At 44.9% G+C, this 63,961-nt stretch overlaps 1 protein-coding gene across 10 annotated transcripts; it reads left to right on the top strand.

Annotated features, from left to right (window-relative positions):
* The first annotated feature begins 35,485 nt into the window (after positions 1 to 35,485).
* Positions 35,486 to 62,653, top strand: LOC147417367 (uncharacterized). Of its 10 annotated transcripts, none has more exons than XM_086507678.1 (4): positions 35,486 to 36,320; positions 37,669 to 37,877; positions 38,354 to 38,462; positions 55,578 to 62,653. In XM_086507678.1, the coding sequence occupies exons 1-3, from the start codon at positions 36,303 to 36,305 to the stop codon at positions 38,439 to 38,441; spliced, it is 315 nt and encodes a 104-aa protein (XP_086363804.1). In that variant the 5' UTR covers positions 35,486 to 36,302; the 3' UTR covers positions 38,442 to 38,462; positions 55,578 to 62,653. The 10 variants fall into 10 exon arrangements, with proteins under 10 accessions (XP_086363804.1, XP_086363803.1, XP_086363802.1 ...); XM_086507677.1 differs by having other exon boundaries at positions 55,567 to 62,653; XM_086507676.1 differs by having other exon boundaries at positions 35,489 to 36,320; positions 55,558 to 62,653.
* The last annotated feature ends 1,308 nt before the right edge of the window (positions 62,654 to 63,961 follow it).

The following is a 63,961-nucleotide window of genomic DNA, read 5'->3' as shown; positions in this document are numbered from 1 at the left end:
TTGTACGGACGCCCGTAATTTGTGCTGACAGGTGCTGATGTGGCAGTGTACGGATTTCTCTAATTTGCTTTGGTAGTTTTTTTTACATCAGCTTTTGAGGCCAATTGCTTTTGAGTTTGAAGGCTTTTCATGTAAACTGCTTTTCATAGGCCAAGGGCCTTTAAATATGTGCAGAGGACTCATTCTCTGGGATGCTTCAGTGAGAAGGTGCAGAGCGGAGTATCGGCATTGTACTGAGTTCAAGTAATATAAAGAAATACCGAAAGGGGTGCCAAGGTTTGGGGGCAATATTCTTTGGGTGGGAATTCCGCCACTTCGTGTTGTGTGTGCTCTCTCTCTCTCTCTCAGTTCAGTTGTTATTGAAGTGCTAAAAGTCTGTTCAGTTTGTTCTTTTCTATTGGCACTTGGTGCCCATCTTGTGACATGGCATTCATGAATCACGACGGGATTTTTGTGTTTCTTATGTGGCATATTTTTATGCTAAATGATGCCTTTGGGCACTAGTTTTAAATAGAAGCGTCAGCTTGTTGTATCAGTTGCTATTGGCCAAGGGTCTTTAAATACATGCCCGGGGGGTCGTCTCTGGCAGATCACTTAGTGCAAAGCAACTCTCTGGCAAGTGTACTATGTTCTTATCAACATAAAAAAGTACCGAAAAAGGCGCTGGACTTTGTGGCAAGTGCATCTAGAAGCGGAAGTCCACCACTTCCTGTCTCGGCTACTTTGAGTATTAAAGTTCATGTGTTAAAATTCTTGTTCTATTCGTGTGTTGCTGTAAGATTACCGTCTTATCAATGCCAAGTCGGTTACAAGAATTGAGCAATCACACTATTACAATGTTCTGTTCTTTCCTTACGTCAATGAATGTAACTTTGCGTTATTGATGGTTCCTTTTTTTGGAGAGAGAGAGAGAGAGAGAGAGAGAGAGAGAGAGAGAGAGAGAGAGAGGAAATGAAATGAAATGTTATGTTATATTAAATGTCTTCAAAAGGCCAAAATGACCTATGAGACCAAACTGATACAATCTTGGTGGATCTAATCCAATGTCTGGGTACAACAATAAAAATAAAAATATAGTGAGACTAAAATCATCATCATCATCAGTGAGCATGCGCGAGGATGCTCGACATTGGGCGTTGTCCGAGAAAGTAGTGCATTGGTTTCTGAAGAGCTTCGTCAATGTCCACCTTTGTAAATAGTCGTACTGGGCGTCTCCCATGTCGTGCTAGAATAGTCTTGATTCTCTGATGGAGCCTCCGTCGATGTCGTGGCCGCCCTCATAGACGTGAGCGTCTAGCTCTCCCAAGCTCAATGGCTCTGTCAACTAATATACCTCTGGTATAAGTGGGCTGTGAAGTCTGTTGTGGAGCATGCTCATCTGGCTGCTGAGTCCTTGCTCTAAAGAAGTCAATAATCTCCCTTTGTGAATGTCTCCCATTGCATGATCTCCTGAAGAGACTCTCCTTGTGTGTGCGCAGCTCTAGCAAAAAAAACTCGACTCATCTGTGATCCTGATATCTCATGACTCTAGCCAATGGTCCAAAGCCCTCTCTGAATAGACAATGAAAACGGCCTCGTATCTCATAGTATACCGGACAATGACAAATGTGACGTAACTGTGTCTCTGGCTCTATATGACACAACAAGCATATCTTGGCCTCTGTTGGTACTCTCCTAAATGTGCCAATTTCAATCTCTAGCTGATGCGATGATGTGCGCATCTGACCAATAGCACATCGTATCCCATAGGATATATGAGTGTCCGTATAGGCCGGTCTGATCATATATCCATCTTCTGTTAGTTGGAGAAGATGCTCTCTATAGAAATTCCTTCGTGCCCAACTCATCTGTCGGTTGTATCCATGTCTCTTGGTATCTAGCTGAATCAAATCTTGACGTATGAGTCTAGTGATCTGATGGGGGGACTAGCTATGGCGGGTGCCGGTGGTGAGGGGCCATGGCTTGGAGATGGTGATGTGCAGAGAACGAGATGGAGAGAGAGACTCAATAGAGCTGAAAGTAAAAACACGCTGTGATTGATTGTTCTTTTGTTTTGTGTAAACATAAACTTACATATAAAGGCCAAAATTGCCATGCACGACTTGACTCTAATTGAACTCCAACTTGACTCTAATTGAAGCTACCTGCATGCTCCATAAAGGGGAGTTTTCCACAGGCGAGACGCACAAGGGCTTGCATACCCAACAACCCCCCCCTCAAGCCCAAACCACTGACTGTGGACTTGATACAGACCATGGTAGAGTCCAATCACGTGAAACCACGAGTAGAAGCCTCCCCCTTGACAATAACATAGGTGTGTGTGTGCACTTCCCTCAAACAACCATCAATGTGAGACATACCAGAACCTGACCAAACAACAAAGGGTGGTCTTACCATTATATTTGCTTTTCTTCGGTATCACCATGAAGCGAGAAGCTTTGCAAACAATTGTCTTTGCAGTACTTTGATACTCTTTGTTGTATATGAGCGTCATCAAAAGCACCGCACATTTCCTTGGTTATCTGCTACACAGTTGCCAAGCAACACTTTGCTAGGCTATGCCTTGAACGACCAACTTCACCACCAAAAAGGAAAAAGCTTGCTGTGTCGGAAAATTTTCTGTGTAAACCATCAAGAAAGTACAAATTTGCTATCTGAATTTGCTATTTGATCACCGAATAAAGATGTGACTAACTGCTGGTGTGAATACCCGCTTGGGTAAGGCCTTGAGAGCAAATTGGGTGGTCACGTGCAGGCAGTGTGAATTATTCAACAAAAAAAAAAGTGTAAGGTGCAGCGGAATGAATGTTGTATTTTTTCAAGATTAGTGATCTATATTGCTCAAGGTTCCTTTTAGTTCTTAGGGAAGGAGAGAGCCTTCATATTATGGAGAGTGCTATGATCACGAACAAAGTGAATGGATATTGTGGGTGCAAGTGAATGAGACACAGAGAAGGAGAGAAGAGAGATACGACACCCGAGAGTTTGTAAAACCCTCCTCCGAAGGCCCCACTCTCGTCGGCGAGAGTGGTCTACTTTTGATTGCACAAAGTGGTACAATGCGTATGCAATGGTCTGATGCAACTTGGACTATGCCGATGACGACGACGGTGATGATGACGATGACTTAGGGCTGAAATCTGGGATCTTCTATTGGTTGAATTTCGTGGCTGTTTCGGGGCTGAAAATGACTGTTTCACTGCTGTCTTTATGGCTGAATATGATGGGTGTGTCGAGGGTCATGCTGAAGACAAAACGCTGATGATAAGTCTCTTTCTTGCTGCGTTTTGCTGCTGTTGCTGAAGGCTGAAAAAACGCTGGCTATGGCAGAAATTCCCATGCTAAAAAACGCTGAAAGGACAGGTTCTTGCTAGCGTTAGTAAATCCCTGCATTGGCTGAAGTTTGCTGAGTCAAAACGCTAAATGGGCTGAAGTGTTTGAGTCCAAAAACGCTATTGGCTGAAGTGGCTGTAGGGGGGAAAAACGCCAGGAACTGGGAGTTGATGGCGATGGCTATGGGAGATGGTAACGCCAGGCAAGAAGGAAGCTAGGCGATCCAAAGAAGGAAGCTAGGCGATCCAAAGTGCTGATGGCTGCGGGTGAAGGGGGGTGGCCTCACCAAGTGGCTTGACGAGGTTCTTGTTGAGAGAGGGAGGGAACACCTGTTGCTTGGGGAAGCTTGTTGTGCTCTCTGCTCATCTGCCAGAAAGTGCTAACTTTGGGTTGCTTATATATTAACTTAGCAAAATTGCCCTACCTACTTTTGTTGGAAAGTCACTTAAAAATAATAAGTGAAAATAACCAAAAATAGGCTAAATGCACTGGAAAATTCCCCTAACTGAATGTGATGGATTTTGATGGGAATTCTGATGATCATACTGTGTGCAATCGGAGGATATGCATCTACACTCAGTGACTGGGCATGCACGGTCTACGAGTAGACTCACAAAAGTGCTAGATCATTGCTAATCTATACTTGATTGGACTGACTGAACCTGCTGTGGTGTAGCTTGTCCACGGACACATAGGGTTGGGATGTGTCATGTGACATCCCCTCCTTTTCAAAGTGAGGTACTGGTACCGAACTGTATGGTGTCGAGGGAGATCGCCAACAGCATCCGGAATCCTGGAAGGGACTCTTTGCCGGCCCACTCTGATGTGTGGGTCGTGCGGTACTTGAACTTCATAAAGGTCTGTAACGCTTGCTTCTTTGGGCGGCGACCCGAAAGCGACAAAGTCTTCTGTGGCTCCTTCAATGCTTCAACTTCGTCGAGTATCCTGCTTCTTTCGTCTTCAAGAATCTCCATGGCTGAAAATTCCTGAAACCATCTCCAACACAAAACCATGAACATACCTACTCCATGTAAAGTGAAGGAAAAAAATATTGTCTTCTCTAAAGACTGTGTATGCAATGTAGATGAACATAGAGACGGAGTGACAATCCGTTCATCAAACACATGCAAACAATGTGATCGAATCTTTTCTGTTCGATCAAAATCAATCAACTATGGAAAATTACAATGGAAATGCCCATGCTTGGTGCTCATACTATCATGTGCTTGTTCGGAAACTGTGTCATGCCAAGGAAGAGACATGGAATGTGACTTCCTTGAATGCATACTTTTCAGCTTTTCATGAAAAATCCGCATACATTCGTGCTCATCCATGAGAGAAACGTGCTCAACATACAATATGTCATGCCTAGGAAAAGGGATCACATAACGATGTTGACTAAAATACAGGAAACCTTCACGAATGAAACACTCGAACAATGCGTGCGTATCCATCATGCGAACACATAATACTTCTTGTGAGGGTTCTGTGGACCAAGGCTCGAGAGCCAAGATCGCTTCTTCGGGATCTATCGAATCTTCTTGTGGGGGATCTGTGGACCTCGACTCAAAAGCCAAGATCGATTCTTGGTGATTGATCGAATCTACAACGAGGTTAGCTTCGCTAGAAAAAGCATCTACTAACACATCATCCTTGTGAACAATCACATCTTCTTCATGCAACTCATCGTGCTTGTGAGAAATCACATCTTGATCATGCAAATCATCATGCTTGTCATTGTCATCCAAATCATCATGCAAATCATTATCCTTCAAGTCACCATGCTTCTCATAATTATGCAAGTTCTATGTGTCATGCTGTGGAGAAAAAGAGATTGAGAGAATCTCCTTATCCCGAATCCTTTCAACCTTGTCCTGCATATTAGCAATGAGAGATGGAGAAGGAGCAATGTCCTCTCCATGAATGACAATATGAGAATCATTGTCGGCATTGAGAGTTATAGTGTTAGTCGCAAATTTCATGAGAGTGTCATTATGACGAAACCATCAAATGCCCAAAATCATATCACATCCTGAGAGAGGAGAAACAACAAATTTTCTAGTGAAGGCAGTTTGTTGAATTGCAAACAACACATCAAGGCACTCCTCCGTGATGAGAACGTCCATACCCGGACGAAAGCCAGAGACCTCGATAGGAGATCTCGGACTAACTTCGAGGCGGGCTCTCTCAACAAGAGAGGAACTGATCACATCATGCATACTACCTGGGTCAAACAATATGATAAAAAACGGTGCCCCGATGTACGACTATAACATTTAATGAGAGATTCATCAATGGGAGGGTCCTGAGAAACTTGGGGCACACTCGTGTTATCATTCATTGCACTGACAGATGTAGTGGGTGTTGTGGGTTCTTTAGATTCATTCCATTCAAGCTTAGGACATGTTCATTTTATGTGACCCTTAATGTGACAATGAAAACAACGACCTTCCTTAGAATAAGTGCTTTGTTCTTCCGACGTGATGTATCCTCCTACAATTCCCTGTGCTACCTTTTCATCTGGAGTAAGCTTAGGTTTAGCAATTGTGTTAGCCTTACCCTGAGATTCATTAGAAGAATTCTTTGATGAGAGACTGTTGGAAGATTGGCTAGAAGAGTTATCATTCTTACCATTCTTACCGTTCTTACCATTCTGAGGGTTCTGAGAAGTCTGCGAGATACTTGTGGAAGTCTTGTTCTCCTTAGGCTTTCCCTTGTTGTGCTTTATCTCTTGTGCGAGAGCAATCGCTACCGCCTTGTTGAGATCGATTGGATCGAGTACCTCGACATCGTACTTGATATACTCGTCCAATCTAAAGAGAAAAGCCTCTTTGCGCTCATCATCCGATTTTCGTAATTGAGTGCCTAGTTGCAAAACACGATTAGAAAAAGACAACCGGCATACCATTTTGCTTGAGAGCGCGCCAATCGTCCTTCAATCGTGCAAGGTACTGAGGTGTCATAAACCGCGCCTTTAGCTTGTCTTGGAAATCAGCCCAACTAAAAGAGAGGGGCGTGAAATCGTCGGCTGCCTCTAGGTGCGCGGCTAGCTGTGCCTCTTGCATGCGTGGTACCAATTGATGGCATCACCGGCAAGGTACATAGCTGCGGTCGAAACTTTGCTATTGCATGTTTTCTTATTTGTCGCAAAATAAGTATTAAATTGATGCAACCAAGAATGAATAAACGTAGCATCCATCTTACCGTCATACTTATTGAAAGTCAACTTTTCAGTGACTGGGTTGTTGGAATCCGCATCGTGGCTTGCACCACTTGAGGAACTTCCACGATCTTTGGGTGGTTCGGTTTTCGAGGCTAGTGCTTGTCGAAGCAATTCTTGAGTGCGTAGCTCTCGTTGAGCTTCAGGCTCGGTCTCCAAAGCCAATCTATGAGCGGCACGATCGGCCTCCACGGCCGCGTTTCTTGCCCCCTCGTCCGTCTTTCTTTGTTGCTTCCATTCTTTGCGTTCGTTGCGCTCGCGTTCTAAAGCAAGGCTATTGTCTTCTTGTTTTGCGGCAAGTTTTGCGTTTCTTTCATCGCGCTCACGTTCCTGAGCAAGGCGATTTGCTTCTTGTCTATCCATCATGGCCATCATTTGCTTGACCATTGTCTCCATAGGGTTTGGTGCACTTGGTGGCGTAGATGGCGAAGGGGGAGGGTTGAAGAAATCATCTCCGGGTGGGGAAGAGTCTTCGTCGCCTCTCTCATGCTCATCACCTGTATGCGAAGTATCCATTCCGCTTCGGGTGACGACCATGCACTAGTATCTTGGGTTCTTAAGTTCGCGAGGAACTTGGGTTCTTGAGGGTCTTGAGGTTCTTGAGGTTCTTGATTCTTGAGGGTCTTGATTCTTGAGGGTCTTGGGTTCTTGAGTCTTGAGGGTCTTGGGTTCTTGAGGTTTTCTTTCGTCGGCAAATCGCGTTGGAGAAGGATCTTCTCTTCACCCGAGTTCTACTCCTTTCTGCGGGCGCACCCCTTGGCGGCTTTGCGCTCACACCAAGGTTGCTTTTTCCCACCCTCAGGTCAATTGGCCGGTCGCTAGGTGCATGGTCCGCTCTCAATGAGTGAAAAGAGACACAAGGGGAGGCTGGACAAGCCCTTCTTTCTTGGGATTCTAGTCACTCTTCAGCAAAACACGATTAGGAATCGACATGCCCAAGCGAACTTGGGTTCGTGCGATCGCAACAAGCAAAAAAAAATAAATTCTTGTGGTTCTTGTGGTTCTTCCCTTGAGTAGTATAGAACACTTCCAAAGCTCTGATACCAATGTAAGGTGCAGCGGAATGAATGTTGTATTTTCTCAAGATTAGTGATCTATATTGCTCAAGGTTCCTTTTAGTTCTTAGGGAAGGAGAGAGCCTTTTGTCTTTATGGAGAGTGCTATGATCACGAACAAAGTGAGTGGATATTGTGCGTGCAAGTGAATGAGACTGAGAGAAGGAGAGAAGAGAGATACGACACCCGAGAGTTTGTAAAACCCTCCTCCGAAGGCCTCACTCTCGTCGGCGAGAGTGGTCTACTCTTGATTGCACAAAGTGGTACAATGCGTATGCAATGGTCTGATGCAACTTGGACTATGCCGATGACGACGACGGTGATGATGACGACGACTTAGGGCTGAAATCTGGGATCTTCTATTGGTTGAATTTCGTGGCTGTTTCGGGGCTGAAAATGACTGTTTCACTGCTGTCTTTATGGCTGAATATGATGGGTGTGTCGAGGGTCATGCTGAAGACAAAACGCTGATGATAAGTCTCTTTCTTGCTGCGTTTTGCTGCTGTTGCTGAAGGCTGAAAAACGCTGGCTATGGCAGAAATTCCCATGCTAAAAAACGCTGAAAGGACAGGTTCTTGCTAGCGTTAGTAAATCCCTGCATTGGCTGAAGTTTGCTGAGTCAAAATGCTAAATGGGCTGAAGTGTTTGAGTCCAAAAACGCTATTGGCTGAAGTGGCTGTAGGGGGGAAAAACTCCAGGAACTGGGAGTTGATGGCGATGGCTGTGGGAGATGGTAACGCCAGGCAAGAAGGAAGCTAGGCGATCCAAAGTGCTGATGGCTGCGGGTGAAGGGGGGTGGCCTCACCAAGTGGCTTGACGAGGTTCTTGTTGAGAGAGGGAGGGAACACCTGTTGCTTGGGGAAGCCTGTTGTGCTCTCTGCTCATCTGCCAGAAAGTGCTAACTTTGGGTTGCTTATATATTAACTTAGTAAAATTGCCCTACCTACTTTTGTTGGAAAGTCACTTAAAAATAATAAGTGAAAATAACCAAAAATAGGCTAAATGCATTGGAAAATTCCCCTAACTGAATGTGATGGATTTTGATGGGAATTCTGATGATCATACTGTGTGCAATCGGAGGATATGCATCTACACTCAGTGACTGGGCATGCACGGTCTACGAGTAGACTCACAAAAGTGCCAGATCACTGCTAATCTATACTTGACTGGACTGACTGAACCCTGCTGTGGTGTAGCTTGTCCACGGACACATAGGGTTGGGATGTGTCACGTGACAAAAAGCGACGAGCTCTCTGTTATGCAGAGATGGCGCAAGACCAACAAAATGAAAAACCGAGTGATGCTCAGAGCGGGCTGTAGCGCATGTATTAACAGACTTGCCAGTGTCGAAAACCACTCAGCATGCCAGCGCGACCATTTGGATGATGTTTATGCTCGGTGTGCTGCAGGTCGACAGTGCTTTGTGTTTCCCTCTGCATGCCGCAGTTCTCGCGCGCTGAGTTGAGGCCAAGAGCACTGGCTTTGATACCAGTTGATGGGGGGCTAGCTATGGCGGGTGCCGGCGGTGAGGGGCCATGGCTTGGAGATGGTGATGTGCAGAGAACGAGATGGAGAGAGACTCGGTAGAGCTGAAAGTAAAAACACGCTGTGATTGATTGTTCTTTTGTGTAAACATAACCTTACATATAAAGGCCAAAATTGCCATGCACAACTCGACTCTAATTGAACTCCAACTGAAGCCACCTGCATGCTCGATAAAGGGGAGTTTCCCACAGGCTAGACGCACAAGGGCTTTCATACCCAACATGATCTGTGTCCGTGTGAGAGATAGGGAGGGAGCATTCTCACACAGGGAGGGAGCATCCAAGGATTACGGGGATGGAGGCGGTCTATCCATGCTGAAGCCATGTGATTGAAGCCATGATGTCATCCGCCCATACTAGCATGCTGTAGCGCTAGTTGTCGAGATGACTCAAGGGCTAGCCGAGCATATCTATCTCTGGGAAGCTCCCATAAATTATGCATGAAGGATACTGATCTAGTAAGGGCATTGATCACGAGAGGGGGGGCAACTAGCACGGCTCAAATAATCTCATGTGGCATTGAGGCCTTAGCCCGAATCATCCGAGAGATCATAGAGACTAGAGGCCTCTCCATACATCTCCATCAATCAGTGCTACCAGATCTGCCATGGTGGTCCACCGAGGGCCCCCAAATCTGTATCCATAGCTGAAGGCACTAGAGTGTCAGAAAGACACACCTTTGTTCGAGGTTTCTGAAACTGAACCTGTGAACACATCTTCTCCAGTCCTCCCAGGGTTGCATATGCTCTCATCAATCTAGTTTCTGCTGCTCTCCTCAATGAAAACACCGGTCCACTGAAGACTACCCCAAGATAGGTGTATGCATCTGTATACTCCACCATCTCCTTGCCATATGTAAAAGTGGGTGCTGAACTCCTAACCCACTGCGGTGTGGTGTTAAACACCATAACCTTGGGAAAGATTGCTAATTAGTTACAATGATCATGATTTGTATTTGAGACCCTCGACAGAAATGTGATTGATCAGTGACTGATCTCTTTGTAGAAGTGTTGGATTTCTGGAGTCTACTGCATGGGTACATAGAGTAGGTGTCTATTGAAGAAAGTTTCTATCCTTTGGCTATTTTTGCAAGTGTAATCGAGGGTGATTACAATTCTTTCGAGAGGAGGGTATGCCACAAATTTGTGACATGGCATACTCTGCGTACAAGAAGGGTGTTGCTAAATTGGCTTTATCCGACAAGAAAATAATTCCAAATGAATTATTGGATTTATAAGTGAGAGGGTTTTCTCGCTTGGAACACCAAGAAAAATAATTCTAAATGAATTATTGGAATTTTAAGTGAGAGGGTTTTTCTTATTGGAGACATCCGAGTACAGAGTATTCCTAGTGCGTCGTTCAAAGTAATGACGGGAGCACTGAGAACGGGAATATTTGTAAGGCCACTACGAATGGGTATTTCTGTTGCGTCACATCGGATGGGTGACATGGAGCATCGGGAAGAAGTATTCGACCATCCGAGAACGGACATCTCTGATGCATCATAGGATGGGTGACATAGAGCATCGCGAAGGAGATTGTATCGAAAGTTCGGTAGGAAAGGACTAGGTGATGGGTATTCTTGATGCGTCACAAGGTGGGTGACGGGTGTATCGGAAAGGGAATATCCATAGTCAGGAGGAAATTCCGAACTGTGTTGAAATTGTGCACAAGGAAAAGCAAGCACTTGAATGAAGATGGGTTCAGAGGAAACTTTGAGGAAAAACAAATGCTTCTAAGGAAGCGGAATTGCTTTTTGGGAAAGCAGATGCTTTTCCCCGAGCAAGTCTATGTTTGCATTGCAACTGTGCATGTGATTGCATCTAGGGACGCCTGGGAAGTGCTGTGAAAGCATTGTTTTTAACTTATAAGGTTTTATTGAGTTTTTGGACAGATTCATACCATTTTTAAAGGTGACCGGCCGCCCACTTAATAAGTGGGTAGCCTATGATTAAATAAAGCAGTATAAACCAGCCAGCGATTTTTCTCTCTCAGAACAGCGCAAAAAAAAAAGAAAAAAAGAAAAAAAGAAAAAACGGCCGCGATCTCTACGCAAGCAGCCAATGCTCCCCTATCTTTGCCGTGGCCAAGGAACTATAAAAGCATCACACGCCCTCTCCCAGAGGGAAGATCAATTTGTTTGCAAGAGAAGAAGATGTTGCTGCAGATTTCATCCGCAAAGAAGACGTTGCCGGTGCTGCCCATGGCTGCCCCAAGTGTACCAAATGTCGCCAAGACCTAGTGCGCGAGTTTCCTCGCGAAGAAGTGCCTACGGAGCATGTTTCCATCGCGACAAGCTGCTGTTTTTCTCTGTTTTCAGCCCATAAACATTGTAGACGGGACTTATTTACGAGAAGGAACCCGAGAACACACCTCTTTTGTGTGTATGATTGGAAGAGAGGATTTTCTATGAAGAAATCTCTTCCGGGGAATTGCTTTTCGAGAACCGAGTTGCGTTTCGAGCGTCGAAACTTTAAGGTAACGATTTTCATGTTATGATCTCTAAGTATTTGTTTGCAGGTGTACTTCCTCTTAGTGAGGGAGTAGGAGCAGAGAAAGCGCTCTGAGGAATTAGAGCCAGATCAGCCCAAGGGTTTCGTACCCGAGTTTGGGAAGTAGATCCACGGATCGGAGAGAGGTAGTCTCTCGAGTTGTGATCCTAAAGTCTCTTCCGAGGAATTACTTTTCGAGAACCGAGTTGTGTTTCGAGCGTCGTAACTTTAAAGGTAACGATTTTCATGTTATGATCTCTAAGTATTTGTTTGCAGGTGTACTTCCTCTTAGTGAGGGCGTAAGAGCAGAGAAAGCGCTTTGAGGAATTAGAGCCAGATCAGCCCAAGGGTTTCGTACCCGAGTTTGGGAAGTAGATCCACGGATCGGAGAGAGGTAGTCTCTCGAGTTGTGATCCGGAAGTTGAGATTCCCAAGTAAGGACTTCGCGTCCGGGAAAGCGGAGTTGTTCTGCGAGAAGAGGACTCTGGAAATAGAGTCAGAAAAGAGTAGCAGCGAAGGTGAGATCCAGAGGCGAGAACCTTGGTTCTCGAGGATGTGGAATAAGGAACAGAAGCTCCTTGGAATAGGGTTTTGCCCTAGGAATAGGGAGCTGAGGCTTCTGGGAACCATCAAGTCTTATTCTAGAACAATGTGGTAATACGTTCGGTTCAAGTGCTTGTATAGACTTCTCCTCAATAATAAAGATTCTATTAGGGGGGGATCAACCCATCTTCTTGTCCCCAGTACTGTGTCGATCTTCTCAGTCTCTCTCTTTCTATTTATTTCTCTCTATATCTTTTGGCTTTAGTATTAAGTGATAAATTCTATTTATCCGTTTACATTTTATATTGTTATGCGCTCCTGTTTGTGATAGGAAGAACGTGGTAATACGTCGGTTCAAGTGCTTGTATAGACTTCTACTCAGCAATCAAGATAGCATTAGGGGGGGGGGGGGGACCAACCCATTTTCTGGTCCCCAGTACTGTGTCGATCGTCTCACTCTCTATCTCTCTCTCTATCTATTTCTGACAAAGCTCAGTTGTGTCATAACATAATCCACTGTACTGGCCCCATTTCTGTGTGGAAAGCATGTGAAACCGGTTGCTCCAGGAAATCGTTGTAAGCCATTAAGTATGGCTAATCCATGTGTAGTCGTCATTTCCATGAGGTATCTCCCATACTCCGTCTGCTCTGTCATCTGAGCATCTGTCAAGTCCCAACTCACTCACATCCATCTCTCTAAGCATCTCATCTGAAGTGTCGTAGAAGACTGTCTGCGAGTTGCCCGTTTGGGCATTAAAGTCCCCTAGGAGAATGATATCACCTTCTCTAGAAAACTCCCATATGTCATCATCTAGTATAGAGAAAGGCGACTGCCCTCTGGATGCAGCATACACTGATGTACTGGGAGGAAAGTAACATATGGCAATATATAGGAATCGACCTGTGTCAGCTCTCAATCTCACCCATATATATCTAGCATGATCATCTCTTCGTACAATATGCAGTAATGGTTGTAGTTCATCTCTGAATAGCACTGTTACTCCTCCTGAACCTCTACTTCCATGCTCAGATCTCGCATTTGTCTTGTGAGCTGTCTCCCATCTGTATCCCACCACATGTGGCATCACCTGTCCAGGGGCCTGATGAGTCTCTGAGAAGAATTTAATATCCTTGTCTTTGAAACTGTCCTCAAATACACCCACGTCCAACCTCATAGACCCATTACAATTCCAGGTAGCCATCTTTAGTGTGGTCCCATAGGTCTCGCACCGTCATGCAGTGCGCCGCTCTAAAATCACCACCCGTCGATCTCTGTAGAAGGCTATCTTTCCCTTCTCCCTTGCCGCTGTAATCTCTGGCATTACCTCTCTCAAATGTGCGAGCTGTGAGAGAGTCAGGTCATCCCGAGGAAAATACCTGTCTTTTTGAGAGTAGGCCTCTTTCTCAAGAATTCCTTCTTCTCTTCCAACGAGGGGAAGCGTAGTATGAGAGCTCTCTCCTTTGAAGACTCTCCCGTGCCATCACTTTTCTTACCTACCCTCCATGCCTTTGTGTGAGAGGCTTCTCCATCCTCATCATGGATGTAAGGCTTGTGACCTCTTTCTCCACATTGTTTATGTCCTTGAGACCGGTCACTCTCACATGCAGTGCTCACATCCGCCTTCTTTGTTCCTCTTCGAGGGTCATGTTGATAAGCGTCGGTGTACAGGGAGGTTCTTGACCTTTCCCTTTCTTGGTGATCTCAATCCATTTTTCAGCCTCGTCCGCCTTTTTCTGTGTCCTTGTTATCATCTCCGCCCATGAAGATGCCTTTGCCACACTCAGTTTCTCTTCCTTTGTGATCATCCTTACCTGTTCCTTGATTTCCTTGATTTCATCTATTACTGAGGGCTGAAATTTCCTCTAGTCCACTGCTTACTCTATCAACAAGCTCCTGTTTAAGGGCGGAGATTTCTTTTTGAGTGTCCGTATCTCGGCGTTTGGGTTCTCCTGTTTGAGGGTTGAGACTTCTTCTTTGAGTGTATGTATTTCTGCGTTAAGGCTCTCTTTCTCCTTCTTCCATTGTGCGCCTTCATTGAAGACCATCTGAAGGAGGTTGGCCTTCTCCTTTCACCATCCTTTCATCTCTGTTTTCCACTCCTTCATTTCCCTCTCCATCTGCGCCATCCGCTTGTTTGTGAGCATGAAGGTTGCCTTTGCTCGTGACTTGCAAACAGGTGAGACAGTGACGGCTTCTGTGTCCTGTGCAGGGGAGATTGCTTCCATGTTTGTCGTTCAAGAGATGTATCGGGCTCACTTACCATTTCGATCCTCTTGTATCAGGAGACTTGCTACTATCTTGCTTCCGGGCTTGGAGTCTTCACGCGTAATCTTGCTGCGCCGTGCTGCTATTTCGTACGAGCATGTAATTTAAATAATTTGCTTATGCGGCCTATGGTTTAATTATCACACTGTTCTTAGTAGTGCTACGAATTTACGTCATGTGCTCTAACTTTTGCTTGTTGTATTCGCTGCTCGAACCGAGTGTGTAGAGAGAGAGAGAGAGAGAGAGAGAGAGAGAGAGAGAGAGAGAGAGAGAGAGAGAGAGAGAGAGAGAGAGAGAGAGAGAGAGAGAGAGAGAGAGAGAGAGACCTATTGTCGTTTCTTTGTCACACGAGTTCTATCTTGCAAGTCATCTGCTTAGCGCATCCTCTGCAAGAGAGAGAGAGACGCTGTTTATTGTGGTGAAACCTTGCATGAGCTGCGGCTAAACCCGTGCACGAGCTGTTCTTCACCCACAGGCGACCGTTTTGTAAGTGGTTGTTGTAACAGACTTGGACACTCCAAGTCAAAAATCAATCGCGACAGCACCAAATAACCACTTCAAAACAATTCGAAGATCACAATAGATTTGCACTGGCCCGGCGGAGTTCCGTGCCTAGAGATATTGGCCCCAAAGACTGGCGCCCCTTTCGGTATTTCTTTTTGTATTAATCAATCATCAAAGTATAAGAGAGCGGTTAGGGTTTCACTCTCAGACTCTACGTCCAGATGCTCTGAGAAGTGAGGCCCTCACCACTAATTTAAAGGTACAAGGGATGCCCAAAAGCAGAGCCCAAAAAGCTTTTAAAATAAAAAGCATCAGTTCTCTCTCTCTCTTAGAGAGTCTTTTTCTTTTTTTTTAAAAAATAAAAAAAAGCAAAATTCGCGTCGCTCATCATTTTCCAGAAAAAAGAAAAAATATATATATATATTTTTTCAACCTCCGTGATTTCCGGAAATCAGGGTTTCTGGCAGAAATTAGGGTTTGCAGGAATTTTAGGGTTTTTGGCAGAAATTAGGGTTTCTGCTGTCTGCCACGTCATCACTTTGTGACATACCCCCCTCTTGAAAGCATTGTAATCGACCGCGATTACGCCTGCAAAACCGACAAAAGCCATAAACCGTCTTAGCAGACACTGACTGTTAGTACCTACGTACTAGGAACACACATCTAGCACATGTACAAAATCGACACTCACATCACACGACATCAGAGGACATCACCAGACATCACAGGACATCACATGACATTCAACATTCATTCGTATCTTAGACCATGATTTATCGGCAATGTAGCTAGCAATCACATCTAGGTCCAATCGGGACCTCATCGATGTCTGATTGACTAACCCCAATTGCAACCATGTCTATTCGAGATCAATCAGACCAAAATGCTGCAGTCATTTCGGCTATTAGTTCCTGCACTCACAAGAAGTCAAGAACAAATTAGTATCATAATCAGGAATTCCATTTCATAAAGTCATCCAGCAGAATACTGTCAGCTCTCAACATCCTGAAGCTCAAAGAGACATCAGTGACTTTAGTATCAAAATCGAGGCATCTGTTGACAAGGGAGCGGAGTGACTCCCCTCTTGTGCATCCCACTGCACCAGATCTCCGGCCAAGCTGAATTTCTGGGTTCTGTTTGGAGTAGACTATGCTAAACCAAAACATCGAGGTAAAGTTTCACAATCCGAGGAGTATCTGCTAGGTCCTCCTCCTCCATCCACTTCGCATCAAATGCAGGAAAGTTCTTGAACTTAACCAAGAACCGCCTTCGGACTTTACCTTTCTTCGTATCATTATGTGTCAAAATCTGTTCAAGAACAGGGATCTCCTCGTTTTCTTCCACTTCGGGTTGCTCATCAGGGTCCCCATCATCAGGCACATCACCCTTAATAGGTTTCAAGAGATTCACATGCAATGCATTGTGAATCCTCCCAAGTATTTGGTAGTTTCAATTGGAAGGAGACATCATTTATCTTTTCAGTTATCTGGAAAGGTCCGTAGTATCGCATACTAAGCTTTGGAAAAAGCCTCTCCTTTCCCTTTTTCTTTCTTAGGCGTGCCTTCTCAAAACGTAAGAGCACCCAATCATCCTCCTTCAATTTCAAGTCGCGACGATGGCGATCCGCTGCCTTTTTCTGTCGTTCTTGAGACTCCTGCAAAGTCTGGCGACGAACCTTGGCAAAAGCCGTATCCAAATCTCGCGAATATTCATCCGCTTCCAATATCTAATCTTTCGTGCTCAGGAAGGATGGAACCTTTGCAGCACTTTCAACAATCTCACATGGCGTCTTCCCCGTCGAAGAGTGTATCGTGTTATTGTAGGCAAATTCCACCAAAGGTAAGTTCTTTTCCCATTGAGTCTTCTGATTCGAGATACAAGACTTCAATAAATCTAAAATCATTGAATTGGCAATCTCAAATTGCCCGTCAGTCTGCAAGTGGAACGATGACGAGAACTGCAACTGCGTGCCAATGTTCTCCCAAATTGCCTTCCAAAACAAACTCATAAATTTGGGGTCTCTGTCTGAGACAATCGTCTCAGATGTGCCATGTAATCGGAAAATCATCGTGATCTTTCTGTGTTCTCGGGAGATCAAAAATGAAATTTATTGCAATACTTTCCCAGGGGTGGGTGGGTATGGGTAAAGGCTGTAACAATCCTTGTGCCTTATGCCTGTCAAACTTGACCTTCTGGCATACCAAGCAACTGCGCACAAACTCTTCCACATCCTTTTTGAGTCTCGGCCCAAAGAAGTATCTCTCTACCCCCTTCATGGTGGTAGCAATGCCGCGGTGACCCGTAAAAGGTGGACAGTGGCATTCAGTCATAACCTTATCCCTCAACGGCTGTGTAACGCACAACATAGTCTTTTTCATCAAGTAGCCTTCCCAAAGGGAGTATCCAGCTACTGTCTCCCCATCCCGTATCCGTGTGAAAATATCTGCAAAATCTTTATCTGTGGCATATGATCGACCATATCCTCGAAGCTCCTATGATGTATCGCGAAAACAGCTAGAACCAACGGTTTCCGAGACAAAGCATCTGCCACCACATTCTTCTGTCCCTGCACATGGACAATCTGGAAGTGGAACTGTGACAAGATGTTCGCCCATCGCATCTGCTTTTCCGAAAGCTGCTTCCGTGACAAGAAGTAGAGCAAACTCTGATGGTCTGTAAAGACAGTAAAATCCGCTCCGAGTAGGTAATGCCGCCTCTGAGTAAGAGCATGGATAACTGCCAAAAGCTCTTTCTCATAGATCTGTGCTATCATCTCCGGCCTAGAGAACAAACGGCTCTCGTAAGCTTTGACATGGCCTTCTTGCATCAAGACCGCACCCAGACTACGACCACAAGCATCTGCAAGTCCGGCAAAGTCAAAATAGGTCCCGTAGTCAATTTCTCTTTCAGTGTCCGAAAGGCAGTCACCTCTGTGGGTCCCCACGAAAAAGGTACTCCTTTCTGTGTCAAGGTATGCAAAGGGGAAGCAACCTCTGCAAACTTTCGTATGAACTGCCTGTAGTACGAACACAGTCCCAAAAAGCTTCTAACTTCATGGACATTCCTCAAATCGGGCCAATCACGGATAGTCTCTATCTTGGCCGGGTCCATTTGCACTCCTGCTGTGTAGACACAATGTGTCCCAAAAAGTGTATCTCTGGTAGGAAAAAATCACTTTTCTTTGCATTAATCACTAACGTGTGATATCGTAATGCCTGAAAGACTTGAAGCAGATGATCTCTGTGTTCTGCCTCATTCTTGGAGAAAACAATGATGTGGTCAAAGAAAGTGCCAACAAATACCTTGTACTCTCGAAAAATCCTGTCCATCATCCGGTTAAATGTTGCAGGAGCATTGGTTAAGCCAAAAGGCATCACCAAAAACTCAAATAGCCCAAAAGTCGTCCGAAAAGTTGTCTTGTAGACATCTCCTGGCGCTATCCTGATCTGATGATATCCACTCTTTAAGTCAATCTTGCTAAAGCACGAGGATCCCTGTAACTTGTTGAGTATATCATCGATCCTAGGAATCGAAAATCTGCTCTTGATGGTGATTTCGTTGAGAGTGCTATAATCGATGCACATTCTCCAAGATCTGTCTTTCTTCAAAACCAACAACACTGGAGAGCAATACGGTGAAGTACTAGGCTAGACAAGACCCGTTTCCAAGAGGTCTTTCACTAGGCTCATAATCTTTTCATTCTGTACTCTGCTCACACAGTAAGGTGGCCGATTCAGTGGCGTGCTTCCAGGCATCATATCAATGGTTTGATCTTCAGGCCCTTTGAAAAGCAATCGGCATGAGTGTGGAGAAAAATCTTGGCGTTCTTTTGATTAGGTCAAAACATATTCAAATTTCAAACTTTATCTAGCGTTCAGTTCTCTCCCAAAAGAATGAGTAAGAAACTGAAGTTCATCAAGTACAATCTCTAAGCCCTTCATTTATCAAAGTCGCTTTCTCGGTCCGATAGTCAACCACGGCGTAGTTCTTGTGGTACCAAGGGATCCTGAGTAGAACGTCACTCGCGTGCCCTGAACACCCCTGTCATTGCAAACAAAGTTTGCCAATGCTCGGTGTAATGGCAACATCCCATCTGGGTGCTAGTCGAACTACCTCTGCCTGTGGCGTCAGTCTGTCGGGCGTAATTCCAAATCGAGCCGCCAATTCCAAGTGAAAAGAAGTTGGCCTTGGCTCCTTCAAAAGAGCTTCCTGATCCTTCACTTTGCCCCAAAAGCGGCAAAGTTTGTACTTTCATTCATTAGATTCGGTGCAAGTCCCACGCCATGTGGTACCAGTTTTGCTTTTCTATCTGCCTTTTCTGCCACATTCCTCAGCTGCTCTCGAACTCTCAGACCTGTCGTCGTCTTTATCATTCTGTTCTTTTTGTGCCTTATTAGGGCACTTCGCGGAGATATGTCCCTGTTCCCCGCATCCAAAGCACTTCCCCTCTCTGATGAAGCGAGCTCTCTCCTCAGTAGTAAGCTTGGGTCGTGCATCATTTTTCTATGGGTTGCTCTTTTTCTTTCTACTTTCATTCCCAGAAGTCTGTTCGGCTCGTTGTGTCATGGCCTCATCTGTGGGGTAGGTCAGACTGCCAGAGTGAATGGCAAAGCCCCGCTTCGCATGACTTATCAACTCCTGAATAGAAGCTGACTTCTGTTCCAAGCAGTGATGTCGGATCTTTGTAGGTAGACCCAAGGTAAACTGCTCAATCTGTTCTTTGAACGAGATCTTCGTGAATGAAGAGGCGGGTAGAAAAGAGCTCCAGAATCTTTCACAATAAGCATTAATTGTATCTTTCTTGGTCATCCGAAGATGGTTCCAAGTAGCTCGTATATCTCGTTCATATTCTTGTGTCAACCAAGAAGAAATAAAAAGATTTTTTAAATTTCAGCCATTTAACTGGCGCAGTCTTGTTTAAAAGAAGCGTGGACCACCAAGTACGAGCATTCCTCTTAAAGTAAGAGGCAGCTCTCCGAATCTTGGAGTGCTCTGAATAGCGTCCTCCCACGAAAGCGATGTCAAACTGTTGAATAAAAGACAAAGCCTTCGAAGCATTTGAGTATCTTGAAAAAGTATCAAACTTGATCGAGTGGCCACCTTCCTTAAACTCTCGGACTTTCTTGCTTTTATCTTCAAGAAAGTCATACTGGTTGGCTTTGTAAAAATTCTTCTTGGTCGCATTAAACTTTCCGTCATCGGAATCTGAGCTGTCTGTAGACGAGTCGTCGTAGAGCTGTCAGTCTCTGGGCGAGATGTAGCCTTCTTTGCCTTTTTCTTGCTTTTTCCGAAGCTTTTTTTCTTGCTTCGCTTTTTACCTTTTCTGTCTTTTTCGCTTGAATCCGAGGAGCTAGAAGAACTATTAGAAGAAGAAGAAGAAGAAGAAGAACTGGGTACTCCTTCAAATCGAACACGCTTCTTCTGTTTCTTTGCCTTGTCGAATGTCGACCGACGACCCAAATATCCCGGGAAGTCAGTGCCTTTCTTCTGCTTTTTGCCGTGCTTTTTGCCTTTCTTTTGCGCGTCAAAAAGCTGAGCAATCCGTGCATCAACCACGTTCTCCAGTTCCTTCTCCGTATATTTTCTTGGAGGCAGAAGGTTTCTTGAGAGCGGGTTTCGGGAGTGGTGTTGTGGTTCTTTGCCACTCCATTTGTACCTCTTCCAAAGAGGTATGGTTCATATATTTTGCCATCTACGGGTCCTTGGCAAAATTGAGTATCATCTTTGTTGCATCGCCAATCAATTGACGACGCTCCATCTCTCGTTGCTCCGCCTGAGTAGGCCGAGGCGGGCCATACTCTTTGTCTGAATCTTCGTTGTGATCCCAGCCCGCATCTCCAGATTCAGAGGGAGTCGACTGATCATTGCCTGAAGCCATAGGTGCTGCGGAAAAAAAATTCGGGGATCGGATTTCCGGTAGAAGAGAAATCGGCCGTGCTCTGATACCACTGTAACAGACTTGGACACTCCAAGTCAAAAATCAATCGCGATAGCACCAAATAACCACTTCAAAACAATTCACAGATCACAATAGATTTGCACTGGCCCGGCGGAGTTCCGTGCCTAGAGATATTGGCCCCAAAGACTGGCGCCCCTTTCGGTATTTCTTTTTGTATTAATCAATCATCAAAGTACAAGAGAGCGGTTAGGGTTTCACTCTCAGACTTTGCGTCCAGATGCTCTGAGAAGTGAGGCCCTCACCACTAATTTAAAGGTACAAGGGATGCCGAAAAGCAAAGCCCCAAAAGCTTTTAAAATAAAAAGCATCAGTTCTCTCTCTCTCTTAGAGAGTCTTTTTCTCTTTTTTTTATTATAAAAAAAACAAAATTCGTGTCGCTCATCATTTTCCAAAAAAAAAAAAATAAAATTTTTTTTTTCAACCTCCGCGATTTCCGGAAATCAGGGTTTGTTTCTGGCAGAAATTAGGGTTTTTGCTGTCCGCCACGTCATCACTTTGTGACAGTTGCACGAGCTGCTCCAAATATAAAAGTAGGATGACCTACACCTTGGACTGTGTGCTCGCTGCTCAGCTCATCACCAAGCAAGAGAGTCGTCGAGAGAGAGAGAGAGAGAGAAATGAAATGAAATGAAATGTTATATTAACGTCTTCAAAAGGCCAAAGTGACCTATGAGACCAGAAAGTTACAATGTGGTGGATCTGATACAAAGTCAGAGTAACAAGATGACAAAATGACAAAATAAAATACTATGGAATCCTAAACTCGTAGGTGTGAACTAAGCAGCTAGCTGGGATAGCTGAATCATAGGAGATCTAGCATCGGTCGTTGGCTGATCTCATCAATCTCCTCCATGGTTAGTAGTCTGACCGAGCGTCGTGCATGCTTGGCCAGAGTGCTCCGAATCTTCTGATGTACCCTCCGTCGATGCTGTGTAGTCCTCCACAGTCGTGGGCGCCTGGATTTCCCCAGTTCAGTCGCTCGGTCGATCAATGTGCCTCTGGTGTGAGACGAGGGGGAGCTTTGCTGTGGGAGTGGCCCTTGCGGATGTCCCGTGTCTGCTCTGAAGAAGTCTATGATCCGTCTTTGAGACTGGCTAGCCTCGCCACTCATCAGGCTGTCTCTGTGTCTGCGCAGCTCGAGCAAGAACAAACCCAGGCATCTCTGATCCTCGTATCCCATGACTCTTGAGAGTTGTCCAAAACCCTCTCTGAACAAGCAATGGAAGCGGCCTCGTATCTCGTAGTAGACGGGGCAGCGGCATGTATAATGCAACTGTGTCTCAGGCTCCATGTCACACACGGGGCATGTCTTGTACTCCGTTGTATCTCCCAGTCTCAATCCGCAGCTGGTGAGAAGATGTGCGTAACTGGCCAATAGCACATCGTATCCCATGAGACAAGTGGGTGTCCATGTATCTGAGTCTCGTCACAAAACCATCTTCCGTAAGCTGGAGAAGGTGGTCTCTGTAGAAAGCCATCTTCGTGTCCAATTCTTGTGCTGGCTGTATCCATGTCCTCCTGGTGTCTAGCTGGGTCAGGTCTTGGCGGATGAGCTTGGTGATCTCTGACTGTGTAAGAGTGAGAGATGGTGCATCCAATGAGTATTGGAATGGTGGCAGCCTGTCTATGCTGAACCCATGTGCCTGAAACCATGATGCCATCTCCCCATACTAGCATGTTGTATCTCCTTGCATGGCTAACTGTCGAGAGGACTCAAGTGCAATGCGAGCATATCTGTCTCTAGGAAGTTCCCATGTGCGGTTTATGAAGGAGACTGATTTGGTGAGCGCCTCAACTACTAGTGGGGGGGCCGCTAGCTCTGCTCGGATAATGGCCCGTGGTATTGATGCCTTGGCTCTAATGAGCCGCGAGATCATAGAGACGAGAGGTTTCTCCATGTTCCCCCATCCATCTATGCGACCCGGTCTCCCGTGGTGATCCAATGAAGGTCCCCATATCTCAGCTCCATAGAGCAATGCTGAAGCCACCAAAGTGTCAAAGAGCCAGAGCTTCGTCCGGGGCTCCTGAAACTGAACCTGCAAACACATCTTCTCCAATCTACCCAATGCTGCGTGGGCTCTAGTCAGTCTGGTCTCTGCTGCTCTTCTGAGTGAGAATGCAGGTCCGCTAAAAACCACTCCAAGGTAAGTGTAAGCATCCGTGTTCTCCACTGATAGACAAACCACTTTCGTGGGCAAACCTATGCAAAGCATCCAATTGACGTGATCCCTCTGGGGATTCGGAGATCAACACTATATCGTCAGCATATAACAAAAGTGGAATCCATGTCCCTGCCAACTGTGCACCTCTATCACCATCGCTCTCAATGTAGTCAGAAACCTCATCCACATACATACCAAAAAGAGTAGGAGAGAGCGGGCAGCCCTGCTTCACCCCAATAGTGGAGTGAACCGGTGTAGAAAGTCCCTCAGGGGTGCGTACATGCCCTACTACTAATCTGTACAATGCCATGATCCCCCAAATGAGCTCTGTGGGTACTCCCATTTCTTGTTATCTGTGCATCAATCTAGCTATGGGTACTGTGTCAAAAGCTTTGTGGAAGTCCACAAAGCTACAATAGATCCGTCTCCCATGAGATCTGCCCTCCTCGATGATGGCCCTGAGTGTCAGGATATGGTCAAGAGTAGAGAAGCCTCTCCTGAACCCTGCCTGCCCAGCTGCATGCATTCCTTCCCTCTCTGCCCATCTACTCAGCTGTTGCTCAAGAATGGATGCATACAACCGTGCCAGTGTGTGTCCAATCATGATAGTGCGATAATTCCAAGGCTCCATGGGGTCTCCTGACTTGAAGATAGGTACAATCGTAGATAGGCTCCAAGTGTCTGGTAGACCCTCACACATGGCACGGTTAAACATAACTGCTAGAAGCTCTGCTAGTAGGTCTTTGGCATGCATGAAATGCTCAGCGACTAAGCCATCATGATCATATGCCCTTCCAGTCCTCATCTTGTCAATGGCTTTCTTCACCATCTCAGCGGTGAAAAAAGCACATGTGTGTGGGCATGGATCGGGGGGGTTGGGAAGGGGCGACTGTCCAGGTACTGTGTACAAAGATGATGCGTACTGACCCCAGGTCTCTGTGGAGGAAATAGCGGGGGGGGGGGGGGGGGGGGGGGGACTGCTCATGAAAGAGCCGCCATGCCTCACGCGAGTCCTGACTCAAGAATAGCTGGTATAGATCCTGCTCGAGTCGAGCCAAAAAAGTCCTCTTTTTCCGCCGCACCAAGCGTCGGAAGTCAATCTGTGAGTGTCTGTGAGTGACGTCCCCCAAAAGCACCTCCCTCCTAGCTCTACTCTGGCAGCACTCCTCATCGTATCAGCTGTTCTGAGGCATGCTCCCTGATCGGCGTCTCTGCTCAGGTTGGGTGTGTGGGTATGCCTCTGCTGCTGCATCATGTAATGTTTGTGTCAGTATAGTAGTTAGCTCCTCCAGAGGTCGCCCCGGGTCCTCAGTGCATAGGCGTGTGTAGATCTCGTCCATGTATACAGAATCCGTCTCCCGTGTGAAGGTGTAGCGAGTAGGGGCTGCTACCCGTGGCCTGTGTGCTACACTGAACTGGAAGGAAATGGTCATCGACACCAGAGCATGATACACTGCCACTCCGACCGGTCTGGGCCCAACTGTGAGATCGTGGATACTAGAGATGAGATTCGGCTGTGCCATGACGTAGTCCACTGTGCTGGCTCCATGTCTGTGTGGGAAGCATGTAAAACCTCCCGCAGCAGGAAATCTCTGTAGGCCATTCAAGGTGGCCAATCCATGTGCGGTGCCCATGTCTATCAGGTGTCGCCCATACTCAGTATATTCCACATCGTGTGATAGTCTGGACAGGCCCGTCTCTACAACATCTAGCTCTCTCAGCATCTCCTCTGAAGTATCATAAAACACTGTCTGGTGATGGGTAGTCCTAGCATTGAAGTCCCATAGAATGATAATGTCACCATCTCTAGAGAACTCCCATATGTCATCATCCAAAATAGAAAAAGGGGACTGTCCTCTGGGTGATGCATAGACTGATGTACTTTGGGGAAAGTAACAAATAGCAATGTAAAGATATCTGCCTGTCTCTGCTTTGAGTCTCACCCACATGTACCTAGCCTACTTATCCCTACGGGCTATATGTATCAATGGCTGCAGATATTCTCTAAATAACACTGCCACTCCCCCCGAGCCCTGTCCTCTGTGCTCTGAGTGTGTCTCCTGTCTGTAGGCTGTCTCCCACCTGTATCCACTGATGTGAGGCATGGATTGCCCGGGGGCCTGGTGTGTCTCAGAGTAAAAGATGATGTCTCTTCCAGTAAAGCTATCCTCAAAAGCACCCACATCAAGACGCATAGATCCATTACAGTTCCAGGCAGCCACTTTGAGTGTGGTCCCATAAGTCTCGCACCGTCATGTGGAGCGTCGCTCTAGTATTACCACTCTTCCATCTCAGTAAAAGGCAATCTTGCCTTTTCCCCTTGCCGCTCTCATCTCCAGCATTACTTCCTGCATATGAGCGATCTGCGAGAGGGTGAGATCATCCCCGAGAAAGATGCCCGTCTCTTTAAGAGTTGGTCTTTTCTTCAAGAAGGACTTCTTCGCTTCCATGGAGGGAAAACGGAGGATGAGTGCTCTTTCTTATCTGTCTCTGGGAAGTTCCCACATGCGGTGTATAAAGGAGACCGATCTGGTGAGCGCCTCAACCACTAGTGGGGGGGCAGCTAGCTCTGCTCGAACAATAGCACGTGGTACCGAGGCCTTGGCTCTAATGAGCCGCGAGATCATAGAGACTAGAGGCTTCTCCATGTCCCCCCATCCACCCCTGCTTCACCCCAATAGTGGAGTGAATCGGTGTGGATAGACCCTCTGAGGTGTGTACCTGCCCCACTACTGACCTGTATAATGCCATGACCCCCCAAATGAGCTCTGTGGGTACTCCCATCTGCTGTAATCTGCGCATCAATCTAGCTCTAGGCACTGTGTCAAATGCTTTGCGGAAATCCACAAAGCTACAATAGATCCGTCTCCCGCCCGATCTACCCTCCTCAAAGATGGCTCTGAGTGTCAAGATATGGTCAAGAGTAGAAAAACCCCTCCTGAACCCTGCCTGCCCGGCTGCGCGTATCCCCTCCCTCTCTGCCCATCTACTCAGCTGCTGCTCAAGAATAGATGCGTACAACCGTGCCAATGTGTGTCCAATCATGATAGTGCGATAATTCCCAGGCTCCATAGGGTCTCCCGACTTGAAGATAGGTACAATAGTAGATAGGCTCCAAGTATCAGGCAAGCCCTCACACATGGCACGATTAAACATCACTGCTAGAAGCTCTGCTAGTAGATCTCTGGCATGCGTGAAATGCACAGCCATTAAACCATCATGATCGTATGCTCTCCCAGTCCTCATCCTGTCAATGGCCTTCCTTACCATCTCCGCGGTGAAAAAAGCACATGTGTGTGGGCATGGATCGGGAGGGGCGGGAAGGGGGGGCTGCTTAGGAACTGTGTACAGAGATGATGCGTACTGGCCCCAGTCCTCTGTAGAAGTGATCGCGGGGGGGGGGGGGGAGAGTGCTCCTGAAAGAGCCGCCATGCCTCACGTGAGTCCCGACTCAAGAACAGCTGATATAGATCCTGCTCTAGCCAAGCCAAAAATGCCCTCTTCTTCCGCCGCACTAGGCGTCGGAAGTCAATCTGTGAGTGATGTCCCCCGAAAGCACCTCCCTTTGAAGTCTAGCTCTAGTGTCCCGGCATTCCTCATCATACCAACTGTTCTGGGGCATGCTCCCCGAACGGCGTCTCTGCTGAGGCTGGGTATGTGGGTATGCCTCTGCTGCTGCATCATGTAGTGTCTGTGTCAATATAGTAGTAAGCTCCTCCAGAGGTCGCCCTGGCTCCTCTGTGCATAGGCGTTTGTAGATCCCATCTATGTATACAGAGTCTGTCTCCCGCGTGAAGGTGTAGCGGGTAGGGGCTGCTGTCCGTAGCCTGTGTGCCACACTAAACTGAAAAGAGATGGTCATTGACACAAGAGCATGATCCACTGCCTCACCAACAGGTCTGGGTCCAACTGTGAGATCCTGGATACTAGAGATGAGGCTCGGCTGTGCCATGACATAATCCACTGTGCTGGCTCCATGTCTGTGTGGAAAGCATGTAAAACCCCCTGAAGCGGGAAATCTCTGTAGGCCATTCAAGATGGCCAATCCATGTGCAGTCCCCATGTCTATCAAGTGTCGCCCATACTCTGTGTTCTCCATCTTGTGATAGTCTGGACAGGCCTGTTTCTGCAGCATCCAGCTCTCTCAGCATCTCCTCTGAAGTATCAGTATTTTCCTCTGAAGTATCATAAAATACTGTCTGATGATGGGCAGTCCTAGCATTGAAATCCCCTAGAATGATGATGTCACCATCTCTAGAGAACTCCCATATGTCATCATCCAAAATAGAGAAAGGGGACTGTCCTCCGGGTGGTGCATACACTGACGTGCTCGGGGGAAAGTAGCAAATAGCAATGTAAAGATATCTGTCTGTCTTTGCTCTCAGTCTCACCCACATGTACCTAGCTTGCTCATCTTTGCAGGCTATATGTATCAATGGCTGCAACTCCTCCTTGAATAACACTGCCACTCCTCCTGATCCTCGCCCTCTGCGCTTTGATCGTGTCTCCTGTCTATAGGCAGTCTCCCATCTATATCCACTAATGTGAGGCATAGACTGCCCAGGGGCGTGATGTGTCTCAGAGTAGAAGACGATGTCTCTTCCCCTGAAACTATCCTCAAAGGTGCCCACATCAAGTCGCATAGATCCATTACAATTCCACGTGGCAACTTTGAGGGTGGTCCCATGGGTCTCGCACTGTCATGTGGAGCGCCGCTCTACAATCACAACCCGACCATCTCTGTAGAAGGCCGTCTTTCCCTTCTCCCTTGCTACTTGAATCTCTGGCATTACCTCTCTCATATGCGCAAGCTGTGTGAGAGTGAGGTCATCTCCAAGGAATATGCCCGTTTTCTTTAGTGTAGGACGCTTCTTCAAGAAGTCCTTCTTTGCCTCCATGGATGGGAAACGGATGATTAGAGCTCTCCCTTTTGAAGTCTCCCCATTGACTTGTGTCTTCTTCCCCACCCTCCATGCCTTTGTATGAGTAGCCTCACTACCCATCATGCGGAGAAGTTCTTCAACTTCCCCTTCCACCTCATCTCGGTCTTTTAGACCGGTTACTCTTATATGCAAAGCTTTAGTTTTCCTTCATTGTTCTTCTTCTAGAGTCATGTTGATGATTGTAGGAGTGGGGACAGATGTGGTTTCTTTCCCTTTGCCTTTCTTAGCAACTTCTATCCACTTCTCGGCCTCATCCGCCTTCTTTTGCGTCTTCGTGATCACATCCATCCACGAAGACGTCTTTACCATCTTTTGTTTCTCCTCCTCTTTGATCATCCGTACCTGCTCTTTGATGACCTTGATTTTTTCTACTACCGAAGGCTGGAATTCCCCCTCCTCTAGTCCGCTGCTCGCTCTATCAGCAAGTTTTTGCTTGAGAGCTGAGACCTCTTCTTTAAGTGCTTTGGAGTCCTCCTTAAGTGCTTGTAGCTCTGCGTGCAGGTCCTCTTTCTCTTTCTTCCACTGCGCACCTTCGTTGAGAAACATTTGAAGAAGGTTGGCCTTTTCTTTCCACCATCCCTCCATATCTGCTTTCCAGTCTTTCATCTCCCTCTCCATTTGTGTAATCCGCTTGTTTGTAAGCACAAAGGTTGCCTTCGGGTGTGGCTTACATACCGGCGAAGCAGTCATGACCTCCATCAAAAATACAACTGCACTTTTGCCAAGTCAACCCACTATGTCCACATCACACATACATCCCTGTCCCACATAATGCATACATGTGTGTTCCCCATATCAATCATACATTTTTGAGATTTTCCTTTTCTGCAAATTTCTGTCAATGCTGAAATTTATGTAATTCTGAAATTCTGAAATTTCCCTGCAGGTCTGCAACTCGTGAAAAATGTAAATGTAGGACCTTAAATTTAGAGTCAAGTCTCTTATTTCAAAAGTTTTTGCGTTCAAGCTTGAGAAGGATAGGTACAAGGCATTGCTAGTAGAAAAGTCGGCCTTGAACTTTGACTTCTTATGGCTGAAAAATAAGAATGTAGATGTAGACAAAGGAAGAAAGAGATTCACCAGGATTGTAGATGACATTGACATCATATCTTGGTTAGATTTTCTTTTGGACAATTTATATATAACCATCGGCGACTCTCTTTTCAAGCAAACAATTGGTATCCCTATGGGTACCAATTGTGCTGTTTTTCTTGCTAATTTCTATCTTTTTACTTATGAGTTTGATTTTATGGAGCGTCTTGTCCTTGCTAACACTTGCCCAATATTTTTGCACAAGTTATGCAATGTAAGACGCTTTGTAGATGATCTTTTTGTCCCTGACGTTCCTTCTTTTCAAGATTTTATGTACTTGAATTCGAGTTCTGTAGGCGGAGGGATTTATCCCAAGGAGTTTTGTGAACTTAATTGTACCACAAATAGTGATTGTTGTGCCTTTTTAGACCTTAAGATTTTTCAGACTCCCTTGGGATTAGAAGTAGATATCTATGATAAGCGCCTTGAACCAGAATATGCCAATCTAAAAAATCATCCGCATGCCTCACATTTCTTCGAACACTTCTCTTTTAGCTAAGTACGGTGTCATTTGCTCTCAACTATTTAGATTTTCTCGTCTTTGTTCTAGTAAATCTACTTTTGTTGTTCAATCTTGCCATCTTATTTCTTTACTAGTTGAAAAAGGATACTCGTTCAAAAGAATCATGAAAAAAGTTTGTTCATTTTTGCATCGTAGTAAGTTTATTTTTAGTGTTTCTTCCTTTGGAATGTTCAAGATAATCAGTAGTAAATTCAATAGAAGTGGGGAGCTAAAAAGCCGACTTATTGTTTGACTTAATAACACCTTATATTGTTGTTTTGATCTTTAGCGTTTCTAGTATTTTCACTATAGCTTGACAATTGCTAGCCTTTATCATGGCTGAGTATGCCCATCACCTCCGGAGGGTGATAGAAACTCGGCTCGTTGGTTTTGTAGAGTACGTTCAAAGCATGAATGACCTCTATATAAACCTGAACCTACTCTTGGGCACTGACGACATGAGTAGGGATGTCATAGCTGTTGTCCAAGCTATGCATGATAAAGGTGATAATCTTATTCTTCCCGTTTGGACAAGCAGTGAAGTTGAGATCACATATTGTCAAGTTTGGTTCTTTGCTCTTCGTAGGTTTGTAGTAGTATTCATTTTTCGATTTCATATTTAGCTTACCTGAGGACTTAAGAATGTGTTCCGTTATAGGTTGTTGTGTGAAGTTTGATTTCGAGGATTAAGTTTTTAAGATGTCTTATCCTTTTTTTTTTTTCTTTTTTTTGCTTAAAGTTGAGTACTTGTTTTAAGCCAAGTAAGTTGCGTCAACTTATTTTACACATACCTTTTTTGAAAACATTTTTAAGTTAATAATGTTTTGTTTCGAAGCAATCAAAGTGATTTAGTTAGTTAGTTTGTTTGTTTTTGTTTTTCTTTTCTTTTCGTGTGTCCCTTGCTTTTATAGTTTTATGAGTGCTTTATTCCCTCTTATAATTCGTGAGTTCAGACTATTCTGAACTTATGAAGGTATATTTTTCAGTCATCTAGCGGACATGCAAATCTTTTTGATTTTCGTCCGAGTGGTGACCAGCTGTTGAGCTTCATGAAGATATATTGGGAGGGTGTGCATACCCCAACAGCTACCGATCTTATATTCATGTGTGTGTCGATGTAATTTTATGTGTGTATTACTTTTATTCCTTGGTTTAAATAAACTTTTTTTTTTAAAAATAATAATAATAAGTAATGGGTCTTTTTGTAATTTTGGTTGTATCCTAATTTATTGTGTAGAGCTTCTTTTCGTCTTGATTTTGGTTTGTTTGAGTGTTATGTCTTTTATTTCTTAATTTGTCTTGATTTATCTATTTGTTGTTTTTTGCTTTTGATTGTGTGTGTGTGTGTGTGTGTTTGGTTGTTGTAGTGAGAAAGTTATAAATCTAACTTTGTAGATTGCATGTTTTTAATAAATAATGTTTTTCTGTTAAATTTCTTAAAAAATAAAAATAACTTCTTAATTTGGGTCCTTTGGATCAAGGGTTTCTTGTGCGGTTTCATGAATATCTCTTGTGAGAGGAGAGGTTGAGTAGTGATTCTAGCAAGGGATCGCGGGCACTCGATTGCACGCTATTGTCGATGATCTTTTGAGTGTAGCAAGCAGCCTTATTTAAGGACCTCACTGCTTGGCAGCAGCCCTGCTATACAAATGAGGGGTGTGGCTAGCACCAATCTAGCCTTAGGATCTTTAGCCTTGAGGCGGGCGTTGATCTGAAACACTGACCTTACTACAAAAATGAAAAACACTTTTACTTCTTCTTCAGCTTCAACCAGCAATGTTGATGACTCTCAGGTACGTCTTTTCGACCCTTCTTTCTTTTCAGTAGCTAGAAGTAGTCATAGTCTGTATCAAGAAAGATTTAAGTTTTTAGCTAAGTCTAATTTGAAGAATTTGCATGTTTTTGGTGATGGTCCTATTCGTTGGGCTTCTTTTAAGAATGTCTTAGTTAGTACTCATTACACAAGTTCTTCCATAAAAGCCCTCAATCGTTTGAGGCGTTTAAGGAAAAAACATCTTGCGGTAGATCGTCCTCTAAGTCCGGTTCATACCTCTCAAGTTATTTATGTTATTTATAATATTCACGATAGTTCTATGATGTATGTTGGCCAAACCTTTCGAACAGCTTTTGTTCGTTTTCAGGAACATGTAAGAGAAGCGAGAAAAGTTCAAAGTAAGAGCACCGTACGTGAAAGTGTGAAACCCTTGTATGCGGCAATAGCAAAACATGGGTTTGATTCTTTCCGTTGCTTTCCCATTGAGCACATAGAAGGTAATTTTAGAAACTCTAAAGAGTTCTATAAATCAGCGTGGCCTCGAGAGTTGTTTTGGATGAGAACTTTGCATACTTTTTTCCCTAAAGGTTTCAACTTGGAAGGAAAGTCTTCTTTACGTAAAAATAAGACAATTTACCATAAGAAACCTATGCTTTGGCGAAGGCATCCCAAACCCGAGTTAGTTCTCCCTTCAAGTCAGTTTAAAAGAATTTGGATTCCTAAAGGTTCTCGTTCAGATCCGCCTTCTATCCCTGAAATCAATCCAGTTGTTTTGCACAACACTATTTCTAGTAGAGTACAAGGTCTCCCTAGGGCTTCAATCTCTAGAATTGAGAGTGATGACCCTTCTAACCATAGAATTTTTGCTTATAGAGATTTAAAACGGAGATTGATTTACTTATCTAGTGCCATGGAATTGGGTTCTTTTTCTTATAAAATATTGAAAGGTATAATATAAGGATCCTATTTAAGCTCTTGTATACCCTTGAGAACTACTCTTATGAAGATTTGGAGCTAAGAGAGTCTCACAGAACTCAACTTCGAGTACTGTTAGGCAAATTTCTGAAGTCCAAATGTCTTAGTCTGAAAAATCCCTTGGTTGGAAAGAAAGATTTGTTGATAACTATCTTTACCTCCCCTGACTTAGACAAGATTGGATTAAGCTCTATTTTGAGATCTCAAGAAGCTTTGGATGCTCTCCCTCCTTGTGTGAGAAAGGTATGGAACCATCCTGTCGTAGCTTTCAAATATGTGAAAACTTTAGGACAAAAAGCTTTCAACTATAGTGACATAGGACGTAATCTTAAAAAGCAAGAGAGGCTTGCAATCTCAAGTATTGATTGCCCTTGTAGTAAAACTGCCTTTTCTTCTTACGTAAATGGAGCTTTGGTCATGTAGTTACTGCCGATTGTTCTATCCTTCCTTCGGATTCTTTGAAAGACCTTTTCTCAAGAGGTACTAAATATAGGCTCCCTTCCTCAAACGACTCTTGCCTTCTCAAAGCCATAGAAAAAGGAATTTCTAGTTTCGTAGTAAAGTTTGAGGAGTCTTTAGGAGTTCAAGGTATTTTTACCCATTGGAAGTCTGTAATCCTCAAGAAAGCTTCTTTGAAATTAGCATCTTGCTCTCGGAACGTTTCTTCAGGAAGGAATAGCTTATCTTCTTCTGATCGTGATGCTCTTAGGAAGTTTCATCGTGATTTTGTAATCTCTTATGTAGATAAGTGCTCTAATAACTTTGTTGTTACGTGCAAAAAGTTCTATTAGAATGCTTGTTAGGTCAAGAAAGCTTCTTTGAAATTAGCATCTGCTCTCGGAACGTTTCTTCAGGAAGGAATAGCTTATCTTCTTCTGATCCGTGATGCTCTTAGGAAGTTTCATCGTGATTTTGTAATCTCTTATGTAGATAAGTGCTCTAATAACTTTGTTGTTACGTGCAAAAAGTTCTATTTAGAATGCTTGTTAGGTGAAGTAAATTCTCAGACTTACAGTGATTGTGATCTTTCAATGCAAGAGGTTATCTTGAAACATGAAGACTTTTGTAAGTCTTTTGGTTTTAAGTGCCAGCCTAAATTACCTTTTTTATATACCGTTTGGAAGTTCCACAAGACCCATATAAAGCCTAGATTTATAGCTGCTTCTTGTAACACCTCTTTGACCGAGGTTTCCAAATGGCTTAGTTATTGTTTCAAAGCCATTTTACCTAGCGTAAATGAATTGTGGAATAATATGCTTAAGGAAGCAGACGTACCTACCGATTCAAGTTGGATTTTAAATGATTCAGTAGGTGTTGATTCCTGTTATAAAGTTTTTGAACTCTTCAAGAAGCCTTAAGGAGAAATCTTCTCCTTTATGTCTCCAAACTTTTGACTTTACAACGCTATACACGAAGCTAAATTTGGAGACCTTAATTTAGAGTCAAGTCTCTTATTTCAAAAGTTTTTGCGTTCAAGCTTGAGAGGATAGGTACAAGGCATTGCTAGTAGAAAAGTCGGCCTTGAACTTTGACTTCTTATGGCTGAAAAATAAGAATGTAGATGTAGACAAAGGAAGAAAGAGATTCACCAGGATTGTAGATGACATTGACATCATATCTTGGTTAGATTTTCTTTTGGACAATTTATATATAACCATCGGCGACTCTCTTTTCAAGCAAACAATTGGTATCCCTATGGGTACCAATTGTGCTGTTTTTCTTGCTAATTTCTATCTTTTACTTATGAGTTTGATTTTATGGAGCGTCTTGTCCTTGCTAACACTTGCCCAATATTTTTGCACAAGTTATGCAATGTAAGACGCTTTGTAGATGAACATTTTGTCCCTGACGTTCCTTCTTTTCAAGATTTTATGTACTTCAATTCGAGTTCTGTAGGCGGAGGGATTTATCCCAAGGAGTTTTGTGAACTTAACTGTACAACAAATAGTGATTGTTGTGCCTTTTTAGACCTTAAGATTTTTCAGACTCCCTTGGGATTAGAAGTAGATATCTATGATAAGCGCCTTGAACCAGAATATGCCAATCTAAAAATCATCCGCATGCCTCACATTTCTTCGAACATTTCTCTTTTAGCTAAGTACGGTGTCATTTGCTCTCAACTATTTAGATTTTCTCGTCTTTGTTCTAGTAAATCTACTTTTGTTGTTCAATCTTGCCATCTTATTTCTTTACTAGTTGAAAAAGGATACTCGTTCAAAAGAATCATGAAAAAAGTTTGTTCATTTTTGCATCGTAGTAAGTTTATTTTTAGTGTTTCTTCCTTTGGAATGTTCAAGATAATCAGTAGTAAATTCAATAGAAGTGGGGAGCTAAAAAGCCGACTTATTGTTTGACTTAATAACACCTTATGTTGTTGTTTTGATCTTTAGCGTTTCTAGTATTTTCACTATAGCTTGACAATTGCTAGCCTTTATCATGGCTGAGTATGCCCATCACCTCCGGAGGGTGATAGAAACTCGGCTCGTTGGTTTTGTAGAGTACATTCAAAGCATGAATGACCTCTATATAAACCTGCACCTACTCTTGGGCACTGACGACGTGAGTAGGGATGTCATAGCTGTTGTCCAAGCTATGCATGATAAAGGTGATAATCTTATTTTTCCTGTTTGGGCAAGCAGTGAAGTTGAGATCACATATTGTCAAGTTTGGTTCTTTGCTCTTCGTAGGTTTGTAGTAGTATTCATTTTTCGATTTCATATTTAGCTTACTGAGTACTTAAATGTTCCGTTATAGGTTGTTGTGTGAAGTTTGATTTCGAGGATTAAGTTTTTAATAAGATGTCTTATCCTTTTTTTTTTTTGCTTAAAGTTGAGTACTTGTTTTAAGCCAAGTAAGTTGCGTCAACTTATTTTACACATACCTTTTTTTGAAAACATTTTTAAGTTAATAATGTTTTGTTTTATCTAGTTTTGTTTCGAAGCAATCAAAGTGATTTAGTTAGTTAGTTTGTTTGTTTTTGTTTTTCTTTTCTTTTCGTGTGTCCCTTGCTTTTATAGTTTTATGAGTGCTTTATTCCCTCTTATAATTCGTGAGTTCAGACTATTCTGAACTTATGAAGGTATATGTAAATTCTGTATTTTCTAATTCTGCAGGTCTGAGTAAATTTTGCAGGTCCAAAAAATTTCGAAAAATTTCAGGTGTGACTGCCCTCTATCTGCCCTGTAAAGCACCTGCGGGCTTGGGGGGGGAGGCGCAGTCCAGCTGACCTCGCGTGGCTGTGAGAGAGTAAGCGCGTTGCTGTCCAGCTGTGAGAGAGCGCGTGGGGCTGAGTGGGCTGCGTGGGCAGCGCTCAACAGAGCAGTAGGTGGCGTGAGGGGCTGCAGCAGTCCACGCGCTAGAGAGAGAGAGAGAGAAAGAGCACCTTACGCAATGGTTGGCTGGAGCACCTCACGCGCTGCTGCAGCTTACTTCGAAAAGCCTTCGCTTGTCACTTTGCTGCTGTGGCTCCCTGCGTGCTGCCCCCTGCTGCCCAAAACCCTAATACACAGGCAGCGCTGCCCTGTGGAATGTTGCACGCTGCTCGAACTGAGTGTGTAGAGAGAGAGAGAGAGAGAGTGAGCAGGACTGGCTGGCGAGCAGGTCTGTGGCGGGCAGGTCTGGCGCGAGGCTGAAGCTCTGTGGCGGGCAGGTCTGGCACGAGGCTGAAGGTCTGTGGCGGGCTGAGCGCGAGGCTGTGACAGGTTTCATGCGTTAGGGACAAGCAGCACAGTGGGCTGTTCAGAGAGAGAGCCCGCCAGTCCTGCTCGCTCGTTCAGAGAGAGAGCCCGCTAGTCCTGCTCGCCCGTTCAGAGAGAGAGAGAGAGAGAGAGAGAGAGAGAGAGAGAGAGAGAGAGAGAGAGGGGGCCTGGTGTGTGGGCACTTAGACACTTAAGAAAGGTGGAACTAATCTTTATCTTTGTGTTGCAGCTGGCCGATCCATGACAGGCTTGGACAAGGTGCATTCTCGTTTTTTCGCTCAAGTTTTTAGAAAAGCTAGAATTGTTTTCATTACTCATGGATTACGTGAGTGCATATGCATGTACATGCACACACATGGACTTAGGTACAAAAACACAATGACACACATGGTCTTGGGTACAAAAACACATTGACACACATGTGCATAAGTGCTTCTTTCATCAAGTGAAAAGCTTATTGTATGTGTGTGCAATAATGTGGCACAAGAAGATTGCAAGTTCTATCCTTGGGGGAGGTGTATGACTCAAAAATGGAGTGTGACAGGAGCCATGTAACTTATTCCTCAGTCCTACTTGAGCTTGTATTCTTGTTGGCTGGAAGTTGACAAAGTTGTGAACTGTTATTCTTGTGCAAGGCCAATACCTCCTTGTCCACAGCTTCTGTCCACTCCTTTGTGCCACATGGTTACTTGCAGGTAGTGGGCTCTTCATACTGTAGGACTGAGTTGAGAAGATTAAGATTCTATTGCACAAATCTGAGCTATTACCTCTCAATAAGACAATTTTTGAGGGGGGGACTGCTGAGTTTCTTGAGGCAACAAGAGTATGCTCCAGAGCCTTATGAGGCTGTAGAGGGGCAAGTGCAACAGCTGCTGAAGAAGAGGAAACATCAGGAGGTGGACCCTGAATAATAGGATCCCTGCGCCTGTAGACTTGTAACATCGGAGGATCCTCTTTCTACTTATGTCGCCTCCTCCTAGCTCTCTCTGCCTCTAGCCTTCAAGTACCTTGAGATACCTGTGTCTGCCTCTCCTAAACATCTGTTTGTTGTCTTTGCTCTGGATGTTCCAGTCTCCGTGTGTGTGTGCACGCGCGTGTGCGTGTTTCCTTTTTGAGTTCTTCTGTAAGTTTATTTGCAGATCCTGTGTTGCACTGTTTTTACCACATTATGCTAGTTACAAGGCCGTGTAATGAGCAATGAGGTGAGGTTGAGAAGAAGAGTGTGGCTATGAGAAAGCAGATTAGCAAAAAAGACGACGAGTCAGTATTGTGGTGGTGATAGTGTCAGCATGATGGTCTTTTATATGAACCAAGGTGTGGTATTTAAATTTAAACAAGAGAAAGAAAGAGATAGCTGCATGTAAGCAGGGCATTGGGTAATCATTTTCAAACTATAATAAGGGTGGCAATCAATTGACAAATGGGAGAATGTGTTTTTCAAACTTACGAACCCAGTGTAAATGTAACTTTGTAGGCTGAACATGACAAGGATGCAAGAATACCACTTTGTGTCATTTTCGTGCATAATTCATGTACTGGTCTAACCTAAGAAATGTTCAAAAGGTCCAAAATGCATACTGCATGATTGTCTTTCTCTCCTTTGAAGGTAGTTGAAGAACTCGAACTTCGTCACAAAAACATTATGGTCAAGGCATTAGAAGTTGACCTGACATCCACAAGCTCTATTGTAAACTTCACTAAAGCTGTTCAAGAACTTTTGGATACGTACCATGGATCCATGTCCCTGCAGCTCCTCGTTAATAACGCAGGAATACTTGCCACAACCGAAAGGGTAACACCAGAAGGCTATGAAAGGTATTCGTCAAAGATACAAAATTTTGTGTTGAATTTGTTTTATCTTTTCTACTTTTTGTTTAAGACACAAATAAAACGACTTTAAACTTGCGGTGCTTCATTATCCTCTTTCTTTATTCGTCTTGATTTTGTGTTATGTGCAGGTGTTTTAACCCCTGTTATGGTTTGTAAATTGAGACTTGGTCTTGTAACGGTTAATGTGTCAACCAAGGATAGTCTCAATGTGTGATGACAACATTCGATCAGATGTGATACAATTGAAGCATGTTTGAAGTTTTTTTGTTCATAATGGACCTATAACATGCAATTGACTTTCTTTGGTTTTGACTGTTTACTATGTGTGCAAGCAACTAAACAAATACATCAATCACTTATATATTGATCGAGCATTTCTTCAAAGTTTTGGTGATGTACTACCGTGATGGCAGATATATGTGGCTTGCGAGACAAAATGTGACATGAACAATTTGAAACAGAACTGCGACAAAATGTTCGCCCATCTCATCTGCTTATTGGAAAGCTGTTTCTGGAACAAGAAATATCTCAAACCTTGATGATCAGTAAACACTCTAAAATTTGCTCCAAGTAAGTAATGCCTCCTCTTAGTCAGAGCGTGTATGACTGCTAACAACTCTTTCTTGTAAATTTGTGCAACCCCCTTAGGTCTAGAGAACATTCTACTCTCATAAGCTATGACATGGCCCTCCTACATTAAGACCGCTCCCAATTTGCTACCACAAGCATCAGCAAATTGTTTCTTTAAATCTGGTAACATCAAAATAGAACCAGTTGTCAACTTCTCTTTGAGTTAAACACTGCAATTTATGAGGGTCCCCAAGTGAATGGAACACCCTTCTAAGTTAGGGTATGCAAAGGTGAAGCAATCTCCTTAAATTGTCTAATGAACCGCCTGGATTACGAGCACAAACCCAAAAAGCTTCGAACTTCATGAACATTCTCAAGATTTGGCCAGTTCCGAATAATCTCTACATTGGCCGGGTCCATCTGAACACCCTCTGCTGAGACAATGTGTCCCAAAATGTGTGTATCTCTAGCAAGAAGAACTTCTTCTTCACATCCATGACCATTTGTGTTTTCGCAATGCCTCATAAATCTATTAAGAGATGTTTCCTATGTTTTTCTTCATTCTTGAAGAATACGATGATGTTGTCAAAGAAGGTGCCCACAAATTGTCTATGCTCTCTAAGAATAAGGTCATCATCCTATTGAATGTTGCAGGAGCATTTTTGAGACCGAAAGGCATCACCAATTGCTCATACAATCCAAAGGATGCCCTGAACACGGTCTTATATACATCTCCAGATCTGATGATAACCACTTTTTAGATCAATTCTGGTAAAACACAAAGATCCGCGTAGTCTGTCAAGTATATCATTGATCCTAGCTATTGGAAACTTGTTCTTGATGGTGATTTTGTTGAATTCCCCAAGATCTATCTTTCTTCAAAACAAGTAGCACTTGTGAACAAAAAAGGCAAAGTACTAGGTTGAATCGATTCTTTCTAGAAGTTCTTTGAGTTGGTTTTTTATTTCTTCATTCAAGGCTTTGCTTACTTTGTAATATGTAAGATGGGGAGTAATCTGCATCGGAGCAACCTCGAGAGAGCCGTATCTGGAGTGTCTTTTGCTTTGTAATATGTAAGATGGGGAGTAATCTGCATCGGAGCAACCTCGAGAGAGCCGTATATGGAGTGTCTATCGGCCTCATACCCGAGCGGGGCGTGCAGTCTTTAGAGCTACATCCTTTGTCCAAGAGTCCTTGTGAACATATACATAGCATGGTGCACTCTAAGTGTCTGCAAAATAGTATACCACAACGTGTCTACATCCTGCTGCAGCTGGTGGTGTCACAAGGAACTTTGCAAATGGCCACAGAGTCTTTAGAGCTACATCCTCTGTCCAAGAGTCCTCATGAACATATACATAGCATGGTGCACTTTGAGTGTTTGCAAAAAAGAATACCACAATTTGTCTACATCCTGCTGCATCTGGTGGTGTCACAAAGAACTCTCAGTGGCCAACGGCCATAGAGTCTATATCAAGTTTGTCACCCCCAAGTCTCCCGTGTGGTGAGAGAACTCGAGAGCTTGAACCCGGAGCCAATTGAGCACTATGGCCCACTTAGTCTGATCCCCGCGACACAATGGGAAGGAAAAATCAACCACTGCCCAGGGCCTCTGCCCCTTTGGCTGCCAAAAATAGAACATGTACTCTAAAACAAGCCGCCTTGAGGTCAAGAGAAGAGTCACCGAGAAAGCGTGTAAAGTCGTAGTCAAAGAAGTCCCAAAGGAGGGATGGGAGAGGCGGAGGAGACGGGTGGAGGAAAAGTGGGCACAGAAGGTGGAGGGGGAGCGTTGTCGATGGTGAAGCTGAGGTGGAAGGGTTATCCGTTGGCTCATCCTACTCTAGAGGGTCGAAACAGTTCCGTGTTGGAACCCATTACTGCTGGCTTGGTACAGGCCGACCACCAAGGGTGCCACAGACTTGGTCACCCCAAGTCGAGAATTTGGCACGACACACATGAGATAAATTGAAAACCACTTAAAAATCTTAATCCCAGCTAAGAGAGACGACACGGCCCGGCATTGTTCCGTGCCCAGAGATATTGGTCCCAAAGTTTGGCGCCCTTTTCAGTATTTCTTTTTATATTAATTCTTGGCGAAGCACAATGTCCGAGGGTCCTCTCTCTGCTCAGTGCTCCCAAGCCAATGTGAGAGAGAATGAGGCCCTGACAATCCTTATAAAGGCTCTTGGCCTTCCAAAAGCAGTTACATGAAAAGCTTCAGGTCCAAAAGCATTTGGTCTCAATTCCCTAGTGCCAAAAGCTTCCAGCGCAAATCGCCGAAATCCGTGCAGATGCCACATCAGCAGCCATCGCAAATCGCGGAGCTTATCCATATAGCGTTGCCATGTCAGCATGTCCACGAGATTAATTTATTTTTATAATTCTAGTGTCCTTTGGGCCCCATCGGGCGAGACCCCATAAGTTGGAGCAATTAATAATATTGAGTCTGAACGAACATGCCACGTCATCACTTTGTGACATACCCCTCTCTTGAAAGAATTGTAATCACCCTAGATTACACCTGCCAAAACCGACATAATCCAGAAACCAGTTCAACAGACACTGACTCTAAGCACTGACACACTAGACAACACACATCTAGCACTCGCACAAAGATAACAGTCACCGAACATTCACATCACTACTTTCGTCGAGATATTGGATGAGAATCGTGATCAATTGGCAACGTATCTAGCAATCACATATAGATCTGTCACTGATCTCCACAGACATCTTGATTGACTAAATCTTGTTACTATCATGTCCATCTCATCTCTTCGGAAAATAAGACCGAAATGCTGTAGTCATTTCGTCTCTCAATTATGCACTCAAACGCTACGCACGTGACAGAGCACATGAAACAGATTCATTCCGGGAATTCCCAGTTTGAAGTACCTCTTTTATAAAATCATACATCAGAATACTATTAGTCCATCAATATCCTTGAAATCCAAAGGTAATTCAGTGACTTATTCCATCTAGGTAATCTGTGACAAAGGAGCGGAGTAACTAGATTCAACCCTGTTGATCTCCAGGATCTCTCGGAATAGTGGAAGCTAGACCGAAAGCCTCAAGGTAAAGCTCCAGTATCCGAGGAGTATCTGCTAGGTCCTCCTCCTCCATCCACTTTACCTCCAATGCCGGATAGTTCTTGAATTTAACTAAGAACCGCCGTATCACTTTTTTTTTCATTTCGTTTCCTTGTGAGCCAGTATCTGTTTTGAATCTCCTCGCTCTCTTCCACTTCAGGTTGCTTCTCAAGCTCCCTGTCCACTGGCACCTCACCTTTAAAAGTTTTCAACAGACTCATATGAAATGCATTGTGAATCTTTCAAGTATCTGGCAACTTCCATCTGAAGGATACATCATTAATCTTGTCTTGAATCTGGAAAGGGCCATAGTATCGCATACTTAGCTTTGGAAAAAGCCGTTCTTTGCCCTTTCGTTGCGTGCCTTCTCAAACCGTAAAAGCACCGAGTCAACTTCCTTCAATTGTAAGTCGCGTCGATGCTTGTTCGCTGCCTTCTTATGCCGTGCTTGAGACTTCTCAATAGCCTCGCGCACCTTGGCAAAAGCAATGTCCAGATCTGGAGCGTGTTGATCTGCTTCAAAAATCTTATCTTTGGTGCTTAGAAACGGTGGTACCTTCTAAGCACCCTCGATTACCTCAAATGGTGCCTTCCCCGTCGATGAATGAAATGTGTTGTTGTAGGCAAACTCCAACAAGGGCAAATACTTTCCCATTGAGTCTTTTGATCTGAAATACTGCGATACAGAGTATTAACGTTCTCCCAGATTGCCCTCCAAAACCAACTTGTGTTTGGGGATCTCTTTCCGAAACAATGGACTCAAGCATACCATGTAATCCGAAAATCTGTGAGACAAACAGTTTCGCCAAATGATTGGGCTTAACTGTTTTCTTTACCACAATGAAGTAAGCTTGCTTACTGAATCTGTTGATGATTGTCCAAATACCATTATGCCCATTTTGAGTCTTGAGAAGATCAAAATAAAATCCATAGCGATGCTTTCCAGGGACGGGATGGTATAGGTAGAGGCTGTAGGAGGCCTGGTGCCTTATGCCTGTCAAACTTGACCTTTTGGCATACTAAGCAACTGCGAACAAACTCGTCCATATTCTTTTTGATCCTTGGCCAATAGAAGTAATGCTCAACACCTTTTAAGGTGGTATCTATGCCACAATGGCCCAAAAAAGGTGGACAATGGCACTGTCAAAACCCTTTCCCTCAAAGATTGTGTAACACACATCGTTTTCGGCATCAAATAGCCGTCCCATATGGAATAGCCTGCAATTGTCTCCCCACTCTATAACCGGTTAAAGATGTTTGCAAAATCATGATCGGTGGCGTACTGATCTACCATGTCCTCGAAGCTTCTGTGATGAATTGCGGAAATAGCCAGAACCAAGGGCTTGCGAGACAATGCGTCTCCCACTAGATTCTTCTATCCCTGAACATGGACAATATTGAAATGAAATTGTGACAGAATGTTAGTCCACCTCATCTGCTTTTCCGAAAGCTGCTTCTGAGACAAGAAGCAGCTTAAACTTTGATGATCGGTGAACAAAGTAAAATCGGCTCCGAGTAGAAAATGTCGCTACTGTGTAAGAGCATGGATAACTGCCAAAAGCTCTTTCTCATAAATCTGGGCAATGCGTTCAGGACGTGAAAACATCCTGCCCTCATAAGCCATGACATGGCCTTCCTGCATCAAGACTGCTCCCAAATTGCAACCACAAGCATCACAGTAAACCTCGAAGGGCTTTTGCAAGTTTGGCAAAGCCAACACTGGTCCCGTTGTCAACTTTTCCTTGAGACTTTGAAAGGCTGCAATCTCTGACAGTCCCCAAGTAAAAGGAACTTCTATCTGAGTCAACACATGCAATGGAGAAGCTATCTCTGCAAATTCGCGAATAAACGGCCGATAAAATGAGCATAAACCCAAGAAGCTTCGAACTACATGAACATTCTTCAAATTGTGCCAGTCACGAATGGTCTCAACTCTGGCCGGGTCCATCTTTACACCTTCCAATGAGACGATGTGTCCCAAAAAGTGTATCTCTGGCAAGAAAAACTCACTCTTTTTTGTGTTTACTACCAATCTATGTTGCCGCAATGCCTGGAAAACTTGTATCAGATGGTGTCTATGCTCTGCCTCACTCTTGGAGAAGACGATGATGTCGTTGAAAAAGGTGTCCACAAATGATTGGTACTCCTTGAAAATCCTATCCATCATGCGGTTGGAGCATTCGTGAGACCAAAGGGCATCACCAAGTACTTGTACAAACCAAAAGTCGTCCTGAAAGCTGTCTTATAGACATCCCTAGGAGCAATTCGGATCTAATGATAACCACTCTTCATATCAATTCTGCTAAAGCAAGTAGAACACTGAAGTCTGTCTAGTATATCATCAATCCTCGGAATAGGGAATCTGTTCTTGATGGTGATTTTATTGAGAGCTCTTAGTCAATGCACATTCTCCAAGATCCATCTTTCGTTAAAATCAGCAACACAAGCGAAAAGCGAACAGAATGATGAAGTACTAGGCTGGATGAGACCCTTCTCAAGAAGTTCTTTTACCTAGTTTATTATTTCTTCATTTTGGGCTTGGCTAACTCGATAAGGTGGTCGGTTCAGTGGTGTACTACCGGGAATCAAGTTAATTGTGCGATCTTCAGGATGTGAAGGAGGTAACTTGCCTCATAAGCCTTCAGAGAAACAGTCAGCTTGGGCTTGCAGAAAATCGTGTTATTCCTTTTCGAGGTCTGACATATTTGACCTTTGATTATCATTCAATTCTTTCAAGAAGATCGAGTAAACAAAAAGATTGGATTTCATTAATTTAAAACGGCTGAATCCGATACAAGTGGGACGGACTCGCCCTTTAGTTTTACATCAAGTACAATTTCTTTTCCTTTCTCATTCAAGATGGCTTTCCTTGCCCTACAATTGACCACGATGTTGTTCTTGTGGAACCAAGGGATTCCTAGGAGGATGTCACACCCTTCCAAAGGCATGCTGTAAAAGTCCTCGTGCCCTAAATACCCCTGACAATGCAATGGAAGTTTGCCACTGACAGGTGTAATGGCAACATCTTGTCCGGGTGCCGCTAGAACTGCATCGGCCAGGTAGTCCATTTCCTTGGGCGTAATTCCAAGTTGAGCCGCCAATTCGGTTGAAATGAAGTTGGCCTTGACTTCTCCATCAAAGAAAATAAGGGCTTCTTGGTCTCGCACTTTGCCCAAAGTACAATGTCCGAGGGTCCTCTCTCTGCTTAGTGCTCCCAAGCCAATGTGAGAGAGAATGAGGCCATGACAATCCTTATAAAGGCTCTTGGCCTTTCAAAAGCAGTTACATGAAAAGCTTAAGGTCCAAAAGCGCCTGGTCTCAATTCCCTAGCGCCAAAAGCTGCCATCGCAAATCGCCAAAATCCGTACGAATGCCACATTAGCAGCAAACGCAAATCGCTGAGCTGTCCGCAAAGCGCTGCCATGTCAGCAGGTCCACATGATTGATTTATTTTTATTGTCCTAGTGTTCCCAAGGCCCCATCGGACGGGACCCCATAAGTTGGAAAAACTTATAATATTGAGTCAGGACGGACATGCCACATGATACCTTTGTGACACTCTCCTTAGGCCGAGGAAGCAGACCAAAATGGGCAGGTCTGCTTCCTTAACACGAACATCGGTAGCCGAAAGCCATGGCGCCACTGCCGAAAGTGAGCTCTGATTGCTTGGATGGCCAGGGGGCTCATCGCAATGACCTTGGATGCCATCTCAGGAGTCTCAAACTCGATTTGGTAATAGCCGCGCTTGAGAAGCTAAACATCGATGATTTTTTCCACCTACGATAGGAGGAGGGTTTGGAGGAGGTCGTGCACCTCTCCTCTTCTGCGTTGGGTGCCGATAATCTTGCAGATGATACAGGTGGCTTGGAGGTGCTCCACCTTTGGTGCATTCTAGAGGGAAATGCTCAGACATGGTGGTTGATCCTGGTGCTCGCTTCGGTGTGGTTGATTAAGCAACACATATAGGATAAGATTATGGCTTGGAACCAATGCTCGACAAAACCATTTTCTTGGCCATGTATTGTAAGGACAAACTAGTCACACAACGGGGATTTATGTCAAAATCTAGGGTATTTGCCGGCATCGATAACTAAAATACCCAATTTGGGATTACCCAAAGGAAGTACAAAAGAGAAGGGAGTTAAGAAGGCTCACTGCTTGCTGTGCTCCATCCCCCCCCCCCCCCCCCCCCCCCCTCCTCCTTGCCTTGCGTTGCTCCCTGCCCTTGCCCCTCTCTTCACGCTACCCGCCACTTGCCTCGCGTTGCTCCCCAGTCGACCATTCGGCACCGATTCGCCATCCTCTTCTTGACTCGTTTCCCTCGACATTGACTCTGCACAACAACAAACACAGATGGAGACTCATACTCTGTCCTCGAGGAACTCTGACGAAGCCCCCTCGCTTGACCCTACAGAGCCTACCGTCCTACTTGCTCTATCGCAGACAGAGCATGCCGCCTTTCGTACCTTGGAGGCTTCAGACAAGTTGCCCCCAGAGAAAGCGGTGTCAAACTGCTGAATGTAAGAGAGGGAGCGATGGGAATCCTTGTATCTTGAAAAAGTGTCAAACCTTATTGCTTGACCCCCATTTGGTTTTTTTTTTTTTGTCTTACTGAGTGGCTCTGATGAGGTGGTTTCTCTTCTTACCATAGATGGTACCAAAAGTATGGGAATCATTGTCAGAACTGCTGGGAGAGGATGAGGTGTCCTCCTTTGAACTGCTAGATTGCTTTCTATGCTTGCTTTCCTTGGTCTTTCTCCGATTCTTCCACCTTGTCTCATCCTCATTGGAACTAGAGGAAGAGGAATCTAGAGGAAGAGGAATTGTTGGTGTCACAAGACGGGGCACCATGTGCCAATAGAAAAGAACAGACTTTTAGCACTTCAATAACAACTGAACTGCGACATGGAGTTGGCGGAATTCCACCCCAGAGAGTATTGGCCCCAAACCTTGGCGCCCCTTTCGGTGTTTCTTTATATTGCATCAACATAGTAGAAGCCGGTACTCGAGACTCTGCACCTTCTCTAGGAAGCATGCTAGAGAATGAGCCCTAACCTCATATTTAAAGGCCCTTGGCCTGAAAAGCAGTTACAGTAAAAAGCCTTTAAAACTCAAAAGCTTCTGGTCCAAAAGCAAAGCCAAAAAGCTGCCAACGTAAATCACGGAAATCCGTACAGCCTGCCACGTCATCAACCAACGCAAAACGCGGAAATCTGCCCTTAGGGTTAGGGTTAGGGTTTTTTTGGCAGCAGAATTAGGGTTTGCAGGTTTTAGGGTTAGGGTTTCCAGAATTAGGGTTTCAGCAGTTAGGGTTTCTGGCAGAAATTAGGGTTTGCAGGTTTTAGGGTTAGGGTTTCCAGAATTAGGTTTTCAGCAGTTAGGGTTTCTTGCAGAAATTAGGGTTAGGGTTTTTGCTCTCAGGCAACCACGTCATCACTTTGTGACACTTCTTCTGTTACTTGTTCTTCTTAGGGTTTAGGCCTCTCGGCCGGTAGCTCCGTTCTTCAGTAGGTCGACACGTCAGCAGTTTGTTACAATTGGAACTTTTTGAAGACGAAGAAAAATTGGGGTCATCCTCGAAGCAAACACGCTTCTTGGATCCACTAGCCGCCTCAAACTCTTCTTGTGAGTACAGTTTGTGCTTTTCTGCACCCGGCTTTGCTTTCGTTTTCATGGCCAAGTTGATAGGTGTCCAGATCCCCTGCTAGAAACTTGCCATTGTCCTCTCCCGATCCCTCAGAAGGAGGTCTGCTTCTGTTCAAATCTCCGTTGATTCTTTCCGTCTCTGCACGAAGGGTGGAGTACTCTCCTGCACACGTGTAGGTGGGATGTCCTCCTCTCTCGGATTATAACGTGATGCCACACGTGCCAACAAAAAAGAACACAATTTAGGTACGTCAAAAACCATTGAGCTAGAGGAGAGAGAATCCACACGAGACACGGAGTCGTGGAGTTTGACGCCCAGACTGCAATGGCTCCAAACTGTGGCGCCCCTTTCAATATTTCTTTATATTGCTCTACCAAGGTACAATTGGTTGCAAGCGGTAGAATGCCAGAGAGAGCCTAGCCCACTTCCCCTTGGCTTGTACAAAAGTAGTACATGAAAAGCATCACTTATATAAAAGCTCTAGGTCCAAAAGCATGCGCCCTTTTAAGCTGTCCGTATAGTGCTGCCACCTCATCCTGTTGTTCCACAAATTGTGGGGTTGTTTGTACAACATGCCATGTCATCAGTTATTGCGCAAGAAGTGTGTGAGAGTGAGTGCTCTGCTTTATTTTAGAGTTTACGTCCCTCAGCCGGCTCCTATAAGTTGGGCAAGGTTAGGATTTCTATTTGAATTTTAGGCCCCTTGGCCATCCTCATTAAGTTGGTAAAGACTTCTTCTTCTTCTTCTTGTGCTAGGGTTTAGGTCCCTCGGTTGGGATCTACAAGTTGGTTAGCTTCTCGAGGATTGCCATGTCAGCAATTTGTGACTATCCCCTACTTGAAAGAAAAGTAATCATTTGTGATTAGATCTGCAAAACACAATCAAGTTAGCTCAAAAATATTCGAGGGTCATTCCAAAGGATCAATCAATTTTCTCATTCCATATGGGAGCTCTTGATATTCTAGCATAGCAAGGTTAGCCATCACACCCAACCCGTACTGATCTACAAAAAGTGTGTTCCAATGCACTAAAGCCACATACCCGTACAATCTCACCCAATTGGGAAATATTCAATGGTTGACACATCATGATGCAACATGTGAATGTGCCGTGTGGCTCTCGGCCAAGACCGCACTGATCTATAAAAAGTGTGTTTCGATACAAAGCCACATACCCAGGCAATCTCACCCAATCTAGAAATATTTAATGGTTGACACATCACGGTGCAACATGTGAGTGTGCCTTGTGGCTAACTCTGCCTCAAGCTCTCAAGCAAATTGATTGTATTCAAAGTCCATCTCCTTGAGGAACTCGGGATTGATGAAATTTTCAGTGGCTCCTGGGTCGAAGATAAGTGCTTTGTAGCCCTTGATCTGTCCATATGCTCTGCACAATTCTTTAGTACCATCAAGAGAGATGCCATAAATGTCGAGAACAAGTTCGGCTGCAATTTTGGCTTGTCTTCTTTAGTAGGATAGTTATAGTAGTTATGTCTCATCTAGGAACATTCAAAGCATCTCCCTTCTTGCAATAGGGTTTCTCGTTGGCGAAGTGTCAAACAAAGAGTTTAAATTGAGGTGTCGCGAGAATCCCAAGACTATGTTCGTGGTAGTCGAGGATTCTGAGTGTGTGTCGGTTGATCTTCCGGTGCAAATTCCAGTTTTTAAGTTTGTAACCAACCACAACATGGTCCATAAGTTCTTGCATAGTAGACACTTGTTTAGACAAACAATGTTCTTGTAAAAGTGATGGCAGTCCAATGGTGTAGCGTTCGCACTAGTCCTTAAAGGTTATCAACTTAAAGGACACCAAAAGGTAAACATGGTGGAACCTTTGGTTGTAGTCCTCCATGGTTTTCATGGCAAGCATTTTCAAGTTACCCCAATCTGCCAAAAGCTGAACTTCAAATAGGGATGTCATGTGGCTTCGAGCAAAAATATTCTTGAAAGCTTGCCAAGTCCTTGGAGCATGCAGCTTGGTAGCTATAGAACTCCACCACTGCATAACATTATCCTTGAGAGTCCTAGTGGCTTGAGAGATCTTTGATTCTTCAGTGTGATTCCCTAGGGCACAGATATTATCGTCTGTTGAAAGAACTGTAAAGCTTTCTTTTTGTCTTTCATTCTTGAAAAGGTGAAACATTTTACTGTAGATCCCCCCTCCTTGAAGTCCTTAAAGGTTATCAACTTAAAGGACACCAAAAGGTAAACATGGTGGAACCTTTGGTTGTAGTCCTCCATGGTTTTCGTGGCAAGCATTTTCAAGTTACCCCAATCTGCCAAAATCTGAACTTCAAATAGGGATGTCATGTGGCTTCGAGCAAAAATATTCTTGAAAGCTTGCCAAGTCCTTGGAGCATGCAGCTTGGTAGCTATAGAACTCCACCACTGCATAACATTATCCTTGAGAGTCCTAGTGGCTTGAGAGATCTTTGATTCTTCAGTGTGATTCCCTAGGGCACAGATATTATCGATTGTTGCAAGAACTGTAAAGCTTTCTTTTTGTCTTTCATTCTTGAAAAGGTGAAACATTTTACTGTAGATCCCCCCTCCTTGAAGTCCTTAGGCTAATGTAGTGCAAAAGACTTGCGAGACTTGCGGACCCTTTGATCGAGAACCGATACAATTTACGGAGAAGACAAGAAATAACACACCCAACAACCATGTGACGGTCACTAGCATCAACCTCCACACATGAGAATCCGTGAAAAAAAAAAAACTCACGAGATTATCACCATTGCATGTGCCCCCTTGCCCTCCTCTCGCGCTAGTAGTGTCCCATACCACCCTATACGAGAGTGGGGAGAGCCTGTCAGGCTAGGCCATCACAACCCCATGAACTCTAGTGGATTTGTGCACGTCGCCATGCCGTGTATATGAGCAAGAAGTGGCTCTAATACCAATGTTAGTCCCTAGCCGGATCCATCTTGCACACATGACATGACACAAGCCAAACTCACACCTAGACACACACAGTGAGTGGACATGAGGCTCACCTCCAAGCCATAGAGCCAATACGGGCTCACCCTCGAGCCTGGGAGCCTGCAGCCAAACGGGCTAGCCTCTGCCACAAGGGCTTGGTGTCCCATACCACCATGCCCACACCAGTACGGTGTACGAGCAGAGCTGCCAAGGGCCAAGTGTCCAACTGTGGTAATCACACAAGATGTCTCACAAATGAGACTCAAGTTATATTTATAGGGCTTCATAATTTAAGGGCCCGGTTCACACTGGCCTCGACATAGTGCAGGTGCCCATCCTGATGTCTGGGGACGTAACAACGAGTGCTCTGCTCTATTTTAGGGTTAGGCCCCTTGGCCGCTTCTTGTAAGTTAGGCAAGGTTAGGATTTTTAGGCCCCTTGGCCATCTTCAGTAAGTTGGTAAAGTCTTCTTCTTCTGTTTGTGCTAGGGTTTAGGCCCCCTCAGTCAAGATCTGCAAGTTGGTTAGCTTCTCGGAAATTGCCACGTCAGCAGTTTGTGACATGAATCACTGCTAGAATTCATGTGTGTTGTAGAAAAAGATTGGATCCTTTGTAAGAGAAGAATCTTTTGAGCTCTAATACCACTATAACAGGCTTGAGCCTTGGACGCCCAAGCAAGAAATCAATAGAAAAACACGAACAGAAACTACAAGAACTAAACTGAGAGAGAGAGAGAGAGAGAGAGAGAGAGAGAGAGAGAGAGAGAGAGAGAGAGAGAGAGAGAGAGAGAGAGAGAGAGAGAGAGAGAGAGAGAGAGAGAGAGAGAGAGAGAGAGAGAGAGAGAGACGGACGAAGTGGTGGAGTTCCACTTCCAGATGCAGTGACTCCAAAGATTGGTGTCCCTTTCGATATTTCTTTCTTCTTGACAATCACAAAGTACAATGGCCGGGGGTGCTCTATGCGATTGCTTCCAAGCTAATTTGCAAAAGGAGATCCCAAGGCACACTTATAAAAGTTACACAGGGGCCCAAAAACAGGGTGCCCCAGATGCTTTTGCTTGCTCAAAAGCTAGGCCTTCAAAAGCTCATGCAAATGTTTGTACAATAGTGCCACGTGGCAGCGCGAGTCGCGACGGATTTTACACTGCTTGGCTTTTGCTTTTTAGCATCAACTTTATGTGTATGTGGCCTTTTGATTTTGGTCCAACCTCTTTACTTGGCCCTTCAGTGGCCATTAGGCCTATGCCACATTATCACACTTTTGACATTTGAGTCCTAACTCCAGCAAAACTAGTATAGATCTCTCTCAAGTTGAACTAAGAAATCGATCTTCTTTTGGGGTATGAGACATTGAGAGAGTCTATGAGCTTCTCTATGTGAAGTAGAACCAAGAGCCACCTCGTGTTGTAGCGGGGTCTCATCTCACGACACTTATCATCCTACTAGCGATTTTGAGGCATAGTCCCATAGCGGGCTCTGAGTGGGAAGGCTGAGGTTGCAAATGTATGGAGAGCCTTAGCAAGGCATTGTGTAACCTCTAGCAATGGTATCCGAGGATCATCCTGACAAAGTAACCTGAAGATCTCCCCGATGTATATATGATCAATCTCTCTACATAAATAATATCTCGGATATCGAGGGGGTGTGTCTTGAGCGTGATCAATAGTGTACTCAACATCCATTGAGAAAGATACGTAAGCATGATGAGCTGTTTTGACTAGCTTGGACACTCCAAGCGAGAAATCAATAGCAACACATAAACAAAATTACTGAACATTGAGAGAGAGAGAGAGAGAGAGAGAGAGAGAGAGAGAGAGAGAGAGAGAGAGAGAGAGAGAGAGAGAGAGAGAGAGAGAGAGAGAGAGAGAGAGAGAGAGAGAGAGCCAGCCTCTCATTTGGAATGCCGCAGTTCTTGATTCTTCGGTTGATCCACCCCGTCAGCTTGGAGAGCGGACTCACATTGATTGGGCTGCCTGGGACGCTGGCCGTGCTGCCTCTATGCGGTTGTTTCATGAGACACGGATGCTAGATGCTGATTTTGTGGCAGAGCATTATGACATTGGTCGAGGGGTGGCAGACAGATTGCTTGAGATTGATACCGCCCTTCCTTCACAGTGGGATGCAATCATGAGAGGCACGGTTCAGATGCCTCCCCATTGTGGCTGGGAAGGCCTCTTTGCTCAGAGCACTCTCTTATTAGTTTGTTTAGACACCATGCTGTTCATAGTTGATACTGACCAGTCTGAGGGGATTCATGCTAGATTGACATATGATGCCACCTTTCCACACCCTATCCTTCACGGAGCTCGATGGGAGGCCATCAGAGTAGTTGGCTTCCGCGGGAAGGGTCGTTGTGTTGACCCTCGTTTCGCTTCCGTTGATGCTGCACTTTGGAGGCTTTGGGTGTGGGAGGGTCGTGCCCTATCTCAGCTATATTGGGACCTTGGAGAGTGGCATTGGCCTCACTCTGACCCTACATGTGCACCTGTATCCTTCTTTGAGTATACTGTCAGGATTGGACGGTTAGCATTGATGAGACAGCAGCCAGAGCAGCCCACTCGTATGCGTTTCTGGTTACATTCAGGTCTCTCTCATGCCTATCTGCAACTGTTTTGGTTCGCTGTCTGGGATTTACATGCGGCTCGTCGTATTTCTTTTTTCATGTGGATGATTGCGCATGCGGGACTTCCAGTTGGGACTTGGCTAGCTACTATGGGTCATGATCCGTTATGTCCTCGCTGTCCTTTGCGACTCCCTGAGTCACCTGCACACTGTCTTTGGTCATGCTCAGCTTCCCATGTAGTGTGGCTTGCAATTTGCTTTCTACTTAGCAAAGCAGGTGTTCAACATGGATTTCTTACTTGGGGATCTGTCTCATGGTTGATGCCGATGCCCGGCCCCCATCTTTTTTACGAGGGCTCAGACATGGATCCAGCCTTTATGCTTACCTCGGCTGGTTATCGGCGAGGGACTTTGGCTATGCTACCACAGATTGCTTGGCAGGGGGATTCTCAGACTCGTGATGAGGTTTTTCAGTCATCACTAGTATTACACTATGGAATGTTTGGAGAGCTCGTTGTCTCCACATTCTCAATGCAGCTCCACAGCTCCTTGAGGATACCCTCACTGCCATTTGGCTGGATATCATTCACACCCTGATTTGGCAGTGGGATTCTTCCTCATGTGCATCTCGAGCAGCCGAGGCTCGCCGTTTTGCCTTCCTTCGGCATTGGGCACGATCCCCACTCTTCTTCACACTTACAGGTGGACAGATTACGTGGCATTATGCCCCTCCTCGGTGGTTTCTCCTCCACTCGTCACACCGACCACCATGAGATCGTTTTAGTCGAGTTGTCACTATAGTGGCTCTCCTCCTTACATTCAGCTTGTACACCCCACGTGATAGGCTATTTTGGCATCCGCTGGGGATTATATTGTACTTAGTAATATACAGCCCTGACTTTTTCCAAAAAAAAAAAGGGAGAGAGAGAGAGAGAGACGACACGGCACGGCGGAATTCTGCACCCAGACGCATTGGTCCAAAAGACCGGCGCCCTTCCAGTATTTCTTTATTATTGACTTGTCAAGGTACAACTCCCGAGGATCTTCTGCTCTCAGACTCTGCGTCCAGATGCTCTACAGAGTGAGGGCCCCAAGGGTCCTAATAGATAGTACAAGGGATGCCAAAAGTAGAACTCCAAAAGCATCTACTCACAAAAGCTAGCATAGAAACTGTCAAGGGGAAATCCGTATAGCCTATCACGTGGTACAACCAGCTTAAAACGCGGAAAATCTGTACAACCCTGCCACGTCAGCATCGGTACAATCTGCCACATCAACGCCATTTACTGAAATCAGTCTCAAAGTTCAAGCTTTTGGTTTTTATGGTTTTAGGCCCCTCAGTCGGTGCTCCACCAGCTGGGTGGGAACTAGGATTTAAAAATCCCTTATTCCTTTCAATTGTATGCCCCTCGGCCATTCTTTTTGGGTTCAGACTTTTTCTGTTTTTCGAATTCGGTTCTCTTGTCCTCTCGGCCATTTCTTTCCCCCTCTTGAAAGATTTGTAATCACCATCGATTACACCTGCAAAAGAAAAGCAATAGGACAAAAACTTTCTTCAATAGACACTAACTCTACGTACTCATGCACAAGACTACACAAATCCAACACTTCTACAAAGACATCAGTCACTAATCAATCACATTTTTGTCAAGGGTCTCAGATTGAAATCATGATTATTGTAACCATTTATCAATCACATCACGGAGCCACCCACCACTCACCTGAGGTAGTAAAACTACCTTCGGGAGGGTGTGGGTGTCTTGAACCAAAACGCGGACAATAGGTATACTTGCTGCCTTGGCAACAACAAAAGCTATCGTGCGAGGTGTCTCCAAGACGGTCCCAATCTCGGAACCTATCCTGGAAAGGAGTGGGAGGTACTCTCTCCTTAGGCGAGGGAAGCAGACTGAGATGGTAGGTCTGCCTCCTTAACAAGAGCATCGGTAGCTGGATCAAAACCATGGCGCCATTGCCAAAAATGAGCTCTAGCTGCTCGGATGGCTAGGGGGACTCATCGCAATGACCTTGGATGCCATCTCAGAAGTCTCAAACTGAGTCTAATAATAGCCACGCCTGAGAAGCTGAACATCGATGATCTTTCCCACCTCTGCTAAAAGGCGGGCCTGGAGGAGATCACGCACCTCCCCTTTGCTAGGTCAAGCTCGCTTGCTTTGTTGGCAAAAGAGCAAGTCGGATGGTGGGCTCGGCGGGGTCGGGCGAGGGGACTTCTTCGGAGTCCCTCTGTGGCGGGGCAGGATCCATCCGTGTCTACTACTGCTAGCGGGGATGGTGACGATGCGACCTTTGCTGCTGTGAGTCCTTTCTCTGAAGGGAGACCTGGATTACAGATGTGTGGGGAGTACGGATAGCGCAGGCTACGGGATGGCAACGTGCAAAGAGGAGGGGGTAGTGCGTGCAGCCGGTGGGAGTGCGAGCGTATGTGGGCGCAACGGGTGCAGGGTTAGGGCGGGCAGAGCGTGAAGGGAGAAAGGGGGCAGCGAGGGCGACAGGGAAGGGCTGCAGGAAGCAAGGGCGATAGGGGTAGGGAAGTGCCTGAGAGGAGAAGGAGAGGGTAGTGCGAGCGGGCTGGGGTGGGGGAGCAGCGCACTCGAGGAAAGGGGGGGGGGGGGGGGGCAGCAGAGCAGTGAGACACCAATAAAGTCACTAATTTCTCTTTTGAGATTTTAGGGATATTGACGGGGTGATAGTATTTTGCGAACTTTATGAATATATGTGCACTGAATTGGAAATTTCCTTGATTGAATTCAATGGTATCTAATGCTAAGGGTCAAGACTCAAAGCCCCACTTTTATTGTGTGTGTGTGTGTGTGTGTGTGTGTGAGAGAGAGAGAGAGAGAGAGAGATCTGTGTGCCAGTTTGTGCAGACTGCGTGCAGGAATCTGTCAGCTCAGTGGTTAGCTCCTATCTCGGATCATTCGTCAGTTGGTTCTTTTGGTTATTTAGAGGGTGCTCTGCACGGTGCATACATTTGTACAGAATCTTGTGGAGTAATATCAGATTTATGTACAGTTGCTGTGGTTTTGTACATAGAAACATTGATTAAAAAAAAAAGAAGTGAGTGCTTATCTGGTGTGTTTTTGAAGTAGTAGTCTTGATCTGTGGTTTGGTTTTGTTTGTACAAGTGTTGCTTCGATTGAGTATGGCAAAAGAAGCTGTATATAAGTGTAGGAAACAGGTCGACCTCTCCTCGATGGATGCTGCAAACATTATAAAAGATGCTAAGAACGCTTGGGAAGGTCAGCAACCCAGTACCGAAGCGGTTATTCTGGCTGAGCAGCTTATGGATTTGATTGCGCAGTTTGCGTTGAATGCGGTTATTTTATTTTTCCTTGGCAAGATGCCCTCGGCTCAAGACGTAGCTCAGTGGGTTTGTTTTTTGTTGAAACGGCAAGCTGTCCGAGGAGTATATTTTGGTGCCCGTGGTTTCTATGAGGTGTTGTTGGCAGACATGGACGCTCGTTTGCAACTGTTGGAAATGTCCCCGTTGTTATTCAACATGCAAATGACACATGTATTGCCATGGGCGCTTACTAAAGACTATCAAAGTTTGATTCGACATAGATGCCCAGTTTGGGTGGAAATAGTTGGATCTCCATGGACTTCGAAGCATTTCTTGGCTCTTTTGGCTGCTCAGTTGGGCAAAGTGATTTGTCCCTCGAATTCAGATACCAATTCCAATAGATTTTGTTTGTTGTGGGATACAGATAAACTGACACTGTCAGGGATAACGGTTGATTTTGGTGATCCAGTGGTGGGCAAAAGGCCATTTCAACTCAAATGTGGGAAGTTTGCTGGTGCATGTTTCAACTGTGGTAAATTTGGCCATATGCAGTTTGAATGCCTAGAGCCTCTGTTGAAATTGCCACTTTCTGCTATTCCTACATTTGAAACTCATGTTGCCTCTCCCTCTTCTTTGTCTGTGAAGACAAAGTTGGGGGGTTCTAATGGAAGCATGCAGGGTCAACAGGAAAAAGATAGAACTAAGAGTTTGGCTAATGTGCATCATGCTGCAAAGGCCGACAACTAAGGTAAAGCCAAAATGGGAGATTCCGTTGATGGTTGGCAAACTCCAAAGAAGACTACTAAGCATCTTGCTCCACCTGTCTCGAGAAATGTGCATGCCATGGATGGGAGAAGTGTATGAACTTCTGTATTTGCATCTCATGACCATAAGTCGCTAGTTGAAGCGTGGGATAGAGTGATTCACTCATATAAAGATGCTTTGATTGGGTCCACATCTGTGCCGTCACCTTTGCATCAAAATACCTCGCAACGAGTCGCAAGGAATGCACATGGAGTCCGCTTTGACAGTTTAGCTGGTCATTCATATATGTTGAGCTCTGAGCGTTCTTCTTGGGATGTTATGGTCAGTACTATAGGTGCTTTGGATCTGTGGGCCGTTACTCACTCTTCAAGGTGGAGCTATACTTTTACTCATGGTGCTCACTCTGGATATAGAGCACGATTGGATCGCTGGTATGTGTTGGGCACTCCGCAATATGATATGTTTGCATGTGATATGAGGATTGATCGTTCTTTTACTCTATCTGATCATTTTCCTCTTTGGCTCTTGGTCCATTTTGAGGCATTGGTTGTAGATTCTCCGCTTCCTCGTAAGCGTTTGTTTCATATTAATAATGCATATCTTTCACACAAGGTCCTCCAAAGCTTGATTGAGACGGTCATTCCTTTGCTTGTCTCTCATATGTTTATCGATGTGGATGTGGCGTTTTGTCATGCAGATATGGACAGTAATACAAGATTATGGTTTGTGGTACATGCATCAGCTAAGAGATGGAGTGCATCAAGATAAGACAACTTGTCAAGCTTTAGAAAGCCTTGTAGATACTAGACGGTTTACTGATTCGGAACAAGAACAATTATGTGCGGCCAAAGCCTCTTTGATGCACAATAACAAGAGGAAACTTGAAAAATGGAAGGTTAGATCCAGACAGTGTGTTCTCATGGATAAGGGTTGTTCATCAAAAGAGTTCTTTAAGCATTTGCACTACTCACGGCAATCTATCATGTCACGTGACACATCCAACCCTATGTGTCCGTGGAGAAGCTACAGCCTGACAAGGGTTCAGTCAGTCTAGTCAGCCTAGCTTAGGAAGTGTTCTGGCACTTTTGTGAGTCTGTTTGCAGACCGTGCATGCCTAGGCACTTAGAGTAGATGCATATCCTCTGGTTGCACACAGCATGATCATTAGCATTACCATCAAAATCCAATAGAATCCATCAAGAGCATTTTCCAGTGCATTAAACCTATTTTTCCTATTTTTGACATTTTTCACTTATTATTTTAAGTGACTTTTGTTGGGAACTGAGTAGGGCAATTTGGGTAAGATGATATATAAGCAAACCTAGGCTAGCTTGGCAGAAGAGCAAGGAGAACACAGGCCAAAGAGCAACCGGTTCCCCCTTTCTCTTTCAGCAAGACTCCCCCCCCCTTGCTGGCGGTTTCACCAAGCTTCACCATCCTTGCCTTGGCGATTTCCATCAGCAATATTCAGCTTGGCCTGGCGTTTCCCATCAGCGTTTTCAGCCAGGGACTGCAGCAACAAAAGCCTTCAACAGATAGCGCTTGGATCCCCCTGCTGCCCAGCGTTTTTCAGCCAACTATTCAGTGTTTTTCCAGCGTTTTTGGGCTGTCGATTCCAGCGTTTTAAAGCAGCCAAGTTCAGCCACTCATAACATTCTTGGACCGCAGCCCCACAGCAGTTTTCAACAGCATTTGAAGGACCTGCAGATTGCGATTTTGCATCAGCAGAATTCAGCCTTAGTCAGAGTCGAAGCACTCAGTTTCCAGCCATAGACTCGGTTCCGTCGTCACCACTGTCTGTCACCAGGAGGTGTATTTTTCCTATTGCCTTCCGTAAATAAGTATTAGATATATTTATTTTATTTTTACTTGTTTGTCCCAAAACCCTTGAAAAGGTGCAAGTGGACATTGCATGGCCAGTGTGAAACGGCTGCAGCCAAATGGGTTTCTCACATCGGGGATCTAGGTCGGTCAGACAGGGACTGCCCGGGCCAGTTAGCACTAAATTCTGATGAGTATGGAAGCTCGTGTGCGCCAAACTGGAATTTGGGCCACTCGTCAAGTCACTGCAACTTTATAAGTTGAAAGGGGCCAGTAAATTAACCCACATTGTAGATGGTGGTCAAATGGTAGTCTTCAATGATGGTCAGGAGACCGATAGGGACGCCATGGAAGCATCTCCTAAAATTTAGGGAACTGCTATTTTTGACCGAAAAATGTGTTCGCGTCATTAGCTCTGGAATGACAAGGGGAACATTTTATTGCTCTGCTGCCAAGTCAACTGACGCACCAGTTGAGATATTTTTAGTAGGGAAAGCCCAAACTCGGAAACTGGGCGACGTGTCAGCCTGTGAGCGATTCTGCCACTCTGGGAGGCAAAAACGAGCTGCATATCAACAAAGGGGGCGCCATTTTCAGCCTCAGGTGGATTGTAGCAGGTACAAAAGCTATGGAATGCTTACCTTGCCCTCTATGCACAGTATGGTGACGGGAGTGATGCTCCGCACGCTACATACTGCTCTCTTTCTTCCCTACGTATAGTATGTTATGCCCCACTAGTGGGCTTCTCATTTGACCTATGTACAGTTCTGGGGGTTTATGCGCATTTGCCAAGGCAAGAGCCTTTTGAACAGGAACCGGATTAGCTAATTGCTAATCCCCCACAAGTACGCACAGTTCCATCACGAAAGATTGCGAGTTTGGAGAGTTTTCTTGCGTGAAAACTCGTCCAATTCACAGGGGAACTGTCCCATTGCGTGCGGGAGCCCTTGGGACACGCGTAGGCGTGTTCGCTCCGCTAAAAACGATCCGAAACAGGGAATTACAGCCTGCTGTGTTTTTCTGCAGGTTTAGGGTTTCGCACCTAAACTGCAAGGGAACATCGGGGGAGCCTCGTGAGAGCCTTGGGATGCGTGTACAGGCTTTTGGGCTCCCGGCAGTGAAAAACAGAGAATTACAGCCCGCTGAATTTCTGTGACAGCTCACCAGAAAGCCTTCCAGATATCGAGGGAATCCGTCCTAGACAGGTGTTTTTACCTACAGGGGTTTTTGCGCCGTTATGTTGTCGAAATCCGGTCGAAAACCTGCATTTTCAGCCCTCGCCAGGTTTGGACAGCTTTGTGAAAGTTTGTGCTAAGTGGTCGGTTCATCTACCTTAATTTGAATAAAGAAATACCGAAAGGGGCGCCAGTCTTTGGGGCCTACAGGGTGTCGGTCTCGTGTGCGCAGTGACATTCTAGTCGCTGGACGCAACTGTGTTCTCTTCCCTTCCCAGTGCTCTGTGTAAAGTTAACAGGTAATTGAAATAGTACCGCCCTCTACGTTGTACGGGCCGGTTATACTGTCGACATCAACATAGCCATTAGATTTGCATCCAGTCAATGTACTAGTTGTGCAATCAATAGGAGACCACTCTCGCCATCGAGAGTGGGGCCTTCGGAGGAGGGTTTTACAACGTCTCTGGTGTCGTATTCTCTTCTCTCACTATCTCTCAGTCTCATGCACCTTCACGCACAGTGTCCATTCACTTTGTTTGTGTCCATTGCAATCTCTCATTAAAGAACGGAAGGCAATGACTGATGTAGATATGCTTGAGGTCAGTTTTATAGAAGTCGAATTGCATGATAGTCTATTACAACTTGGTCATTCGAAATCGCTTGGATGGGATGGTCTTACGGTTGATTTTTTCCTCCGCTTTTGGGAGTGCCTTAAGCAGCCTCTACTTTTCATGATAAATTATGCATGAACTACGCAATCTTTGCCGCAATTGTGGAAAGAGGGATTGGTGAAATTGCTGCCCAAGCAAGCGCTATGTGAATCCTTCTCACATTGGCGTCCTATCACACTTATGCTAGTCATTTATATATTGTTGTAGAAAATGATAGCTACTTATGTCAAAGATCATTTGTTCTCTGGTATACATCCAGCTCAGTATGGATTCATTCCTCGTCGACAAGTTATGGGTAATATTGCAAATGCTTTCATTGGAATTGAATATGAAAAATACAAATGGTTTAAAACACTGTGCATCAGCTGGACTTCTCTTAGAGGGATGCAGTTTTTACTACGATCTGTAGCATCGCTTTATGAATCACGTGAAAGGCTCGTTGTACTCACATTCTGGGCTCATAGTCTTCCCCGACATTGACCACTTTGACAGCTATTTGGACTGAGTTGCTGCATAAACTTTGCAGCCAGTGGGATACTTCAACAGGCTTCTCTAGAGGCGTAGATACTCTTTTCTCAGGACATGGGCCAGATCCTGAGTTCTTTTCAGTATGGACTGTGGACACATTTCATGGCACTCGGCACCTCCCCAGTGGTTCATTTTGCATTTTTCATACAGGTCACCTAATGTACCCATGGCACCGCTTTGTACTCTCGTCTACATCCTTTGGGTGATGGGCCTTTGAGGATCCCCAACGTTCTCTTTGTACATAGTATACAACCACTTTTTCACAAAGAGAGAAATGAAATGGTATATTAAATGTCTTCAAAAGACCAAAATGACCTGTGAGACCAAACTTATACAATCTTGGTGGATCTAATACAGTGTCTGGGTACTAAATAAAAAGAAGTAAAATAAAAGCTAACATAAACATCAGTATTTGAGGATGCCCGGCATCGGGCGCTGTCCAAGGATGTAGTGCATCAGTTGCTGAAGAGTATCGTCAATGTCCACCTTTGTACTAGACGTCTCTCATGTCGTGCTAGAATAGTCATGATCCTTTGATGGAGCCTCTGCCGATGTCGTGGTGGCTCTCCTGGATGTGGGTGTCTAGCTCTCCCAAGCTCAATGGCTAAGAGAGAGAGAGAGAAATGAAATGAAATGTTTTATTAACGTCTTCAAAAGGTCAAAATGATCTATGAGACCAATCTGTTACAAAATAGTGAATCTGATACCATGTTTGGGTACAAAAGAAATAGAACAAAAATACTACTACTACTAGAATCCATCATCATCTATACTCCGGATGTCGAGAGAGTATGGCTCGAATCTTTTGTTGTAATCTCCGTTGATGCTATGTAGTCCCTCTCCTCAATCGTGGCCGTCTCGATCTCCGTAGCTCCAGTGCTCGATGAGAGTGCTGGTAGTGGTCGGATGAGTGTGGGCCGAGCTCTGCAGTGATGGCTGCTCTTCTGGCTGTCCCATATCTAGTGAAAAGAAACCTGTAATCTGTCTTTGGGACTGTCTTTCTCTAGCTCTCCCCAGTGAAGTGTCTCTATATCTGTGTAGCTCAAGTAGATATAGCCCAAGACATCTCTGATCCTCATAACTCATAACCCTGGAGAAAGGACCGAAACCCTCTATGAATAAGCAGTGGAAACGGCCCCGTATCTCTTAATACACTGTGCAATGACATATGTAATGTAGCTCTGTCTCTGGCTCTAGCTGGCATAAGCGGCATATCCTGGTGTCTGCTGGTATCCCTTTGAATCTACCAGTTCCAATCTCCAGCTGATGTGAGGATGTGCGTATTTGACCAATGGCACACCGCGAACCATGAGACATGTGTGTGTCTGGGTCGAATCACAAACCCATCTCATGTGAGGTGGAGAAGATGCTCTCTATACCATACGTCTTGAACCATCCTGGCCTACCGAAGGTCCCCATATCTACACCCCATACAACATAGTTGAGGCTACTAAAGTATCAAAGAGCCATAACTTTGTCCGAGGTTCCTGGAATTGAACCTGCGAACACATCCTCTCGAAGCTTCCCAAGGCCGCATAAGCTCTAGTTAGTCTAGTCTCTGCTGCTCTCCCCAAAGAAAACCTCGGCCATGTGAAGACAACCCCAAGGTAAGTGCATGCATCTGTATACTCTACAATCTCCTGACCATATATGAAAGTCGATGCTGATCTCCTGGTCCACTGTGGTGTGGTTTTAAACACAATAACCTTGGTTTTACAATGTTTACAGATAATCCACTATCCTTTGCAAAACTGTGTAATGCGTCCAGCTGTCTGGTGAGTCAGAGATCAACATAATATCATCAGCATATGACAACAATGGGATCCACGTCCCTACCAGTTGGGCACCTCTATCACCCTCTCTGTCAATGTAATCGAACACCTCATCAACATACATACCAAATAGAGTAGGAGACAATGGGCAACCCTGTTTCACCCCAATGGTGGAGTGAACTAAATCAGAAATCCCCTCCGAAGTGCGTACATGTCCCATCACTGATCTGTACAGAGCCATAATCCCCCAAATCAACACAATGGCTACCCCCATCTCCTGTAGTCTGCGCATCAAACGAGCTCTCGATACCATGTCAAATGCTTGCGGAAATCCACAAAGCTACAATAAATCCGTCTCCTGTGTGACCTGCCCTCCTCAATGATGGCACCGAGTGTCAGAATATGATCAAGAGTGGAGAAACCCCTCCTAAAACCGGCCTGGCCCTTTGCCCGTACACCCTCACCCTCTGCCCAATTACTCAACTGTTTCTCAAGAATGGATGCATACAACCGTGCCAATGTGTGCCCAACCATAATAGTGCGGTAATTCCGAGGCTGTGTAGGATTACCTGCCTTGAAGATAGGCACAATAGTAGACCACCTCCAACTCTCAGGTAACCCCTCACACATGGCACGATTGAACAACACTGCAAGAACCTCTACCATCATATCTCTAGCATGTATGAAGTGCTCTGCTACTAGACCATCATGATCATATGCCTTGTTGGTCCTCATCCTGTCAATGGCTCTCTTTACCATCTCAGTGGTAAAGAAGGTGCTGGTAGGTGGGCATGGCTCTGTAGGATTTGGAAGGGGGTCCTGTCCAAGAACCGTATATATCGATGTTGCATACTGGCCCCACAGATCATGAGAAGTAATTACTGGGGGAGGGGAGTACTCACGAAAGAGTCGACATGCCTCTTTTGAGTTTCTACTCAAGAACAACTGGTACAAGTCTCGCTCCATCTGGGCCAAGTAAGCTCGTTTCTTCCGTCGCACAAGGCGCCGGGAAGCAATCAGAGACTGTCTGTAAGTGATGACTCCTAAAAGAAAATCTCTCCAGAGCTGGGCTCTCATCTCTCTGCACTCCTCATCATACCAACTATTCTGGGGCATGCTCCCAGAATGTCACCTACGACCCGGCTGAGTGTGTTTATGCCTCTGATGCTGCACCATGCAGTGTCCCTCATCAGTAAAGTGGTGCACTCCTCCACTGAGAGGCCAGACCAGCTGTGCATAGAGGGCTT

The sequence above is a fragment of the Adiantum capillus-veneris genome, unplaced genomic scaffold (assembly GCF_014529385.1).
Source record: "Adiantum capillus-veneris isolate H3 unplaced genomic scaffold, ASM1452938v2 Hic_scaffold_263, whole genome shotgun sequence".
NCBI lineage: Eukaryota > Viridiplantae > Streptophyta > Polypodiopsida > Polypodiales > Pteridaceae > Adiantum > Adiantum capillus-veneris.
The sequence above is the reverse complement of the archived record's forward strand: the minus strand, read 5'-3'. Positions and strand labels throughout refer to the sequence as shown.

Excerpts from the sequence above, each read along its gene's own strand:
- LOC147417367 (XM_086507675.1), top strand. The coding sequence starts at position 55,842 with ATGGCAAAAGAAGCTGTATATAAGTGTAGGAAACAGGTCGACCTCTCC.